The 61,813-nt window shown below is 51.0% G+C and overlaps 2 protein-coding genes across 2 annotated transcripts; both read right to left on the reverse strand.

Annotated features, from left to right (window-relative positions):
• Window positions 1–2,396: 2,396 nt before the first annotated feature.
• LOC101175535 (eukaryotic peptide chain release factor GTP-binding subunit ERF3A) lies at window positions 2,397–23,489 on the reverse strand. The gene is made up of 14 exons (XM_023957894.1): window positions 23,079–23,489; window positions 14,652–14,693; window positions 11,334–11,570; window positions 8,728–8,761; window positions 8,543–8,620; window positions 8,043–8,223; window positions 6,666–6,820; window positions 5,391–5,531; window positions 5,218–5,311; window positions 5,060–5,140; window positions 4,791–4,964; window positions 3,688–3,777; window positions 3,452–3,620; window positions 2,397–2,908 (listed from the first exon to the last, which is right to left on the reverse strand). Exons 1-14 carry the CDS (start codon window positions 23,257–23,259, stop codon window positions 2,856–2,858), a joined length of 1,710 nt encoding a protein of 569 aa, XP_023813662.1. The 5' UTR covers window positions 23,260–23,489; the 3' UTR covers window positions 2,397–2,855.
• Window positions 23,490–33,699: 10,210 nt separating this feature from the next.
• Window positions 33,700–60,687, reverse strand: pdxdc1 (pyridoxal dependent decarboxylase domain containing 1). The gene is made up of 24 exons (XM_023957895.1): window positions 60,322–60,687; window positions 59,171–59,274; window positions 53,778–53,868; window positions 53,319–53,387; window positions 51,846–51,938; window positions 51,327–51,476; window positions 51,066–51,255; window positions 49,913–49,981; window positions 49,764–49,842; window positions 46,662–46,746; window positions 45,788–45,836; window positions 45,394–45,495; window positions 45,189–45,314; window positions 42,202–42,252; window positions 42,057–42,123; window positions 41,544–41,605; window positions 41,307–41,412; window positions 41,062–41,236; window positions 40,567–40,685; window positions 40,054–40,175; window positions 39,636–39,728; window positions 39,475–39,571; window positions 34,216–34,314; window positions 33,700–34,111 (listed from the first exon to the last, which is right to left on the reverse strand). The coding sequence occupies exons 3-24, from the start codon at window positions 53,852–53,854 to the stop codon at window positions 33,888–33,890; spliced, it is 2,304 nt and encodes a 767-aa protein (XP_023813663.1). The 5' UTR covers window positions 53,855–53,868; window positions 59,171–59,274; window positions 60,322–60,687; the 3' UTR covers window positions 33,700–33,887.
• Between the last annotated feature and the right edge of the window lie 1,126 nt (window positions 60,688–61,813).

The raw sequence follows: 61,813 nt of genomic DNA on the forward strand, positions 1-61,813 counted from the left end.
TTCCTATTCTGTGAAACTGCTCTGTTCACTGAAAATGGCAATAAACACTGGGAGGAAACGTTTCAGGTCGTGAATCAGATAGATTGGACCTGGACACAGATGGAGGGTTAAAGCAGCGTAGAAAAGGGCTTTAGAGTGGATTCCTTCATCAGAGACAGGAAAGGGAAAGTTCCAACTCTGCCACAGCAGGTGATCCACTCCAGGCTGCAGAGGTGATGGCAGGGTTTTGATGTGACACCCGTAGATCACCACAAACACTGTTCTACCACGGAAATATGACACTAAAAAACAGAGACGTGAGAAGAACTTCAATCTATGTTACTTCAAATAAATTAGTTTTTATTTTAAAACTCCTTAAAGTACATTACTCAATAAGTTGGAGTTGTTATTTCCATGAGTGCTTTTCCTATTTGGTATTTCAATGAAACGCAGAAAACTAAAATAAGAGAAACACCACTTTCATTCATTGGACATTTATTACCCCAAACATTAGGACAATAATAAAACCCAACCATGGACCGTGTCAGCAGTTTGTCCTCCATTGGCTGCAGTGACAGCTGGACCTCGGCGTCTCCTGCTCCTCACTAACCTCATGATGTTCTGAGGCGGTCCACTCTTCCACAAGTTCTACATGCGGTTCCGTGAAATGATGGTCTACGCCGACCATCATGTGTGTGAGGTGACCCTCATCATCCGTGAACAGGTAGGTAGACCGTTGCTGCATGGTCCAGGTCACATGGTCTGTACTGCAGACGGCGGTGTCTTGGTGTGGGTGGAGTCACCTGCAGCGGTCGTCTCTCAGTCCAGTCAAAGCGGTGGAGTCGGTTCTGAATGGTTCCTCTGGAGCCCCCAGTACCCCTCCCATCTGGTAAACGGGCCTGCAGCTGTGTGGCGTTTGCTGAACCAGGTCAGAGGTCAGAGGTTCTGGTCATGGTGGTGGTCTGTCACGGGGGGGGGGGGGGGGGGGGGGGCTCCTCTCCTGGGTTTGTCCCAAACTCTGACGGTAGTTCAGAGTCTTAAACCAAGTCTGCTGATGACACTTGGAGACTCACCAAGTCCCCCTGCAGCACCTGCCTGCCCCCCCCCCCCCCCCCCACCCAACCTGAAGGCGCTGTGGTCGGGTGGAGCTGCTCGCCGTTCAGCGGCGTGTTCATGGCTGTTAGGAGGAGGAGCTTGGAAGGACTTGGTGACTAAATCAGCTGTTTAGACCCACACAATGCTGACTTGATGAAACACTGAGACGCTTTTTCTCCTGGAAGCTTTTGGCTCCAATCAACAACCTGAAGACAGTGAGACCATCATGTCTGTCTGTCACCACAAACAACTGTCCGGAAAACCACATCCACACACTTCTGGCTACATCCTCAGCTTGTTGGGAGTGGCGGGAATCCCCTTTGATGGGTTTCTGGAGAACAGCTGGGAGGTGAGAGAGACAGAGAGAGAGAGAGAGAGAGAGAGAAGAGCTGCACACGCAACAGGAGAGAGAGGCCCCAGGCGGGATTCATACCACCGCCTTCTCCGTGAGAGGCAAGAGTGCTGACCGCTACACCAGCACCACCACCGCTACAGCTTTTTCTCATCCATCCAGTCTTTAATGCTTTTATTGCATTAGAAGTCATTACTTGTTGCTCAAAGGAACTTTGTTTGGGGAAGAATTTCTGCTGAAATGTTCATTAGAAAAACCAAGAAGGGAGGAAATCTGGAAAAGCTGGAATGTTATTATCAGTCCCAGAGTTCCAGTCCGTGACCAAACTGTGACGTCATGTAAAGACGTCCGTTCCAAGGTCAAGTAACTTGACCTTCAGAGGATCAACACATGATTAACGTCACTAAAACTGACGGCAAACGTTCTGATCTAGATGATGCAGCCGTTCCTCATCCATCTCTACAGTTTGGATCGACTTCCAATCACATCTAGTTTGGTTTCTGCATTTGAGGCCTTCAGCTCTGAAAACGAACCACAAACCAGATTCTGACATTTATTCACATTTTTCATTTCAATACGGACTCTAAGTCTGATGAATTTTGCCTTTTCAAGACCAGAAACTTTGGAGAGAAGAGGACGGTAAAGGAATTTCTAAGCTGGGAGGGGCTTCCTCTCATGACATTCACAGGACGGCGGCTTTTATCCATCGCCATAGAAACCATCAAGGTAGAACAAAGGAGCCACCATTTCCTGTTTTTAGTCCGTGAAAGCCTGAACCTCATCTGTGAGGACCGAGACCCTGGTCTCAGGAGGACCAGGTGAGCTCGGGTCCGGACCCGAGTTCAGGTGAGCTCGGGTCACCTGTGAAGTCCCGGTTCAGGTCGTCTCTCAGCTGCTGTGAAGAAACCGAAGCAGAACTTCTCCAGAACAAAGTTCAGCTCCAGAACAGACGCTCTAATAAGGACGAGTCTCGTTTTTCCCCAATTTGTCTTTTTATTGTCAGCCGTTTGTTTGAAGAAGACGTGAACACGCTCAGCACGCCGTCAGAACGCCACACGGACTTCTGGGTAAAAAGCAAAGGAAACGTACACCCCAGAGAAGATTTTGGTTCCATGTTTTCATCTGAAAATCACCAACTCCAAGCAAAACCCTGGTCCACACGTCCACAAATATACTCTGTCATTCGTCATTTATGAAAAAATGAGAGAAATAATCTTCAAGAAAAAAGAAGAGTGGGATTGTGGGATGGGGGGAGGGTGGGTGACCCCCAATGGCATAACAGAGCTCTCAATATGAGAAAGCTGCCTCCTGAGGACGTCGTTTGTTAAAAACAGCTGAATCTTCAGCACGCTGCAGGGGGCGTGGCCGGCGCCACCTCCGCCTGGGGCAGTCAGGGTGGGAGGGACCGCTTCTGCTCGCCACGCCTCGTTCAGTCCCGCTCTGCAACCAGCTTGAGAACTTTGCCGATGGCGATGGTCTTACCTGTGAGACACGGACAGAGCAGCAGTTCATCACTCAGAACCGGGCCGTTTGGTCAGAAGAGACCACCGGGTTTTCCCTGTGGACCCGTTTGCCCCCCCCCCGCCTTAGGACTGCATGAGGGGGCAGCTTCAGTGATGACCTGGAGGGCGGCGGGCTGAGGTGGAGGGTTTGCAGCCATCGTCTCCATCAGTCACAGGAAGCCCCCAGCAGCTTTACAAAAACGTCACGGGGGGGTTGATGCTCTGGATGCAGCGGTTATCGCATCCACATCAGTCCAAACCCCCCAGCGGGTGTTTCTTCCCTTTGTGACAGTGATGGCTGCTTGTTGGGCGTGGCTCTGGGTGAGCACAGAGCGCCAGCTCAGGGGGGAAAAGGGGGGGTGGCCTTCAGTGGACTCTGACAGGGAGGCTGAGGAGATGAGGGTGGGGGTCCAGCTAAGCCAGATTTCCACTGTGGGGGGGTTTTAGTGAGGAATGAACATTACGATGACCTTTCAAACTCTTAGAGTGTTGCAGACTTAAAAACGTCTCCAGAGCGCCTCACCTTCGTCCCGTAAGGTGAAGCGACCCATCTGAGGAAACTCCTTAAAGGTCTCCAGGCAGATGGTCCCTGCTGTGCGCAGACGAGCGATGCAGACCTGGTCCTGCTTGACAAACCGCGGCCTGGTCTTGCTCTTCTCGCCCGTCTTCTTGTCCACCAGGCAGATTAAGGCCTGTGGGGAGCAGAAGGTCAGCCCCGCCCGCCGTGACCCGTGAGCAGCTGTGGTACAGGCGTCTTACCGTGATCTGCACTTCCTCAATGCAGGTGTGAATGTGGAGAACAGCGTTGTATCCCGGACAGATGATGGATTTATGTTCTATGATGACGATCTATGAACACAGAGCAACCTCCCTTTATTCTCAGGTCAGCCCACATCCTGTCTGCTGCTGACAGGGACACGGGGACAGAGCATGTACTGCGGCACACGTGTGTTTACAGGGACCCGTCCTGTTCTTTAGAACAGTTCTGAATGACTTCAGTACAATCCAGCATTTATTCCACCATAAACGTCATTTACAGCCCCGACAACGGCGTCTCAGCGGCTGGATCCTCGTCTTTAACATCCACTGATGTCACCAAATACAGACGGTTTTGGGCCGTGAAGCAAAGTCCAAGTCTTTATTCAGAAACCAACAGGGATTCTAGTTTACTGACCTGGAACGGGTCTCTGTGACCCACAACAATCTGACTATTACAGGTACTGATCTAGAGCTGCACGATGTTATGCGATATTAGGGATCCATATTGTGACGATGATATAACCTGTGATAAATGAACAAATAGCCAAACAACTAAATCACTTCCATTTCACTGCAAAGGTTTGAGTCAAAATACCTGAAGTTATTCTCCAAATGACCCTCGTCTACATGGAGGCCAACATCTAACATAAAAGCTCCATCTGATTGGTCAAATGCATGAATGGGTTTATTATTATTATTTAGCACATTTATGGTTAACCATTTATTGCGATTTTCGCCGACTTTTGCGATATGGATATTGCTCAGCTTGAAATGGCGAAAGCGATAAATTTGTGATAATTGTGCAGATCTAGACTGATACTACGACAGAGTGATGACACGCAGAAGGGATTGTGGAAACGATGCATAAACAGATCAAAACTATGAGACATGAAATCAGAAATATGAAGTTCTCAGGCATCACATGAAATCCTCTGAACGGAACGGAGGTCATAATGGAGACGGGTTTGGACCAAAAGATGGACTCGTGTGTCTGTTAGTGAACCACAAGGATGCTTTAGAACTGGACTCATGTTCAACCAAAGTGGTTGAACTCCAGCTGTTCCAGGTTCAGACCCCACCTGAGCGCCGCGCTCCGGACTCACCTGAGCATCAAAGGTGCGCCCCGAATGGCACAGGTTCTCTGCGTTGCATAGGATGAATCCCGGTAGGATCTCCTCCTCCTCGATGCCCTTCAGCCGGAGCTTGAGGTTCTCCCCAGGCCCGGCGTCGTCCGTCTCCACGTCATCAGACAGCAGACTCAGCACCTCCACAGTGTGCTGCAGGTTCAAACACAGCAGAGGAAAAGCTGCTGATCTACCGTCTCCATCCAAGGGGAACTTCTGATGAACCCCAAGGTTCTGGGCGGACTCACCCGGTTCGGCATCATCACCAGCTGCTGGGCTTTGCTGATGGAGCCCGACTCCAGCTTTCCTAGAATCACAGTGCCCATGTCCTGAGAAGACACGCAGACCAGCAGGTGAGGGGGGGAGGGGGGGGGGGTGTGCGTCAATAGGCGGACCACAGTCTCACCTTGTATTTATCTACGATGGGCAATCGGACCGGGCCGTCACTGGGGCGGTTGAAGTTTGGCAGACTGTCCAGGTGTGGAATGAATGGTAGACCTCTGCAGAAGCAAAGGCACACCTGTGTCAGGATGGAAACAGCCTGAAGGAGCGACTCCACGCCCACCAGAGGACACCTACGTGTACCAGGGGCACAGGTCCGTGGGCTCCTTCAGGTTGGCCCCCGTCAGCCCAGAACACGGCATGAAGTGGATGTCCTTCTTGGGGTTGAAGCCCACTTTCTTCAGGAATGGCACCAGCTTCTCTTTACACTCTTCATACCTGAGAATCAGACGTGAGTGAGCAGCGCCGGCGTCAGACTGTTGGGTTTTCGTGACACGGACTCATGAAGTCAGAACCAGAACACCTTTCAGACCCATTCAACACAATTTAAGACAACTTCATGCTTTATGAGGCCTGCTGTCCATTGAATAGGTTTTAGTCCTTTTAGGACATTTAAGGATCTGCAGCCATCATGATAATATTACTACCATGTACTACCGTGTACTACACCATGCTATGGTCACTGAAAACTTCATGATACTCTTGAATGGTTCTGTTTAAGTTGGACCTCAACGGGGTGGTCAGATTTTCCAGATCCATTTTTTTAGAAGTAAATCTAAAGCTGAACGTCAGACTTTCTATATGCAGTATTTGACAAACACAAACATCTATACATCAAAGATGCTATTTTCTAAATCTCTGTTCATCCGTCTTCTTCTGCTCATCTTTGAACGTCAGTTAGCGCCCTGCTGCTTGTCTGAAGGCATTTTAAACTATTGCAGCATAGAAAACCCATCAGCACAGACTTATGGACTCACAATAAACTAGTATTTGCTAGAATGAACCAGAGCTGTGGTCGCCGTCCAGCTGAACTGAACTGGTTGTTCACCTTTTGGTTTTTCCCGATAGGGGGCGCCACAGCGGTTTGGCAGAGTTTTTACGCCGGGCGGGCGCCCTTCCTGACACAACCCTGTACTTTCAAAGCACAGGGAGACCCAGATGAGCAGCAGCGTGAAGGGTCTCGTCCAAAGACCCACGCTGGATTTGTGGCTCATTTCACGCCATCAAAAGGTTTAAGTAAAAGTTCAAGTCAGAGCAAACCACAAATAATGGTAGCAACAGGATTTCTCTTTGATCTACTGACTCGCAACTTTGCTGATTTTCTGACTAGGAGCTCTAAAGTCCTCCTTTTTGAGAATACAATGACTCTGTTGTTCTCTCACTGGGGTGCGTGTCAGTGACATCACATACCTGACTGCAGTTTGTCAAATGCAGAGGCTACGGTTACAATTACAGACAACACCCAAACAGTGATTCTCTGGCTGCTTTACGGCTGCATCTGCATCTGCCCGATTACCACTTACTTATTAAACGGGACTGAAGAGACTTCAGTCTGGGAACCCCCCCCCTCACCTCTCCAAGCTCCAGTTGACGGTTGGATCGTCCATCTTGTTTACCAGAACGATCAGGTGCTTGACCCCGGCTGTTTTAGCCAGCATGGCGTGCTCTCGCGTCTGCCCGCCTTTCTCAAATCCAGTTTCAAACTCTCCTTTTCTGGCAGAGATGACCTGCAGGGACAAAAAGCTGGACGTGAACTCTGTGTTGGGGCTGTGAGCTGCAGACAGACTCCACACAGGCATTAGGACTGTAGTCTATATGGATACCTGACATTTGGAACTTCAGCCTCCCCTTTAGGATTTCAGATTTTTATCATTTAGATTTAGTTTTTCTTCACCGCTTTGGCTCTTTTATTGAAACAGGAAATCCATTTTTAACGCTTTAGCTAAAACTGTTTCTATGGTTCAGCAAAACACCGGATCATCCGTCTCCCAAAACACGCAACTCCTGTTTCAAAAGCAAATCTGTCTCCTTCAGATCCACAGAAGCCGCTGATGACTTTCACTACCAATGACACGGGCTCATGTCTGTGACCAGGAAGTAGCCGCCGCCGCCGCAGCAGCTCCTCTCTCTCCAAACCCAGGTTTATGGGTCATTCAGCGTTCTGTGGTCCTGCAGATCCAAATGTTCAGAACATCACCAGGAAAATGGCCACCGATTATCGGCAGCATGCCCCCCCTTGTGATGCAACCACGCAGGAAGCAACGTGCAGCCTGCAACCAGCCGCTGCACTGGGCTGTTCTGCAGCCGTCTCTTCAGCAGCAGCATCCACTGCTTGGCGGGTTCTGTGACCCTGAAGCGTGTAGCCCTTCCATCTCCAGGCTGAGAAAGACTCGTCTTCAGGGTTTAGGACAGGTGTGTGCGGCGGCAGGACACATTCAGCATTCTAGGACCCCTGAGACGTGGACCACCAGGTTCCCGTCATCCCACACAACGACAAACTGGGGCCAGTGAGGCCCAGCAAAGCCCTCATTGTCAGGAAGAAGATCTGAATAGAGTTTCTCAGCATCAGCCAGGAGTGGGGAGGTGGGGGCCACACCATTCTTATATTGCCCCCACGCTGGCCTGGGGCATCAATCGTGGCCTACGGGCCAATAGAATTGTAGCCACGACTTCGTCTTTTGGCCAGATTGGACGCCGCCTCGTCCACAAACACTCAGGTGGGGGTGGGGGGTCTGGGCTTCCTAGATTCTACTGGCAGGTTAATAGGCAACAATCTCCCCCAGTGTATTTTTTGATGAACTTTAGTGATTGAGCCTTAAATAGAATAATGTGTTTATCATTTTTGCTGCCGTGCTGATTTAGATTTGTACTCATATTGGTATTGACCCCCCATGTTCCAAAGTGCTGGACATGCACAGCAGCCTCTTTCAGTTCAGTGTCTTCACTCACCAGGACAGCCAGGTCTGCTTGGGACGCCCCTCCGATCATGTTGGGAACGAAGCTTTTGTGACCAGGAGCATCCAGGATAGTGAAGTGCTTTTTATCCGTCTCGAAGTACGCCCGACCCACCTCCACCGTTTTGCCTTTGTCCCTCTCCTCCTGGTTAGTGTCTAAGGCCCAGGACAGATACCTGAGGACAGACGTCACACATGTGGGGGGCGCATGTTCTGAGGGGTCAGGGTTAGTGGCTCAGGCGGTTGAGCAGGTCGACCGTCACCGGGACGGTCACACTGGAGGCAGGGAATCGAACCGCCGACCTGCTCAACCGCCTGAGCCACTGCTGCCCCTAGTAAAAAGTGAAGTGGCGGGTAGAGCAATAGGAGGACAGTGAGGTCAGAGGGACAGAGGTGCAGCCTTTCTGAACCAGTCCTTTCCACAGAACCCAGAAAGAAAAAAGCCCCCCCCCAGAGAGAAAGACGTGGGTCAAACAGAAACAAAGCAAAGCGTACCAGGTCTCTCGGTTCTTCTCCTTTGCTTCTCTTTCATACTTCTCCAGAGTCCTTTTGTCCACCATGCCTGTCAGGTACCTTTAGTAGATGAAGTGAGTGCATTGCAGAAATGATGGGTCTGAATCCGCATGAACGGCCAAAAACAGACATGCAACAGCAAAACCAAGTCACATGACATGACTCACATGATTTGTCCCCCAATGGTGGATTTTCCAGCATCTAGAAAGAAACAAACGGCTTTCAGAGATTTTCTCAACCCAGTAACTGTACTAATGAGACCTACATGAGTACCTAACTCACTGAACCCATCATCTCAGTGAACCATCCTTTGCTTTCTACTACGCTGGACTCATGACAGCTTCATACAGCAGTGAAGACAGAACCACACGCCTGATCACGTGGTCAGTAGCTGCGTTTACACGGACAAAAGTAATCGGAATGAACGCCTGATCGGAAAAAAATGCGTCATGTAAACACGCCGTTCAGAATAGTCTGCCCCCATCAGACTCGTTTGGATCGGGTTATGTCGATAGTTGATCCCATCGTTGTTCGTGGAAACGGTTCATTCTGGTCGTGTGTCACTTCTGCTCTGGTTTAACGTTTTGGCTCCAGAGAAGCTTTGGAGCTCAAACAGGACCAACCGGCTGCTCCGCGGGGACCTCTGCACCTCGCCCCGCGGGCTCCTCGCTTCTCCCCAGAGAGAGGGCGCTGAGGAGGACTGCTTTGTGCCCCCCGACGATGTAAGGATCCAGCGCGGTCTGGGCCCGGCTGCAGGTGGACCGGTGGACCGTGTCTCTGAGCAGAGCAGCCGGACTTATAGCTTTGTGTTTGAGGGGAGGGGAGGATGCTTTGTTACGTGTGGAAGACTTCGGACTGCCATCCGTCCCGCAGCTCTATGTGAACAAGCAGCCGGACTCAGGAGAACCGGGTCTCCCGGTAGAACCGGGCAGAGCTCGGTCCGTCGGCTCACACAGCGGCTAGTTTGGGGCGGTGTGTGAGCTTAAAGCAGAAATGTGGCTCAGTCCTTAGAAACCGTTCAAACAATCACCTGGATTTGTGTTTCCAGTCGTGTCCCGACTACATAAAGGCTGATGTTATTCCACATATTTACGTTCAGCCAGGATGCAGATTGCAGCGTTTCCCACATGGATTTATGTTCATCAAAGGCTAAATGTTGTTAGCACGTGTTAGCCTCTCTGAACCCTTCTTCCAGCTCCGTTCTTCCACAGAAAAAGCACGGATTAAAAATAAAATGATGAGCGAACAGCCGCTTCATAATATTCATCACATTAATAAAAGCACATTTAGAAGATCGTCTCGTACATTACAGAGCTGCTGCATGAATGTATATGGCAGCTGAGTTTGTTTACATCAGGACTCATTTCCTCTTCCAGTATTTTCATCACTACTGCTCATGAAAGTGTGACCATGTGAACGTTTGTTCTAATCGGAAAAAGGTTTTCTGGCTCCATGGACACGGTTGGATTTTAATCTGACCGTTGATCCCATCGAGATATTTTGCACATGGAACCACGACTAGTGACAAACATGAAATCAACAAAACAAAGTTTTCCGTCTGTGCAGCACGTTGATTCAAAGTGGATCTGCTCGGTCTTAGAGTCGTCTCTGGTTCTGACCTCCATGGACAGGCGTGTTCACATTTACTCACTTCGAGGTAAACCATCTTAGTAACGACTGACCACCATCATTAAACATTAACACACCCCTGGGAGAAGTTCACACCGCCTTTGGCAGCTGCTTCCAATGAAAAGTCCATGTGAATGTGTGGAAACGTGCGTTCACATCAGTTCATTGAAGGTTAAACCAATCAGGGACTCAGATTTGGTAGTGACACATGTGTAGCGTCCTTCATGATTACCAGAAGAGTAAACCGTTTGAAACTGATCATTTTGGTTCATGTCCAACTGGAATTCTGTGCCAACACGTCTGTCCTCCATCAGGATGACAGGAAAAGCCTGGAGTCAGCAGGTTTCCACCGCTGTGGCGTCACGCACCAGCCCTCCACCAACTACAGGTGGGGGCCGTGTGCCGGTACTGGGTAGCGACAGACCAGCGTGAACACCAGAGGCCAAATGAGAGTTCGGGAACATGCTTTAGGTGAGGGCAAACGTAGCGTTACAGTCGAGGCTCGTTGTGAGTGGACGGTAACGGGTCCCAATGATGTGGCTAGAGAAACGGGAACTTTGACCTCCATGGGGCGTGGTATGAGAAGAAACCACCACCGAGGCTTCATGACCTAATCGTGACTGTGTGGGTACTGGTTGTGGTTAGCATCTCTGTGTGAATGAAGCCCACATATGAAACGTTTTGACATAAACAGAAGACAAAGATGAGCTTTATGATTGGAGGATGAAACGCACTGCTGTTGTTTAGAGTCGTGTTTCTGTCATGTGTGTCCAACGGCCACAAAGGCCTTCACTCTGGGTGTGACGGAGAATCACTAAACGCTTTTATCAGACTATCAGAGCACTGAACTGATGTGTAAATAGCTACAGTTGACTGACACCCTATGAAAAATGTTCTTTATCACCTTAACCAAAGCTAAAGAACATGAAAATGTCCATCAAACTGTCTACAAACGGAAAATGACTGGAAGGTTTGGACACAAAGGGAAGCAACTAAAGTGAACGTGTTGCAGCAACATCCTGCTGTCCTGCATGGGACATGTTGACATTTGAACCTGTGGCAACAGCAGCAACAAGCATCGGAAAGACGTCATTCATGTTCATTCCTTTGCTGAACCAAAGGCGAGGACGTCGGATGCACTGACCTACGTGTCCGATAAACACAACGTTGACGTGCTCCTTCTTTGGAGCGTCGGGTTGAATGGGGGGGATTTTAGGCACTGAGATTTCCTCCTCCTCCTCGAGGGTCTCTGGCGGCGTGTCTGTTGGAACCTCCTCCGGCCCCTCGTCGCCACCTCCCGGCTCTTCTTCGCTCGTTTCTACCTCTTTCTCGTCCCAGGTCTCTTCTGTGGTCACATCCGCCTCGCCGTTCTCCACCGGCGCTGCAGGAGACAGAGGCGAGCTTCGGTACTCTACAGAAACATCAGCGCTGTGACGGATGAAACTACAGTCAAATGAAACTCAAAAAGGTGAAGATGGTTTGCTGTCCTGCCTGTGACGAGGACATGTTTGTCACCCTTTCTATCAACGGGATCTTCTTCATCCTGGTGATAACTTTAAAGCTAAACGGCTACATTCCTGTTTAAGTTGCCATGTCGGCTGAAACTGTTCACAGTAAAAAGAATCTCAAAGTCTCAGCAGATGAACAGCCTTCAGGGTTTCCATAGAAACGAGGCTTTAGGTTCAGAATAAGGCCAAAGTCTGCCCCATACGATGCAAAACCCAACAATATGGTGTCGTTCAGAGAGTTTTCTGTAGAAACTACCCAAACCTCTTTATGCTCTTCAACATTTCAAACAAAGTCAATGCAAATAGAAGGAAAGCGACATCCAAGTCTACTTTTTGTGTTGGATTTACATTCTAATCCATTTTCTGCTTCTTGAGGCTCCAGTGAAATACCAGGGTTTGAATTCATCGCATCGATCTCAAAATCAATTGGTTTTTTACAAACAGGTAAAAAAACAAAACCTTCTTTTAACACTAAACTATTGCTAGAAATTGAATTTTCCCATTTCTTCTCAGATTTTGACAGACGTTAAAAGACGCCCGTTTACCTGTTTTAGAAACCATACTTTGTTCTTTCAACTGTCCATATGTTTCATGAAGTGGGCCACAAATGCCTCTTTGGTCGTCTGGATCCTGTTGACATCATCACGCTCTGCTGCTTCATCAGCTAAAGCGACAGGATGGACGGACGTTTGGGGCGCCGCGGCGCTGGTGTCTGCTGGAGAACCAGCTCCTCTTTGCTAGCTGCTACTTTCACATGTGTGGTTTCCAGAGACGGGCGGGTTGAGCTCACTCTGAACAACGGAAGCCCAAAAAAAGCAAAGCTGGGAACATGAAACCCAGATTTCACCCCAAAAAGTTCTAAAACAACAAATTCAAAGTAGTTGATGGATTGGATTTATGGCCCAGTGGTTGGGTCGCTGATCCCATTCATTCTGAACGAGCCCATTCTTTGATCTACATGGATCCAGGACTTCTTAAGCCAAAACTTGAACCAGAGTGACTTTAAAAAAAAAAACACCAACATTTGACAGAAGGAAGATTTAATCAAATAAAGTTACAGACCTGCATTTCTGAACTGAGGGAACTTGTAAAAGGGACATTTAGGAATTTTCCAGTTTTGAAATGTGAGCCTGGTAGACTGAAAATCGTCAAGTATTTGTTCAAGTGTACATTTTTCCAGAGAGGTGTTTGATTTGTGTGAAGCTAATGAGGACTCGTGGATCCTCCTTCACCTAGTTTTCTTGGTGATGTCGGCAGTTGTCCTGGTAGTGTTTCTATCGTGTGTGTGTGTGTGTGCATGGCACACAGTTCCATGTGTTTTATGTCACGTGTTTACACACTGTCAAGAAGTTTGAACTGGACCTCTTTAGGTTTCAGTTGGAGACCCCTGGTTTAGGCCGTGTAAGTCTAGACGTAGCAGTGACCCCTGAATGTCCAGGACTAATTCCTGGACTCATTTGGACCTGAATTCACAAATCCTTCCTCACCCACGCTGACGTCTGCTCAGTATCTGGCCTGCACCCCTTCTGAGACCCGCACCCCCCCTGAGACCTGCACCCCTTCTGAGACCCGCACCCCCCCTGAGACCTGCACCCCCTCTGAGACCCGCACCTCCTCCGAGACCCGCACCCCCCTCCGAGACCCGCACCCCCCCTGAGACCCGCACCTCCTCCGAGACCCGCACCCCCCTCCGAGACCCGCACCCCCTCCGAGACCCGCACCCCCTCCGAGACCCGCACCCCCTCTGAGACCCGCACCCCCTCTGAGACCCGCACCCCCTCCGAGACCCGCACCCCCTCCGAGACCCGCACCCCCTCCGAGACCCGCACCCCCTCCGAGACCCGCACCCCCCTCCGAGACCCGCACCCCCTCTGAGACCTGCACCCCCCTCCGAGACCCGCACCCCCCTCCGAGACCCGCACCCCCCTCCGAGACCCGCACCCCCCTCCGAGACCCGCACCCCCCCTGAGACCCGCACCTCCTCCGAGACCCGCACCCCCCTCCGAGACCCGCACCCCCCCTGAGACCCGCACCCCCTCTGAGACCCGCACCTCCTCCGAGACCTGCACCCCCTCTGAGACCCGCACCTCCTCCGAGACCCGCACCCCCTCCGAGACCCGCACCCCCCTCCGAGACCCGCACCTCCCTCCGAGACCCGCACCCCCTCTGAGACCCGCACCTCCTCCGAGACCCGCACCTCCTCCGAGACCCGCACCCCCTCTGAGACCCGCACCTCCTCCGAGACCCGCACCCCCCTCCGAGACCCGCACCTCCTCCGAGACCCGCACCCCCCTCCGAGACCCGCACCCCCTCTGAGACCCGCACCTCCTCCGAGACCCGCACCTCCTCCGAGACCCGCACCCCCCCTGAGACCCGCACCCCCCTCCGAGACCCGCACCCCCCTCCGAGACCCGCACCCCCCTCCGAGACCCGCACCCCCCCTGAGACCCGCACCCCCCCTGAGACCTGCACCCCCCTCCGAGACCCGCACCCCCTCCGAGACCCGCACCTCCTCCGAGACCCGCACCCCCCCTGAGACCCGCACCCCCCCTGAGACCTGCACCCCCCTCCGAGACCCGCACCCCCCTCCGAGACCCGCACCCCCCTCCGAGACCCGCACCCCCCCTGAGACCCGCACCCCCCTCCGAGACCCGCACCCCCTCTGAGACCCGCACCTCCTCCGAGACCCGCACCCCCCCTGAGACCCGCACCCCCCCTGAGACCTGCACCCCCCTCCGAGACCCGCACCCCCCCTGAGACCCGCACCCCCCTCCGAGACCCGCACCTCCTCCGAGACCCGCACCCCCCTCCGAGACCCGCACCCCCTCTGAGACCCGCACCTCCTCCGAGACCCGCACCTCCTCCGAGACCCGCACCCCCTCTGAGACCCGCACCCCCCCTGAGACCCGCACCCCCTCTGAGACCCGCACCCCCCCTGAGACCCGCATACATACCAGCGCTTTGTGAAACCTTCAGGCTGGAAAGTTTTTCAGCAACTGAAAGAAAAAAATAAACTATATTTAGATAAATGTTAAGTAAAATGTCACACTCCATGATTTGTCCTTCTAATCTCAGCTCCAGCTGTTCTACATCTTCATTTTAGCAGGTCTGGTCTGCAGAATCAAATCAAACTTTATTTATAAAATAGAGCTTCTCATGCATTGCACAGCCAAAGCGCTTTAACATTAAAAACAAAAAACACACAATATTACAGTAACAACCCAACCCACCCTTGACCCTCCCCACTCCCCTCCGTTAGAACATATGACCCATGCTGAGGAAACAGTATTTGGGAATGTCTTCAAACCAGGAGCCAGCCTGGCCATAGGAGCGTCACCACAGTGCCCCCCCCCAGACTGGGAGCGGGGTCCACTTCACAGCCATGAGGCTGTAAAGCTAGACTCCAGCTGCCCCAGCAAGGGCAACAACTGCAGCAACAACCACCAACCAAGCCGGCAGCCCTGGAGGAAAAGATCCTCACAAGAAACACTGGAGCTAAAATCACGAGATGCTAAAATTAAAGACAAAAGATGAATATAAATACATAAAATAGTCTATACCAAAACTAATAGAATAAATGAGCAGTGAAAATGCTCTAAAATTGAAATGAAAAAGGTGGTTCTTCTTAAAAACCTCTACAGTCTCTGAGGCTCTCTGGCAGACTGTTCCACAGGTGAGGACCGTAATGGCAGTACTAAGCCTCACCTGAAGCTTTGGTCCTCACCTTAGGAACAACTACGAGGCCAGAGGACCTCAGACTTTGAAAGAAGATCAGTTAAATAAGAATAAAAACATTTAGAAACTGTTAAAAGAATCTTAGAATCAACCCTGAAACGCTCAGGGAGCCAATGCAGCCTTTTTTAAACCGGTGTAATAACCGTCCAGGGTCATCCTTCACCTCGGCCCCTCATAGCTGGGTGGGGTCCAGCCCAGGCAGTAGGAAGGTGCCTGTTAGCACCATCATGAAGGTATCAGTAGACGCTCAACTTTTAACCACAATGACAGGTGAACTTTCCCACGGCTGTCAAACATGCACTAAAAACCCAGACTGCTCCCATAAGGAACAGTCGGTGTGACGTTCATGCGCTACACGTGTTACTGAACGCCATCATCACTCTGTGATCATTAGAATATGATTGTGCAAAAAATGAATTTAAGCAGTTAAAATCTGCTCCAAACATCTTTTAAGGCATCATTTCCTTACGTCTCTGAAGTGATGCTGAAAACAACCCAAAGGAATATGATCCAAAGCAAAACCACATGACTACAGACGTCATTGGTCAGGAATTACGAGGGCGGGGCAGAGCAAGTCCTGCTCTTTACGGTCCTTGTCGAGATAGTTCACTGATGGCCTGGTGGAGACGTGCTGCACGGTGGTTACCGAGGAGACGGCGGCTAAGAAGGTACGCCCATGAGTGTTTATGACATAGATTGTGAGAAGCAATGTGCATCACATCAAGAGTTGTTCAAATGAGCCTACATTCCTCCAACCATGTCAATGAGTAGCGGTTGCATCGTTGCTCCGTGGCTCATCCGTTGCTTCCTTTCAACTCTGTTTACATCCCATAATGTCCGCCTATGGAGGCCATTTAGGTCCAGTTGATCTGAGGAACTTCAGAGCGACTCCACGCTCAGCCCAATTGGAAACTGAGTCCACCTCAAAAGATGGGCCCAAAAGTGGTTCCTGGTCCCGGACCAGGATCCACTTGGGTGCATTCAGACTGAAAATATGCTCCAGATAATCGGGAAAAACGGACTCTAGTACACTTTAACCAGTCTGAATACAGCCTTTTGTTCTGAGAGCATCATAGTCTGATAAAAATGGTCCAATTCCTACGGCACCAACACTGTCAGGCACGACCACGGAGCTCACAGGAAACTGCAACACAAGGAAGACGTGGATTTTTAGCTGCTCAGACACCAGTGAGCCGTCTGGAGAAACCACATCAGAAATCTAAACGTCTGTCCTGTGCACAGTTTCCTTCTAAACAGCATCACAGTAAGACCAACTTCCCCTCAACCATAGATGCAGCATGAATGACATCTTCTGCAAACACTGGTATCTTTGCACTGTTTATATGACCACAGCAATCAAACGACTTCCAGCAATCAAACGTTCACATGATCTTTAGAAATCAAAAATTACAGATCGGTGTGGATGAAGCTGTGTCAACATGAGTTCCTTTAAACCAAAGATCTGCCTTAATTAGACAAACTACACCAAAGATCTACCTTAATTCCAGATAGCAGATTCTGATTAAAAACTCTAGAAAAACATCCTTTTGTGGTGTGATTAACGTGACAGAATTGTGAGCTTTATTCAGCCGTTTCTTGGAGCTTGAACTCGTTTCCTCACAAATGGTTTCAGGGCTCCAGACTGCGAGCAATTGGTCGCATTTTGCGACCAAAATTTGAGATTGTGCGACTGAATTTTACATCCATTCGCACATGTGCGACCAGTAAATTTGCGTCCCCCACCCTACGTATTTTTTTATACATTAAACGTGGAAGGGGGCACGTCAATGATCAATGAAATAATCTATGAGACGCAAGCGCACACGGACGCAGGCAGACACACACACTCGCGCACATACTCATGAAACGCGAGCACACACTCGCGTGATGCCTGTGTGTGAGGCGGCCAATGCGTGTGAGAAGAATAGGGAAAGCCACTGTGAGTGGCTAAAATGCGTGTAGGGGGAGGGGCCTAGAGCTGACCAACCAATCACAGTGGGGTATATGACTCTTGGGGGCGTGGCAATGACAGGGCCTGAAAGCAGGACACCTGACAGTCCCCTCCCTCCCCGGACCACATTAAGGAGTTCCTTACTTTCCTTTAGAACGTATTTATTTGCTCGTAATTTTCTAAATACATGCAGTCCGTGCTGAACTTTTCTCTGGGCCGCACAGACCCGGAGGAAGGTTTAGGTTTTGGTTACGGCGGCGCATCAAACGGTTATGCACGGCCGTTACGGCAGCACACCGGGTCAGCTGAGGAGAATAAATGTCCCACACCTACATTGGTGACAGCTAACGGGGCTTGAACTTTTAACACGCTCGAGCAAAAACAACATCAGTTTTAGACACACTGAAAATACGTGGGGAAAATGCAACGATAGACGTGTTTGACATGAACCAGCACCTCGCTTGGGGAGACCAGGAGATGAAAGCGAATCTGCAGCAAGACTGAAGGAGGACAGGAAATTGGAGTTGTCCTTAACATTCAATTTAGTTTTAATATCTTTCTCCCCCTTAGTATGATCTGTGTTATTATATATTTTATGATTATTTAAGGTTTTGTGATGTATGTAGCCTTTTTAATGAATTGTTATTTTAAATTATTTTAATTGATCACTCCACTTCAAAAACTACCAGGACACATGTCCCATAATGCATTGTTTTGTAGTCAATAGGGCAGCTTTCAGTCAGTTCATTTTCCAGCTGTGTCCGGGTAGGTTTGCCCCTTGCTCCCACCCCTTTCTCGCGATATTTTTGTGATGATTGACAGGTGATGTTGGAGCAAAAACAAAAATATATTTCACACACCAGGTGATCTGCGCAGCGTTGAGTTCACCTGGGTGATCTCAAACACGCTTATTGTGCATCTTGGCTGCACCTATTTGGTGTCACAAAGATAAATTTCCATCCGTTTTCTTAACTATTTGTACTGTCATGACAGCGATGGTTCTGTCAGTTTACCTTCTTGTTGCATCTTCAAAAGTGCAGATTAAAATGTGACACTGAATTTGAAACAGCTCATTGTAATTTCTGCATCTATTATTAAAGTATTTATTAGTAATACAGTGGAAATTAGTAGATTTGGTTAGAATGTTGATTTACGGTATGCGCCCCTAAATTTTCTGGTTGTGCCCCTAAAATTTTCAGTTAGGGGCCACTGTGCTACTAGTGAAAAAAGTTAGTCTGGAGCCCTGGGTTTGAAGTCCGGTACCGTTCACACACGAACGCTTCACAGTCCGGTACCGTTCACACACGAACGCTTCAGTCCGGTCCCGTTCACACACGAACGCTTCAGTCCGGTCCTGTTCACACACGAACGCTTCAGTTTGGTACCGTTCACACACGAACGCTTCAGTTTGGTACCGTTCACACACGAACGCTTCAGTTTGGTACCGTTCACACACGAACGCTTCAGTCCGGTACCGTTCCAGGGCTCAACATAGCCATTTGTCCGCTGGGCCGGTCCTGTTTTTCGAGCAGTGCGGACCACAAGACTTTACTTTTCACTTGTCCGCTCGGGCCACTAAAATATCTAACGGTTTATATATTCTTCACCTTTTTCAATAAAGTAAATTTTGCGAAAACGTGTAGATTTACCTCGTCTTCATAATTTAGTTTTTCTGCTAGTCCTGTGTTCAGACTTCAAGGGTTTCTATGGGAAACCTTTGATCACTTCTCCTTCTCTCCCGCCTGCTCCCGCGCGGCTTTCACTGCCGAGCACCACGCGGCACGCGCTCACTACTTTTTTTTTTTTTCAAACTTTATTGAATGTAACAATTCAATACAAAACAATGTTAAACAGCAACAACGAAGGCACAAGCCAGTGGGTTATTACAACATTTGATTATAAATCTGACACCGTCACTGAAGAGAGACTGAAGCATGTCAGAGATGTGGAAGACATGGCAGGAATAGATAGGAATATGTTGGATGGAGTAATGGGTATAATTAGTAGTATGGACAGCAAGATATTTAATGAATGCATTGAAAATGAAACTGTATGCACTAAGCTTTAAACTGAATGTCAAAGAATCAAAGGCAACTCCAAATACCTGAATCTCAGACTCAAATGCAGTAGAATGTTAAACTACTTAATTTTGTTTTTCTTTACAACACTGTAAGCAGTAAGTATTTCTAGTTAGCTGAATGATCTCAGTTAGACCTGCACAATATGAGGAAAACTCGCGATATGCCATATCAGAGATTAAAATTGCGATAACGATATAATTTGCGGTATATAAACAAACAGCAAAATAACCAAATAACCATTCCCAGTTTAAAAATTATACTCCAAATGACCCACGTTGACATAGGTTACAAACATCTAACATAACATGGCTCCATCTGATTGGTCAACAATGTGAAGGCGTCCATCCGATTGGTCAAATGCATTAAGGGATTTATTTGATTCGTTAAATGGTTCAAGCTGCCATTAGATTGTTTTAACACATTTAATGTTTATGATTTATTGTGATATTTGCCGTTAGAAGCACCATGAAAACTTCTGAACTAGTGTTAACTACTACACTGCAGTGCTCTCTTCAAAACATCTGAAACAGACTAGAGCAGATTTAAGTTTGATATGCTCTATTTTCAGTCATTGAAAAGTGTAGAAATAAGTGATGTCACCAGAATGCACCAAATTGCACCATATTAAAAGTTTCCGGGGGGGCATGCCCCCGGACCCCCCTAAAGTTGCCAGCACCTGCGGAGCGGCGGGTCCCGCTATGCGCGGTGTCGGGCCAGTAACTTTCAGGCAGGGCCAGTAAGTTTCAAAAACTACTGGCCCTGGAGGCCAGTGCAAATTTCTGGGCTATGTCAACCCCTGCGTTCACACACGAACGCTTCACAGTCCGGTACCGTTCACACACGAACGCTTCACAGTCCGGTACCGTTCACACACGAGCGCTTCAGTTTGGTACCGTTCACACACGAACGCTTCAGTTTGGTACCATTCACACACGAACGCTTCAGTCCGGTCCCGTTCACACACGAACGCTTCAGTCCGGTCCCGTTCACACACGAACGCTTCAGTTTGGTACCGTTCACACACGAACGCTTCAGTCCGGTCCCGTTCACACACGAACTCTTCAGTTTGGTACCGTTCACACACGAACGCTTCAGTCCGGTCCCGTTCACACACGAACGCTTCAGTCCGGTCCCGTTCACACACGAACGCTTCACAGTCCGGTCCCGTTCACACACGAACGCTTCAGTCCGGTACCGTTCACACACGAACGCTCCACAGTCCGGTACCGTTCACACACGAACGCTCCACAGTCCGGTACCGTTCACACACGAACGCTTCAGTCCGGTCCCGTTCACACACGAACGCTTCAGTCCGGTACCGTTCACACACGAACGCTTCAGTCCGGTCCCATTCACACACGAACGCTTCAGTCCGGTACCGTTCACACACGAACGCTTCAGTCCGGTCCCATTCACACACGAACGCTTCAGTCCGGTACTGTTCACACACGAACGCTTCAGTCCGGTACCGTTCACACACGAACGCTTCAGTCCGGTCCCGTTCACACACGAACGCTCCACAGTCCGGTACCGTTCACACACGAACGCTTCAGTCCGGTACCGTTCACACACGAACGCTTCAGTCCGGTCCCGTTCACACACGAACGCTTCAGTCCGGTACCGTTCACACACGAACGCCTCAGTCCGGTCCCGTTCACACACGAACGCTTCAGTTTGGTACCGTTCACACACGAACGCTTCAGTTTGGTACCGTTCACACACGAACGCTTCAGTTTGGTACTGTTCACACACGAACGCTTCAGTCCGGTCCCGTTCACACACGAACGCTTCACAGTCCGGTCCCGTTCACACACGAACGCTTCAGTCCGGTCCCGTTCACACACGAACGCTTCAGTCCGGTCCCCGTTCACACACGAACGCTTCAGTCCGGTCCTGTTCACACACGAACACTCCACAGTCCGGTACCGTTCACACATGAACGCTCCACAGTCCGGTCCCGTTCACACACGAACGCTTCAGTCCGGTCCCGTTCACACACGAATGCTCCACAGTCCGGTCCCGTTCACACACGAACGCTCCACAGTCCGGTACCGTTCACACAGGAACGCTTCAGTCCGGTACCGTTCACACACGAACGCTTCAGTTTGGTACTGTTCACACACGAACGCTTCAGTCCGGTCCCGTTCACACACGAACGCTTCACAGTCCGGTCCCGTTCACACACGAACGCTTCAGTCCGGTCCCGTTCACACACGAACGCTTCAGTCCGGTCCCCGTTCACACACGAACGCTTCAGTCCGGTCCTGTTCACACACGAACACTCCACAGTCCGGTACCGTTCACACATGAACGCTCCACAGTCCGGTCCCGTTCACACACGAACGATTCAGTCCGGTCCCGTTCACACACGAATGCTCCACAGTCCGGTCCCGTTCACACACGAACGCTCCACAGTCCGGTACCGTTCACACACGAACGCTTCACAGTCCGGTCCCGTTCACACACGAACGCTTCAGTCCGGTCCCGTTCACACACGAACGCTTCAGTCCGGTCCCCGTTCACACACGAACGCTTCAGTCCGGTCCTGTTCACACACGAACACTCCACAGTCCGGTACCGTTCACACATGAACGCTCCACAGTCCGGTCCCGTTCACACACGAACGCTTCAGTCCGGTCCCGTTCACACACGAATGCTCCACAGTCCGGTCCCGTTCACACACGAACGCTCCACAGTCCGGTACCGTTCACACAGGAACGCTTCAGTCCGGTACCGTTCACACACGAACGCTTCAGTTTGGTACTGTTCACACACGAACGCTTCAGTCCGGTCCCGTTCACACACGAACGCTTCACAGTCCGGTCCCGTTCACACACGAACGCTTCAGTCCGGTCCCGTTCACACACGAACGCTTCAGTCCGGTCCCCGTTCACACACGAACGCTTCAGTCCGGTCCTGTTCACACACGAACACTCCACAGTCCGGTACCGTTCACACATGAACGCTCCACAGTCCGGTCCCGTTCACACACGAACGATTCAGTCCGGTCCCGTTCACACACGAATGCTCCACAGTCCGGTCCCGTTCACACACGAACGCTCCACAGTCCGGTACCGTTCACACACGAACGCTTCAGTCCGGTACCGTTCACACACGAACGCTTCAGTCCGGTCCCGTTCACACACGAACGCTTCAGTCCGGTACCGTTCACACACGAACGCCTCAGTCCGGTACCGTTCACACACGAACGCTGCTGTTTGACGGTCTAACCGTGTGAGTTCGTATTTTAATCCCCCCCCCCCCCCCCCAGGCTTTAAATGCTGACCCGCAGATCTGGTGAAGCCCGTCCGCCCCTGGAAGCGCGTAACCGGCGTAAGCAGGTTAGCTAGAGCCGGTTGACCCATGCGCGGTAAATCCACGCCGGCTAAGGAACATGTTAGCCGTCAACCGCGTTAGCCTTCGCCCCTGACGCCGGGGAGGGGAAGAGGGGTCCGGGGGCACGATGTGGCCACCGGACCGGTGCTGAACACGTCCCCACAAGCCCAGTTGAACCCCTTCCCCCCGCGCGGACACCGGAACTCTGAGGACTGTCCTGCGTGTGTCGCGTGTCCTCCGCTGCTATGCTAGCAGCAGCGCCACAATGATCCACTCACCGACGGACTCGAGTTCTCCCGAATCCGTTTTCACGGCCACCGGAACAAACTCGGCAGCATTAACATTGGGCACGAACGGTTTCGCGTTCACGTTCAGCGCGTTGGACCCGGGTCCTTCCATCACGGCCTCCACGTCGTCTTCTTGCTCCCACGAATCCGGGGCAGTGTCTCGCGCTTCCATCGTGGCTTCGGGGTTTTCACCGCGTGGAGGCTGAGCTGTGCACTCTTGGTCCGGTCACCGTGGGCTCTTCCCCGCTGTCAGAGCCGCCTCAGGCGGGAAGAAAGGTCCGGACTTAAGACGCGAACTTCGGTTTCCTGTTAGAAAAAAACGGTGCCGGTGTCTGTCGAGAAGTTCGACTCTACCCTGACACAGTCCGCGTGAGCTGATACGTCCTTTCCAGTAACGTGCTGCGCGCATGGCATGCTGGTACATGTAGTTGAATGCTCATTGCCACCGTGGAGTTTAACGCAGATTTTAGAGATTAAACTACATCTCCCACAGACCAAAGGTGAAGGTTTTTACAGCAGCACTTACTGACTTTTCTGACAGCCTGTTCGAGTTTATCCAGGTTAGTTTTCTTAAAAAAGTCAAATCCCACCAGCCTGATGTCTGAAATGTTAAGTTGGTTTTACACTCGCCTTATACAAACCCTTTTTTATTAGAAATCAGAAAATCAGAAAAAGCTTTATTGCCAGGTTCAGTAGAGCGCACTTTACGAGGAATTTGACTTGGTGTATAGTGCAATTAAGAATAAGTTAAAAGTTAAGTTAACAACGGCAACAGACTATATACAGTGGAGAGAGGTGGATGCAGACTATTTACAGTAGAGTCAGTGGCGCCTCCAGAAATTTTTCATGGGGGTGGCCGGTAGGGGGCCACATTAAATCTTGGGGTGGCACACAAAAACCATGAGCCAAATTTTTTTAATTCATTCTACTAAACGTAGTAAAACAACCTTTAGAAAACCAACAGAAAGTTAAATGCCTACTGATTTTTTTCTAGAACATTAACTTATAGTTGATACTACTGTAAATTCTAGTAGATATCATTAGGCCAGTGTTTTTCAACCATTTTTGAGCCACGGCACACTTTAACTTTGACAGAAATCCCGCGGCAAACCAGCAAAAAAAAATGTAAAAAATTTTAGAAAGAAAGGAAAAACTCATAGTCTGTATTGACCTACAGTCCCTCTGCAATCTCACATGCATTTTTGTGATAATTGTGGCAGAAAAAGCTGATGTAATAAAAGTTAAGTGAAAAGATTCAAAAACTGTTTGATGTGTGTTCGTTGTTGTTACAAGACGTTAAGAGGAGAGACTCATTGTGCACTGAGACGCTGTCACTTTAACCCAATGCATCATGGGAGATGTAAACAGCCGCCAAACGCAAAAAGACTCGCGTCTCTGAGCTTCATTGTTTTGTTCACTTTTCACGGTCTGATACCGGATTCTGTGGAAAGCTACACCGCTAAAGACGAGCTTTAGCTGGTACTTTTGTTGGAACTGAGCGGCTTTATGAGCAGAATCAGAACAAGGAAGTGAAGACTTTAACCACTTCTGATTGGTCAGACTGATGACATGTGATTAAGCCTCCTAGAATGATTGGTGGAGACAGTAAAAGGGGCGGGACCTTTCAGAAAACAGTTAAAACTGCAGCTAAATCGGGGTACCGCCATTCTTATCAAAATGTTTTTAATAGAATCAAATAAACACAAAGAAAAAAAGTATTTACGATCTTTCATATTCCTAATTTCAAAGTGTTTTATCAGGGGCTGTTTGGATGAACACAGAGCTGAAATCCTGGAGATGGGAAATGTTTTAGACCAGTTAATGACGGTAATTTCCCACGGCACACTGGTGCGCTGCGGCACACTGGTTGAAAAACACTGCATTAATTCTAACTTCACCAGTTGGTCCAGGAACTGGTGGAAGACTTTTTGCTGAGTTCTGCCTTGTTTCTCTGAGCAATGATGCTGACTGTCCCTCATCAGATGCCGTCTCATCTTTGTCTTCCTCATTCTCTTCTGTCATTCATGCTGCTCTGTCTCATCTTCCTCCTCCTCTTCCTCCTCCTCTGTTGCTGCCCTACCATCTCTTTCGCTCCTTCGGCTGTACTTTTCTTCTTAAAATAAGAATATATGTTGAATTTCTCTTCATTCTCTGAAAATTGACTTACACAAGCATCAACTATGACTATAGGTAACTATTAGGAAACAGGACAAAACCCATCAAAATGTTGTGGTAACACAACAACCAGTGCTTAAATAGTGCCATAAAAATGAGAGGCGTGTGTGACAGGGACATTCTCTTTTTTACATATCAATAAAAAGTAATGGCACGTCCACCACCGCTGATGATGTCGGCGTATTTGCACCAAGTATTTGCACAAAATACAGATCAGGTGACCTAAAGTACAGTAAAGAGATTGTTAAAAGACACCACTGAAAATATTTAACAGGCATGAAAAGAAATGTAGTGTTTTGGGAGGTGTGATTGTGTGCGCGTGTGAGTGCGTGCGCGCGCATGTGTGTGTGCGTGCGTGCAGAAACTGGTGCTCGCGCGATGCAGGAAGAGAGGGGGAGAGCGCGTGTCAGTGTGTGGAGCGCATACACACGCGGTCAGTCGCCGTTTTGGACTTAAGGAAACAGTAACAAAGAAAGTTCACCTTTAGTAACTGATACTGGTTCTTTTGTCTAACCGGCCCGGAGGCTCTGGGGGTTCGAACGCGGAAGGGAACCCCACGTCTTATACATATTCTGCGTCCAGCGGCTCGTCTTTAGATGTCTGCGCACTCAAAGGCAGCAGGGAGGGGAGGAGGTGTCGGCCTGTTTAGGTGATCAGAGCGACTTGCCCGCTTGCTGGCTGTGCATTTGGGATGAAACGCACAACTGATGATACCACAGTGTATAGTGGCTACTGGGGTGGCCAGGTGTCGGAGAGGGGTGGCCGTGGCCACCCCTGGCCACCCCCTGGTGGCGCCACTGAGTAGAGTAGGGTGAAGTAAAGTGGGAGCGCAGGTGGGCTGGGATGGTGGGGCCTGTAAGTGGCAGCGATAGACCTTTGGTGGGGGGGGTCAGCTGGGGGGAGTTGGGGTACTGTTCAGCAGGCTGACTGCAGTGGGGAAGAAGCTGTTCTTGTGGCACGAGGTCCTGGTCCTGATGGACCGGAGCCTCTTGCCAGAGGGGAGGGGCCGAAAGAGTTCATGTCCTGGATGAGATGGGTCCGCTACAATCCTGGCGGCCCGCCTCCGGGTCCTGGAGAGACGGGAGGTGGCAGCCGATCACCTTCTCCGCTGAGTGGATGACGCGTTGCAGCTTGGCCTTGTCTCTGGCCGCAGCGAACCAGACTGTGATGGAGGACGTGAGGGTGGATTCGATGATGGCGGTGTAAAAGTCTACCAGCATCTTTTCAGGGAGGTGAAACTTCTTCAGCTGCCTCAGGAAGTACATCCTCTGCTGGACCTTCTTAGTGATGGAGCTGATGTTCTGCTCCCACTTGAGGTCCTGGCTGATGATGGTTCCCAGGAAGCAGAAGGACTCCACAGAGGTCACCGGGGAGTCACAGAGGATGACAGGGGGGAGGGGGGCTGGGGCCTTCCTGAAGTCCACTGTCATCTCCACTGTCTTCAGAGCATTAAGCTCCAGGTTGTTAGCGTTGCACCATGACACCAGCCTGGCTATTTCACTCCTGTAGGCCGACTCATCTCCGTCAGAGATGAGGCCGATGAGTGTGGTGTCGTCAGCAAACTTCAGGAGTTTGACAGACAGGTGACCAGCTGTGCAGCTGTTTGTGTACAGGGAGAGTAACAGGGGTGAAAGGACACAGCCCTGGGGGGATCCGGTGCTTGTGGTCCGAGTATCTGAGACGAGCTTCCCCAGCCTCACATACTGCTGTCTGTCCGTCAGGAAGTCTGTGATCCACATGCAGGTGGAGTCAGGCACATTCATCTGGGAGAGTTTGTCATGGAGCAGGGATGGAACTATTGTGTTGAACGTGGAGCTGAAGTCAACAAACAGGATCCTGGCGTAGGATTCAGGAGAGTCCAGGTGCTGGAGGATGAAGTTGAGGGGCCGTGTTTACAGCATCGTCTACCGATCTGTTGGCTCTGTAGGCAAATTGCAGGGGGTCCAGGAGGGGGTATTACATTTATTGGTCATTAAAAATATTTATGAACAAAAACATAACTTCCCACCAGAGACTATTAAGTTAAATCTGAATTAAAAACCCTGTGAAAATGAAATTCCGATAGATATCTATATCTAAAGATACCTTTCATGGTGCAGAGGAAAATGGCAGGTTTGGTTCCTGCCTTGAGTGAAGGTGTGAAGGTGTCCATGAGCAAGACACTGACATAGCTTCTGATGGTTATGGGATGAGAGTTCCAAAGTTACTGTGAGGCTTAGGGGGCAAACCACTGAAGTAACCCTGGTGGGGCTGGGTCCAGGCACTGCGACTGTGATACATTCAAATCAGCAGCCACAAGGGGGCCGGCGGGACTTTCCACTCTCATGACGTATCAACCAAAGACCACTTCTGTGGGAAGCACAGAAGTGGTGCTTCCCACTAGTCCTAGCCAGGAGGACTAGACTCATCGAGTTGGGAAAGTAGTTTGTCTGCTGCCAGGTGTAGTAAAATATTGACCTCAGGGTCAGTGTGGAGATCCTGGATGACACAGTTTTTGCCACGAGGAAGCAAATGTTCAGGAGACGATGGTGGCGTTCTCAAACTTAAGAATAGCGTTAGCTGACCTAACCACGGGGGGCCGGCAATGTGGGGAGATCAACAGCCTGGACAGCGAGATGTGGGCCAGAGGAATTGGATTTAAAGTCAGGACCATAAATATTTGAACAGAAACACTTTCTAATTTAGTTTCTGTACATTACCACAGTGAATTTGAAATAAAACAACTCAGATGCCATTGAAGTGCAGACTTTCAGCTTTTATTCCATGGGTAGAACAAAAAGATTACATTCATTCATTCTTTCATTCATTCATTTCATGGGCTGGTCAGTCATTGGACAAATGAAATAACTGCAAACCAAATGGTCATTCCCAATACTTGGTTGTTGGCGATGACAGCCTGAAGTCTTGAACTCATGGACATCACCAGATGCTGGTTTTCTCCTTCTGAATGCTCTGCCAGGCCTTTACTGCAGCGGCAAACAGTTGCTGTTTGTTTGTGGGCCTTTCTGTCTGAAGTTTAGTCTCCAACAAGTGAAATGCTGCTCAATTGGGTTAAGATCAGGTGACTGACTTGGCCATTCAAGAATATCCACTTCTTTGCTTTAATAAACTCCTGAGTTGCTTTGGCTGGAGGTTTTAGGTTGTTGTCCAATGTTTTTCCAGAACTTTTTTAGATGCTTTTTAGCAAAGTCCAATCTAGCCTTCCTATTCTTGAGGCTTCTGAGTGGCTTGCATCTTGCAGTGAACCCTCTGGATCTACTTTCATGCAGTCTTCTTTTGATGGTAGACTTGGATATTGATCCGCCTACCTCCTGGAGAGTGTTGTTCCCTTGGTTGGCTGTTGTGAACGGGTTCCTCTTCACCATGGAAATGATTCTGCCATCATCCACCACTGTTGTCTTCCGTGGACGTCCAGGTCTTTTTGTGTTGCTGAGTTCACCAGAGCTTTCTTTCTTTCTCAGGATGTACCACACTGTTGATGTTGCCACTCCTCATACTGTAGTAGTTTCTGGTTTCATGTTTTTTGTCTGTTTTCTCAGCTTAATGATGGCTCCTTTCACCTGCATGGAGAGCTCCTTTGACCGCATGTTGTCTGTTCACAGCAAAATCTTCCAAATGCAGCACGAGTCCTCTAATCAACTCCAGGCCTTTTATCTGCTTCACTCATAATGACAGAACAAGGGAATTGCCCACACCTGCCCATTCAATAGCATGGAAGTCAATTGTCCAATTACTTACCAGACCATGAAATGAAGGGATTGTGTTTAAAAAGTGCTTTAGTTTTTCACATTTTTATGCAATCTTTTTGTTCAACCCATGGAATAAAAGCTGAAAGTCTGCACTTCAATGGCATCTGAGTTGTTTTATTTAAAATTCAATGTGGTAATGTACAGAAACTAAATTAGAAAGAATGAATGTGTCTCTGTCCAAATATTTATGGTCCTGAGTGTAGATTTGTTGTAAGTTCCTACAGGATCCAGGGTGGATGAATGATCGACCGAGTGGGGGAGCGATGTCTGGGTGGAGATTTAGCAATGCAGTGGAAGTCTGTCAGAACTGACCCCGAGTTTTTAGCTGTGTACAAAAACATTCATTCACTCATTCATCTTCAAATCCGTTTTGTCCCTTTCAGGGTCACTGGGCTGCTGGAGCCTTTCCCAGCCACTTGCGGGAGAAGGCAGTGGACATCCTGGACATGCAGGGCTGTACAAAAACATATTCAGGATATCATGTTTTAATCAATATGGACTTAAGGTGTAGAGACTCAGGTGTAATCAAGAGTATCTACATCCAAATTGGAGCAAGGGTTTTGGATTTACAGCTATTTCATTGTAGCTGCCTCTTTTCTAAGGGACCAAAAGTAATTGGATAAATGACTAAGAAGAAGAAAAGGTGGCACGGGCTCTTCTCTCATTAACCTGTCATCCATTAAGCAGTTAAAAGCTCTGGAGTTGATTTCGGGTATGGTTTTTACATTCTGAAGTTGTTGTTGACAACAGGCAAGATGCGGTCAAAGAAGCTCTCCATGGAGGTGAAACGGACCAAACAGAAGAAATCTATCAGAGACAGCAGAAATGTGGGGAACGGTTAAGTCAACAGTTTGGTTCATACTGAGAAAAAAGACTGCACTGGTGAGCTTGGCAACTCAAAAAGGTCTGGACGGCCACAGAAGACAACAGGGGTGGATGATGGCAGAATCCCTTCATCACAGATGAGAAGAACACTCTTGAGGAAGTCGGTGCATTCATTTCTAAGTCCACCATTAGGAGAAGACACCACAGGAGTAAATACCAAGGATTCACCACAAGCTGCAAACCACTGATCGGCTTTAAAACCAGAAAGGCCAGAACTGACTTGGCCAATAACCCCTGAAGAAGCCAGACCGGATCTGGAACAGCATTCTTTGGACAGATGAGATAAGATCCACCTGTACCAGAACGATGGGAAGAGAAGAACGGGAACGGCTCATGATCCAAAGCACACCACATCTTCTGTAAAACATGGTGGAGGCAGCGTGATGGCACGTGCACGCATGGCGGCACGGCGTCACACGTGTTCATTGATGGTGTCACAAAAGACAGAAGCAGCAGCATGAATTCTGAAGTGTATAGGGAGATACTGTCTGCTCCGATTAAGACCAATGCTGCAAAGCTGATTGGACGGCGCTTCACAGTACAGACGGACAATGATCCAAAACACACCGCTACAGCAACCCAGGAGTTTTTGGAAGCAAACAAGTGGAGCATTCTACAATGACTGAGTCAATGACCAGATCTGAACCCCACGTTTCACTTCTCAAGACAAAACTGAAGGCAGAAAGAGCCACAAACAACAACCGACGACAGCTGCTGTTAGGGCCTGGAGGAGGAGGAAACCCAGCGTTTGGAGATGCCCATGAGTTCCAGCCTGGAAAGGATTCTCAACAAAATATTGACAACATTTTACTCAGTTATCCGTTTGTCCAATTACTTTAGAGCCCCGGAGAGGAGGAGCAATTTACACATGAATGGCTATAATTTCCTCATCATATATTTGTGTTCCACCCCGTCTGCACTTGAATCCTATTGTCCCTGTTTTACATCAAATTCAATGTGGTGGCCTACAGAGGCCAAACCATTAAGATTGTGTGACCGTCCAAATATTTCTGGGCCTGGTTGTACAAATACGAAAGTGAAATAAATGAGAAGTAGTAAAAAACCAAAGAAACTTCAACATATTACTGAGGCTCCGGTTTGGTAAATGAAAACATGCCAGCGTGTCTTTTTTCCAGCAAACTTTAATCATCTCATCCACCAAACAAAAATCAACAACAAAATCAGCAGTTTGTCACTGGCAGAGAAGATTTAAGCATCATTACAATAAAGAGTCTACCCAGTGGCTGACCAAACCAATCCCAGTACTTCTGGCTTACATATTAGGTTTCACACGGTTATATAATGTTGGTATCTTTAACGTTTTGGTCAGTCAACCTGTTGATGGCACAAGCATCACACTTTAGTCATAAATATCTGTAATAGAATTTCTTTTAAAGTGAATCATCAGTGACTGTTCTAAAGAACAAAGCCAAGTGCACAGAAGACAACCAACGTCTGACGGATGAACGGACGGATGGACAGAGGGATGGACAGAAGGATGGACGGACAGACTGAAGGATGGACAGAAGGATGAACGGACGGACAGACAGACGGACAGAAGGATGGATGGACGGAGGGACAGAGGGATGGACAGAAGGATGGATGGACGGACAGAAGGATGGATGGACGGATTGACGGACGGATGGACGGACGGATGGACAGAAGGATGGACAGACGGATGGACAGAGGGATGGACGGACAGACGGATGGACAGAAGGATGGACGGACAGACTGAAGGATGGACAGAAGGATGAACGGACGGACAGACAGACGGACAGAAGGATGGATGGACGGAGGGACAGAGGGATGGACAGAAGGATGGATGGACGGACAGAAGGATGGATGGACGGATTGACGGACGGATGGACGGACGGATGGACAGAAGGATGGACAGACGGATGGACAGAGGGATGGACGGACAGACGGATGGACAGAAGGATGGACGGACAGACTGAAGGATGGACAGAAGGATGAACGGACGGACAGACAGACGGACAGAAGGATGGATGGACGGAGGGACAGAGGGATGGACAGAAGGATGGATGGACGGACAGAAGGATGGATGGACGGATTGACGGACGGATGGACGGACGGATGGACAGAAGGATGGACAGACGGATGGACAGAGGGATGGACGGACAGACGGATGGACAGAAGGATGGACGGACAGACGGATGAACAGAAGGATGGACAGAAGGGTGGACGGACGGACAGAAGGATGGATAGACAGATGGACAGAAGGACGGACAGACGGATGGACAGAAGGATGGACAGAAGGATGGACGGACGGACGGACGGATGGACAGAGGGATCGACAGAAGGATGGACGGATGGACAGACGGATGGACAGACGGCCATCTTCACACAGGAGTGTCTGCCTGGAACAAATTCTTTACTTCACATGAAACATCTTTTTGCTCCTGAATAAATGAGTGAGGATGGACGGTCTTCTGGAGTCGGATGACAGAAGCCTGAAGGAGACGATCAGCCAAGCAGTCATTATTCAGAGAACATCTTCATCAGTACGTCACATAACCGGCTTTATAACCTGGCACATTTATGGAAAAGCTACCACCATTTATCTCTTTCCTCTTTCCATGCTGCAACCTCTAAGCTGTTGTGAGTTCAGAGTTCTGTAGTTTTTTCTGTTTTCTGTCAAAGCATCAGTGTTGCAGGTGAATCTGAAGCGAGTAAACAAGGACAGAAGCTTCTAGACTGTCTCACTATGGACCGGTTGGGACCTGGGCTGGGACTTGGAGGACAACGACTTCTGCCAGGTGGGTTAGAGAAACGTTGGTTCCTTTTCCGTACAAAGGATGAACAGCAGACGTCAAACCTCCACGGCATTACAGAGACATTAGCGTGTTACTTCTTCAAACATTGATGTCCCATCCATTCAACCGTTTTCCTCTCCGGAAGCTTTCGGGCTCTTCAGGGGAACCCTGTGCACATCTGGACCAGTGCACGTCTGACATGAAAAGCTTTTTCTTCACTCTGGCACAGGAAGAAGCAGCGTCTTCCTCACAGCTGTGGACGTCAGTCTGTACACTTACTTTAGTTTGATGAATACGACCATTTTCAGGAAATGAGAACGGCCTAAAGCGGAACATGGAAAAACACAAACGGATCCAAAGCTCGGCCTTTCCAGGAGCAGAACCAGAACCACGCACACACCACCACATGACGTCTCCCTCATCTCTGGCTCTCTTGTTCTTGACCCATCAAGCCTTCTACCTGCACGATTCATGGATTCTACAGTCAGTCTACAGAGAAAGAGCTTTTTCTCGGGCAAAAACCCTGGACTTCCCTCCACCCGGGCTGCAGGTGGATGCAGTGATGCCTTCGTCTGCCAGGCCTCTGAGCTTAAATAACATCTGAATCGCACAGAAACAAACCAAAGAGCATTAGAAGGTGTTTCAACGTGAGCCACGCTGCTGCTGCTGGTAAACGGGCTGAACGACACGTGAAACGGACGCCTGCTGTCGTGGATCTGAGGGCCATGAAGGGCTGAGGAACCGTTTCTTATGAAATCATCAGTTATTTCATGAATCAACCTTGTTCTTAGAATCCATCAAGTAATGAAAGTTGAGAAGCAAATGAAAGGAGAAGACAGAACATCTGCAGTGTTTCAGAGACAGAGCCACGCTCTGATGAGAGAAGCTTCGTCTTTAGAAGGAAGAGTTTCTCAGATCCAAACCACAGAACACGAAGCTGAACCGCCAAAGAGCCCCCCCACATACAAACCCAGAGCCGGGAGAAGCTCCGCCCCCAAATCCCAGTAAGAAACAGAAGCATAGAAAGTGCTGACTTGGCATGTGAAGCCGTTTCCTGGTCTTCCTCTCAGAGGGCGGAGCTCTGCTGGTCTGCAGCCAGCAGAGAGGAAGACAGTTGGATAGAAAAGAGTAGAATTGACTCTACTGAGCCTCTAGAGTCGTCTGGACAGAAGCCCTTTCTGATGGCTGAAAGGGCGCACCTGCTGGGGGGCACAGTCCTATCGGTCGCCCTGCTCCACCTGGACCCCCCCCGACTGCCTTTCCTCCAGCTCCTCCCCAGCCCCCCCCTCCTCTGAACTGTCGGGGATGCTCATTGGATGGGTGTGGTCGGGCGTATGTGGCGCCTCCCCGCTGGCGCTGTGGCCGCTGCTCTCCTGGTCGTGCGTCCTCCCCCCGGTCTTCATCGGGGAGTCCGCCCCAGAGCGCCGGAACAGTCTCTGACCTGTGAAGAGTGCGACAGAGTCCCAGCATGCATCAGTATGCTCTCTTCAAAGATGTGTTCTGATTGGATCATTTGGTGTTCGGTGAGGGGGGGGTCCAGCCTACCTGGCAGCCTCTGTGGGAGCAGGCTGGGGGGGTCCTGCAGGGAAGCTCCGCCCCCCTGGGCTTTGGTGGAGTACATGGTCTCCGTGGAATCCAGGGAACCTGGAGACACGAGTAACATCGACTTTCTGTGTTCTGTTTGAGAAACCTTCATTTACGGAACCACCAGGAGTCCGATTGGACCAAAGCTTCGTTAGAGCTTCAGGAGAACATTCTGCCTGTCCTTCACCCGCTCACTGTTAGGCCTTTCCTCCTCCTCTTCCTCCTCCTCTTCTTCCTCCTCTTCCTGCTCCTCTTCCCCTTCCTCTTCCTCCTCTTCCCCTTCCTCCTATTGCCCCTCCTCCTCTTCCTCCTCCTCTTCCCGCTCCTCCTCTTCCTCTTCCCCCTACTCTTCCTCCTTCTCCTCTTCTTCCTGCTCCTCCTCTTCCCCCTCCTCTTCCTCTTCCTCCTCCTCCTCCTCTTCCCCCTACTCTTCTTCCTCCTCCTCCTCCTCTTCCTCTTCCTCCTCCTCCTCTTCCTCCTCCTCTTCCCCTTCCTCTTCCTACTCCTCTTCCTCTTCCTCCTCCTCTTCCCCCTCCTCTTCCTGCTCCTCCTCTTCCCTTTCCTCTTCCTCCTCCTCTTCCCCTTCCTCTTCCTCCTCTTCCCCTACTCTTCCTCCTCCTCTTCCTCCTCTTCCTGCTCCTCCTCTTCCCCTTCCTCTTCCTCCTCTTCCTGCTCCTCCTCTTCCCCTTCCTCTTCCCCTTCCTCTTCCCCCTCCTCTTCCTCCTCTTCCCCCTACTCTTCCTCTTCCTCCTCCTCCTCTTCCCCTTCCTCTTCCTCCTCTTCCCCCTCCTATTCCCCTTCCTCTTCCTCCTCTTCCCCTACTCTTCCTCCTCCTCCTCCTTTTCCTCCTCCTCCTCCTCTTCCTACTCCTCTTCCTGCTCCTCTTCCTCCTACTTTTCCTCCTCCTTCTCCTCCTCTTCCTGCTCCTCCTCTTCCTCCTGTTCCTCCTCCTCTTCCCCCTACTCTTCCTCCTCCTCTTCCTCCTACTTTTCCTCCTCCTCCTCTTCCTCCTACTCTCCCCCCTCCTCCTCCTCCTCCTCTTCCTCCTTCTCTTCCTCCTCCTCTTCCCCCTACTCTTCCTCCTACTCTTCCCCCTCCTCTTCCCCCTCCTCTTCCCCCTACTCTTCCTCCTCCTCTTCCCCCTACTCTTCCTCCTCCTCTTCCTCCTCTTCCCCCTTCTGTTCCTCCTCCTCTTCCTCCTCCTCTTCCCCGTACTCTTCCTCCCCCTCCTTCTCTTCCTTCTCCTCCTCCTCCTCTTCCCCCTCCTCTTCCCCATCCTCTTCCCCCTCCTCCTCTTCCTGCTCCTCCTCTTCCTCCTCCTCGTCCTCCTCCTCTTCTTCCCCATCCTCTTCCTCCTCCTCCTTTTCCTCCTCCTCCTCTTCCTACTCCTCTTCCTGCTCCTCTTCCTCCTACTTTTCCTCCTCCTTCTCCTCCTCTTCCTGCTCCTCCTCTTCCTCCTGTTCCTCCTCCTCTTCCCCCTACTCTTCTTCCACCTCCTCTTCCTCCTACTTTTCCTCCTCCTCCTCTTCCTCCTACTTTTCCTCCTCCTTCTCCTCCACCTCCTACTCTTCCCCCTCCTCCTCTTCCCCATTCTCTTCCTCCTCCTCCTCTTCCCCCTACTCTTCCTCCTCCTCTTCCCCTTCCTGTTCCTCCTCCTCCTTTTCCTCCTTCTCTTCCCCCTCCTCCTCTTCTTCCTCCTCCTTCTCCTCCTCTTCCTGCTCCTCCTCTTCCTCCTGTTTCTCCTCCTCTTCCCCCTACTCTTCTTCCTCCTCCTCTTCCTCCTACTTTTCCTCCTCCTTCTCCTCCTCTTCCTCCTACTCTTCCCCCTCCTCCTCTTCCTCCTCCTCTTCCCCCTTCTCTTCCTCCTCCTCCTCTTCCCCCTACTCTTCCTCCTCCTCTTCCCCTTCCTGTTCCTCCTCCTCCTTTTCCTCCTCCTCTTCCTCCTCCTCTTCCCCCTCCTCCTCTTCCTCCTCCTCCTCCTCTTCCCCCTACTCTTCCTCCTCCTCTTCCCCTTCCTGTTCCTCCTCCTCCTTTTCCTCCTTCTCTTCCCCCTCCTCCTCTTCCTGCTCCTCCTCTTCCTCCTCCTCGTCCTCCTCCTCTTCTTCCCCATCCTCTTCCTCCTCCTCCTTTTCCTCCTCCTCCTCTTCCTACTCCTCTTCCTGCTCCTCTTCCTCCTACTTTTCCTCCTCCTTCTCCTCCTCTTCCTGCTCCTCCTCTTCCTCCTGTTCCTCCTCCTCTTCCCCCTACTCTTCTTCCTCCTCCTCTTCCTCCTACTTTTCCTCCTCCTCCTCCACCTCCTACTCTTCCCCCTCCTCCTCTTCCCCATTCTCTTCCTCCTCCTCCTCTTCCCCCTACTCTTCCTCCTCCTCTTCCCCTTCCTGTTCCTCCTCCTCCTTTTCCTCCTTCTCTTCCCCCTACTCTTCCTCCTCCTCCTCTTCCTCCTCCTCTTCCCCCTCCTCCTCTTCTTCCTCCTCCTCCTCCTCTTCCTCCTCTTCCCCCTACTCTTCCTCCTCCTCTTCCTCCTCTTCCCCCTTCTCTTCCTCCTCCTCCTCTTCCCCCTACTCTTCCTCCTCCTCTTCCCCTTCCTGTTCCTCCTCCTTCTCTTCCCCCTACTCTTCCTCGTCCTCCTCTTCCTCCTCCTCCTCTTCTTCCTCCTCCTCTTCCCCCTACTCTTCCTCCTCCTCCTCCTCTTCCTCCTCCTCTTCCCCCTACTCTTCCTCCTCCTCTTCCTGTTCCTCCTCCTCCTCTTCCTCCTTCTTTTCCCCCTACTCTTCCTCCTACTCTTCCCCCTCCTCTCCCCCCTACTCTTCCTCCTCCTCTTCCCCGTACTCTTCCTCCTCCTCTTCCCTCTACTCTTCCCCCTCCTCTTCCTCCTCCTCTTCCCCGTACTCTTCCTCCCCCTCCTTCTCTTCCTTCTCCTCCTCCTCCTCTTCCTCCTCCTCTTCCCCCTCCTCCTCTTCCCCATCCTCTTCCTCCTCCTCCTCTTCCTCCTCTTCCCCCTCCTCCTCTTCCCCCTCCTCTTCCTCCTCCTCCTCCTCTTCCTCCTCCTCTTCCCCCTACTCTTCCTCCTCCTCTTCCCCTTCCTGTTCCTCCTCCTCCTCTTCCTCCTTCTTTTCCCCCTACTCTTCCTCCTACTCTTCCCCCTCCTCTCCCCCCTACTCTTCCTCCTCCTCTTCCCCGTACTCTTCCTCCTCCTCTTCCTCCTACTCTTCCCTCTACTCTTCCCCCTCCTCTTCCTCCTCCTCTTCCCCGTACTCTTCCTCCCCCTCCTTCTCTTCCTTCTCCTCCTCCTCCTCTTCCTCCTCCTCTTCTTCCTCCTCCTCTTCCCCCTCCTCCTCTTCCCCATCCTCTTCCTCCTCCTCCTCTTCCTCCTCTTCCCCCTCCTCCTCTTCCCCCTCCTCTTCCTGCTCCTCCTCTTCCTCCTCCTCGTCCTCCTCCTCTTCTTCTCCATCCTCTTCCTCCTCCTCTTCCTCCTCCTCCTTTTCCTCCTCCTCCTCTTCCTACTCCTCTTCCTGCTCCTCTTCCTCCTCCTTCTCCTCCTCTTCCTGCTCCTCCTCTTCCTCGTGTTCCTCCTCCTCTTCCTCCTACTTTTCCTCCTCCTTCTCCTACTCTTCCCCCTCCTCCTCTTCCTCCTCTTCCCCCTACTCTTCCTCCTCCTCTTCCCCTTCCTGTTCCTCCTCCTCCTTTTCCTCCTCCTCTTCCCCCTCCTCCTCTTCCCCCTCCTCCTCTTCTTCCTCCTCCTCCTCTTCCTCCTCCTCCTCTTCCCCTTCCTGTTCCTCCTCCTCCTTTTCCTCCTTCTCTTCCCCCTACTCTTCCTCCTCCTCCTCTTCCTCCTCCTCTTCCCCCTCCTCCTCTTCTTCTTCCTCCTCCTCTTCCTCCTCTTCCCCCTACTCTTCCTCCTCCTCCTCCTCTTCCTCCTCATCCTCTTCCTCCTCTTCCCCCTTCTCTTCCTCCTCCTCCTCTTCCCCCTACTCTTCCTCCTCCTCTTCCCCTTCCTGTTCCTCCTCCTCGTCTTCCTCCTTCTCTTCCCCCTACTCTTCCTCGTCCTCTTCTTCCTCCTCCTCTTCCCCCTCCTCCTCTTCTTCCTCCTCCTCTTCCTCCTCTTCCCCCTACTCTTCCTCCTCCTCCTCCTCTTCCTCCTCCTCTTCCCCCTACTCTTCCTCCTCCTCTTCCCCTTCCTGTTCCTCCTCCTCTTCCCCCTCCTCCTCTTCTTCCTCCTCCTCTTCCTCCTCTTCCCCCTACTCTTCCTCCTCCTCCTCCTCTTCCTCCTCCTCTTCCCCCTCCTCCTCTTCTTCCTCCTCCTCTTCCTCCTCTTCCCCCTTCTCTTCCTCCTCCTCCTCTTCCCCCTACTCTTCCTCCTCCTCTTCCCCTTCCTGTTCCTCCTCTTTCTCTTCCTCCTTCCTTTCCCCCTACTCTTCCTCCTCCTCCTCCTCCTCTTCCCCCTCCTCCTCTTCTTCCTCCTCCTCTTCCTCCTCCTCCTCTTCCCCCTACTCTTCTTCCCCATCCTCTTCCTCCTCCTCTTCCTCCTCCTCCTCTTCCTCCCCCCTTCCCCTCCTCCTCCTCTTCCCCCTACTCTTCCTCCTCCTCCTCTTCTTCCTCCTCCTCTTCTTCCTCCTCCTCTTCCTCCTCCTCCTCTTCCTCCTCCTCCTTTTCCTCCTCCTCTTCCCCCTCCTCCTCTTCTTCCTCCTCCTCTTCCTCCTCTTCCCCCTTCTCTTCCTCCTCCTCCTCTTCCCCATCCTCTTCCTCTTCCTCTTCCTCCTCCTCCAGATGGATGCCGAGGCTTTTTGTTCTTTAACACGTGACTCTGGGATGGATCGCTGAACTGTCCAGATCAACGACCACGAATGATGAAGACCAACGATTGTTTATTAAAATGTTCCAAATGAAGAATCTGGATTAAACCACCGGATGTTTTGATCAAGTTGAGCTAAACTTTAAGTTTTCTGTGTTTTCTCTCCTTGTTCCAAATCCTTTGCCAGAGAAAAGGACTTGGAATTGAACGGATCATGACAAACACCGGGACGCCAGCCCCTCCCTGCATGAAGGCTGGACTTGGGGGTTCCAGGGACCGCAGCTCAAGCTCATGAGGGGAGGAGTCAGACGCAGCACGAGTCCAGAAATGGGACGGACTTTAGCCAGTAACAGATTTTCTGCTTGTTTTTGTCTTTTTGTTGTTTCCATGACATCAAAAGACTGAATGCTTGAAATTCCTGAACGTACCTGCTGCCAGGTCAAAGGTCCTCCCCTTCACCGAGCTCTGAACAGGGGACAACCAGTTCAGGACCGAGCCCACCACAGGGATCTGCCTCAGCATCCCCTGAAACACACAGCATGAGTTCTGATCCAGCGGCGCCGCTCCGGCCAGCACCAGATGGACCCACCTCCTCCAGAAGCTTCTCCTCGCTGGCCCGCTGCAGCTCCAGCTCCGCCTCCAGGATGCCCTTCTTCACCACCTCCGTCATGTTCTCCAGCAGCTGCGGGACACCAGAACCAAAGTCACATCTTCAGAAACATCATTGGAGGTCCAAACACTCAGTCCTGGTTCAGACATGGACCCAGACGGTTTAATGAAGGAAAGCCTCAATGAGGCCGTGTTCTGCCGTCTCGTCTGCGGGCCTTAAAAACGATTTCATTCTGTTTTTTAAGCTGAATTCAGACAAACTGCATTTGATCATCTATGGCTTTGCGTCTGTAGTTTTTAAGTTGTTCCTCGGTTCTTCTGGAAAGACAGTTTTTGTCGTCCTAAAGCACTTTGTGCTGAGATGACTTTTGTCATTAAGCCGTAAAAACCACAGTTACCCGCCCACTCTCCTCCACCTCCCGTCCCAGGGCAGCTATGGTCTGCACCAGCTCTGCCACCGCCACATCCTCCGTCACCATGCCGACGAAGACGCCGTTCTTCTCCGCTACAAACTCTGGAGCTGAGAGCAGAAATAAAAGGGAGACGGTTTCTGGCTACGTGTCGTGTGGACACGAATCAAAGAAAAAGCCAACAGCAGAATCTGACTGCAGCACTTCCGGTCAGATTTGAGGAAGAGCAGAAACGCTGACAGCTCCCAAAATGAGATGCACCCACTGTTAGCACAGCTGCAGCAGCTGCTCTGCGGCAGGACAAGGCTGTGACTTCCAGAAACTTCTGTCCAATCAGAAGGTCTGAATACTGTGACCATTTTTGCAGCGTTGTATGGTTTGATTTGGTGGTTTTTGTCCTGTTAAAACGCCGTCTGTCATTACACCATTTTGTGGTTGGAGCCGCTCTGCGGCGGCGGCTCTCCGTCCGTTTGATGAAGGGTTTCAGACCGGAGGACTGACCTGAGGAGAAGACGATGTCACTGTCCAGCTCCTGGAGCTTCTTCAGCAGTTCCTTGTTGATCTTCTCCAGCTGCTGCTGCCGCCTGCTGCCGTCTGCCTCATCAGACTGTGGTTCATACCTGAAGAACAGCAGCAGCACCTTCAGAAAAGTCTGCTCACATGTTCAGAGCTGCACAGCTTTCAAAGAGGTTTCTTTCTAAATTAAAAAAACATATTTAAAAAAGAAAAGACTTGACGAGTCCAAATGTTGAATGTATGAGATTCTATCATTGTGTCATTAAAAAAGTGACGGCATATTCTGAATCTAGACCTGACCAAACATGTTCTTATTCTTTGTTCGATAGAGAGCAGCCAGCTTCTGCATGAAGAGGTTCCAGAAAACCATCTTCAAATATCTCAACCTGCTTCATCAATCATCCAGAGAGAAACTCAAAGGTCTCCATTAAAAAGGCTCCGACAGTCAGAATGTTCCGGCTGGCGTTCCCTGCAGCTCACCGCACAACTCCCAGCCCGGCCCAGTTCATCTCCTCCACGTATGTGAGCGAAGACGCCAGGCGCCGCGTCTCTTCCCAGAAGGCTGCTCTGTAGGTCACGGTGGAGGTCATGGCGGGTACCAGCTCCTGCAGTGTCGCCACCAAACGCTCCACATCCTCCCCCTGTGTGCCGAGTTCTGGAGGGGAAACCACCAGCGTCACATCCAGCAGCTCTTTCTGTGATGACAAACCATGTGAGGCCGGCACCTGCAGCAGTCAGGAGGGGGCTGAAGCGGATGCAGACCCCCTCGCCGTCCAGCTCCACCACATCCACGCCGCTGCCGGGAACCCGCCGAGCCGCCTGCTGTCCGAGCTGCAGGGATCAACAAACGCGTCGGTGCTGCTGGAGCTGCAGCGCTAGAACCGCCACACGGCAGGTTCTGGAGGATCACTGGAAAAGCGCTAAGAAGTGACACCCAGCCAGGACGAGTGTGCTGCTCTCACCCATCGGTTGAAGGAATCCAGCAGGTTCTTCTGGTGGAGATCCACTGAATCCTGTCTGCATTCTTGGACACACAACAGGGACGGAAGTCAAAGGAAAGAAGAGGCTGAGGCGGCCACAGTCATGCCACAGGCTGCTGAATCCACCACAGACTTTAGGGTTTAGGCATGTGAGACCGTCTGACCGGTCAGAAAACGGATCACAGAGTCGAGTCGCTAACAAGACTGCTTCTGTCAACACGTCAACACTTCCAGCTACCGGCATACCAGAACTCTACAGGACCGGCCTCTAAACATGCTGCTGGATGCAAACAAACACTTCAACACTTTGGGCTTTCAGACACGCTTCTTTAAAGCTTAGTGGAGCGTCGGCATGTTCTTCAGTGCTGGTTGTTTCTAATCTCCCCTAGAAGGATCCATGTCTGCCAGCTATGGTGAAATCGGTTTTCATGGTGGTTTTTACTGAAATGCGTCACCGTCGTGTTACTGGTGTGTCACCAGCACACTGCAGCTCACCTTCCCCAGAACTGGTTTCTAGGCAGAACTTGAAGAGAACCACTGGAGAATCCAGTTCATCTTCCACCTGTTGGGAGAACAAAGTTTGTCAGATGAAGATCTGATTTCTGCGTCTCTGCATATAGAAGCGGCTCATGAGACCTACCAGGGTCTTAATGGAGTCCAGAGACTTCAGCCTCTGCAGCAGCTGCTGACTCTGCACACAGAAGAGAAGGTAGTAGGTTTACTAGGCAGTGGCCCCCCTCCTGTGGTTGCCGTATGGAGTGGGCCCCCCCTCTTTCGGTTTTATTTGCACCTTAGACATGTAGGGCCCTTGGTAGGGGGGGTGCTTGGACATCACTGCCAGCAAGCAGCGGATGTCCTCCTGGCACCCTACCCGCCAATTTTAACCGCACCCCCCTTAGTACACACACCCCTCCCCCCTCAATATATACATCCCAACATAAACACACACACATGCACACACACACCCTTTCAAACACACATACACGCACACACATTTTGCAAGGAAGGTGGGACCTGGGTCCGTCTGTCCCCTGCCTCTTCCCTGGTGGGGGGTACGGGCCCCTTTGCAGCGGCGGCCGTGTCCCCGGGGTGCCGGCTTCCTGGGCCCGGCGGTGCTCTCTCCGCGCGGTGGGGGGGTTCACATTACATCTGAGCCGGGGGTGTCTGGTCCCTGGGGGGTGGGTTCTGGTCCTTGCTCCTGAGCGCTGGGCCCCGCCAAATTTCCAACTGTGGCCGAGCCTGGTCGGGCCATATTTACAACACCCCTTGTGGGCCCTCTTTATTCCCCGGGGTTCCCCCCTCCTGGGCGGGGGCGGCGGGCCCCCTGCCTCGCTCCTCCCTGGACCAACCGTGGGCCGGGCGGATGGCTGCCTGGTGTGCGGAGCGGGTCTCCCTTGGGGGGTCCTGGCTCGTACCTGGGGTTGGGGCGGGGGGGTGCCCGGAACTCCTGGGTGGTGGTGGGGTGCTCGTTTGGGGCTGTGGGCGTCCTTCTCCGGTGGGGCCCTGCGTTGGGTTCTCCCGGCGCGGCGGGGGGGCTGCTCTCCTGGTTGGGCTGGGGCGGCGCTCTCTTTCCCTCCGTGCGTCCCTGGCCTCTGGCTCTGGGGGCCTTGCGGCGGCCCTGCTGGCCCTGGCCTGGGTGGCGGGCTTGGTCGCCCGGGCGGCGGTTGTTCCCTGCCGGTTCCCGTGTGGCGTTGGGGGGATTCCGGCTGCCGCTGCTGCTGCGGTGGGGGTCTTGGGGTGGGGATGGCTGGGCACTCTCCCTCCTTCTTTTCACGTTCCACCATCCATTTTAGAAGAACATTAACACTCACCTGAGCACAGGTGTTAGCTCACCATTGCACTAACAGTTTGCGTGTTAGAAAGATTGAAATATTTCACACTAGTTGGTTTTAAGGCATAAGTATGCGTGTGAACACTATCGGTTTTGTGTACATGTCGACAGGTGGACATTTTTGCAGCTAGCAGGTGTGTTTATAACATTTGAGTGTGTGTGTGGACAGGCTCCGCCCTTTTTGTACTACATTTGAACCTTACCATAATGATTAACAACCAGTAAACTTGTTGCTTTATGCTGCTTCATGGTCTTACCCCCCTTCCCCTCCTATTTTCACCCCCTACCCCCCCTCTCTCTAGCGTCCCTCTCTCTTCTTCCCTTCTTTCCTTTTCCGTCCGGTCCAACACCAAAGATTTCCAAACATGATTGAAATTAATAAAGTTTGGCCTCAATTCCAAAAGGGGTTTATTCAGACATACCTTTGGTTTGTCTGAAGATTAATAACCCCTCTTGTTAAAGTAAAATATGTCCAACCCAAGAGGCCCTCAGCTCTCATCTGACTGCCCAGCTGTTGGACAGGACAAGTTAAAAAAAAAAAAAAAAAAAAAAGAAGAGAAGGTAGTCAAAGGGAAGAAGACACGTGTCCCGCCGCCATGGGCTCTTCTTTACATTAACTCACAAACAACAGATGACCAAGACTGAGTTCCACTTCCATGTTACAGATTTGTCATCATCACAGTTAGTTTGTCCATTCCATGTAAATGAGTGAAATACAATGACAAATTCCAATTCTGAAGCTTTTTTACTGGGTCTCACTTAATTCCTGTGTCCAGTGCTGGACTCTTCTTGGCCGCATGGACCAGGAGGAAGGCTCAGGTTAACACATGCGACCAGCATTTAGCCTTGGACACACTTAAATAAGTGCATCTTGGCCAACATGAATTTCCTTCAGTTGCATGTAAATACAGCCTTAAAAATTATCCCTTACATCAATCAACAAAAAGCTGAGCTAAAAACCCCTGAAACGTGATCTGCAGTTAGGATCCAGTTCAAGCGCTTCAGTGTGTCTTGGATCCGGATAACAGACGTGTCCTGCAGAGACACGGATGCTGCAGCATGGAGACACAGACATCTGGAAGGACGTCGTCCTGAAAACACGTCTGAGCTCATTTTTAACGGATAAGTTGTTCAAAAACCAAAACACAAGGAAATAGATGGCATCTAAAAAAGCAGCTAGTCAGACAGCCAGCAGAGGGAGAACGGCTGAACCGAGGATTTGTCATGAAATCATTGGTAAAAGCAGGACTGCTGGCTCCCTCAGATCTGGGACGTGTCCTTCAGGAGGCCCCCTGTCCTCCACCATCTACCTGTTTTCATGGCGCCTGTTAGAGCCCATCTTCAGCAGGAAAGACACTCGTCTTCTACATGTTGGGCTGCTGCTAATCCCAGTTTACCAAAGTGAACCAACAAGAAGCAAAATGCTTTCATTCACTTTAAAAGCCCTGAAGAAAGGTTGTTGGATTCTCCATCCACACACTCCTTCACACCTTTGACCAATGTGCATGCAAAGCGGAACCAAACCTACATCGAGAGGTCGACCGCTCCACCCCTCTGCCAGAGACGGTGGTTTGGAAAAAGTGTTGGCAGAGCTGCAGTGTCTGCTTTGCTACAGCGGGTTTGTGGTGCAGATCTCTAAGCAGAAGCAGCTTCTGGCTGCAGGAATGAGCAGGAACCAAAGGAAAGGCTCGGAATCGAACACGCGTCTCCCTCTGGAACAAGAGCTTCTGCCCTTTGGTTGTAGTTTAGGAGAAAAAGAAACCCTCCCCGTAAATGAGAGGCGGGCTGATGCTCACCAGAGCGGCGGCGTGGCGGATCTTCTGGGTGATCCCGTTGTGTCCCAGGTGCTGCAGTGACAGCCAGAGGGGCAGCGCTCGCAGCTTCTCCACCAGCCGGCTGGAGGTCAGCCCTGCCGCCAGAGCCTACGGGCAAAGCATGGTGATCAGACGAAACCCCCCCATGCAGCCGCCCAGACCGCCCGTCAGCGTGAGGACCGCCCACCATCGCCGGGTCTTCATGTCTGTAGAGGGTGACGGCTGGAACCGCCGGGAGGCCGAGCCACGGACCCGGGGTCAGAGTCAGGCTGTCGCTTCTGCTGGCGGCCTGCAGAGGGAGGGGGCACATTGAACCCTTGTTATGGAATCACACCTCTTCACGTCCGTGTCAAACGTTTTCATGCAGGAATAACATAACATGAACTTCACTGGTTTTTCTCCTCTACAGGAAGACGGAGCGGCTTTTCCACCAACGCCAGCTTTAGCCTCAGTGGCGCTCTGCGGGTCAGACGGGCCCGCAGAGCGCCACTGAGGACGTCTGCAGCCCCATCCACGGGTCACATGGTGCTTCTCAAAGCTTTGTCAACAGCATTTGACCTCTAACAGAAGAGAGACTTTACCGTGACGGTAGAGGCGACCTCCTCCAGAGCCAGAGTGGCCAGGTTGACCCTGAACAGGAATGGAGCAGATTCATGTCACTGCAGCACAACGGAGTCAGAGCCAGAAACGTTAGCAAAGCAGAAAGCCTCGTTTCTGAGCGCCACACCTGCTTTTAGAACATCTGTATTCTAGATTCATCGTGTTATTTCAAGTCCTTTCTGTTTGAACAGTCTGAAAACTGTCATAGTTTTGCTGTTCTGACTTTTTTATGCTCTCTGAAACATCTATTTTCTGTGACGGGGCTGGTTCTGGCCTGGGGGAGTGTCGTTTGTGTCACCCTGCAGATGCTAGACATGTTTTGTATCACAGCTTTCGAACAGAAACGTCTGCAAACAGGATGTACAGTCCTGCCCCCATTAGAGGGTACGTCCAACGTGCTTTTTGGTCACAATCATTTACTGTGAAAACAGTCAGTCCCTATAACAGCTTATAGAATGTGCATCAGTCAATACAAATAAATATATGCAATAAATAAGACTGTTAAAAGCAGAATAACTGATAGTAACCATAGCGAGGAAAACGACCATTTAAGCAGCGCCAGATTTACATTTGTCGTGTTTTTAACCATGTTTACTAACATATTTCTTGGTCCTTTTGGACAGAGACTAAACTTGAGGAGCAGCATCAGACCGTTTTAACCTGTTTGTGTGACCTGGTTTGTTTCCGTGTAGTTTTCATTCATTAAAGCAGAGGATGAAACCAACACTTTTCATGAGAGAGCTTTGTGGGCGTGGCTTTTCAGCCTCGGGTCCTCGACCAGTGCGTTTGTCAAACTGAAGGTCTGTAGGTATAAAGACGGTTTTTGTCTGCTTTAGAATCAAAGAGCCGACCCACCCCTCCACATGAAGCCACAGGCCGCTCTGATCGCACACGTCTTTCAGTCGGCTCAGTTTGTCCGTGTGTCCGGCTGAATACGTTCCTGAAGGAAAGAAGGAGGAAAGCATGACGTGATCCCTCCCACCGCCTTCAGACTTCATCCTGCAGGTGTGTTCATGCTACAGGTGTGTTCATGCTGCAGGTGTGTTCATGCTGCAGGTGTGTTCATGATGCAAGTGTGTTCATGATGCAAGTGTGTCCATGCTGCATGTGTGTTCATGCTGCATCTGTGTTCATGCTGCAGGTGTGTTCATGCTGCATGTGTGTTCATGCTGCATGTGTGTTCATGCTGCATGTGTGTTCATGCTGCAGGTGTGTGCATGCTGCAGGTGTGTGCATGCTGCAGGTGTGTGCATGCTGCAGGTGTGTGCATGCTGCAGGTGTGTTCATGCTGCAGGTGTGTTCATGCTGCAGGTGTGTGCATGCTGCATCTGTGTCCATGCTGCATCTGTGTCCATGCTGCAGGTGTGTTCATGATGCAGGTGTGTCCATGCTGCAGGTGTGTCCATGCTGCAGGTGTGTCCATCCTGCAGGTGTGTCCATGCTGCAGGTGTGTTCATGCTGCAGGTGTGTCCATGCTGCATCTGTGTCCATGCTGCATCTGTGTCCATGCTGCAGGTGTGTCCATGATGCAGGTGTGTCCATGCTGCAGGTGTGTCCATGCTGCAGGTGTGTCCATGCTGCAGGTGTGTTCATGCTGCATCTGTGTTCATGCTGCATCCGTGTTCATGCTGCATCCGTGTTCATGCTGCATCCGTGTTCATGCTGCATCCGTGTTCATGCTGCAGGTGTGTTCATGCTGCAGGTGTGTTCATGCTGCAGGTGTGTCCATGCTGCAGGTGTGTTCATGCTGCAGGTGTGTTCATGCTGCATCTGTGTTCATGCTGCAGGTGTGTTCATGCTGCAGGTGTGTTCATGCTGCAGGTGTGTTCATGCTGCATCTGTGTTCATGCTGCAGGTGTGTCCATGATGCAGGTGTGTTCATGCTGCAGGTGTGTTCATGCTGCATCTGTGTTCATGCTGCAGGTGTGTCCATGCTGCAGGTGTGTTCATGCTGCAGGTGTGTTCATGCTGCATCTGTGTTCATGCTACAGGTGTGTTCATGCTGCAGGTGTGTCCATGCTGCATCTGTGTCCATGCTACAGGTGTGTTCATGCTGCAGGTGTGTCCATGATGCAGGTGTGTCCATGCTGCAGGTGTGTTCATGCTGCAGGTGTGTCCATGATGCAGGTGTGTTCATGCTGCATGTGTGTTCATGATGCAGGTTTGTTGATGCTGCATCTGTGTTCATGCTACAGGTGTGTTCATGCTGCAGGTGTGTTCATGATGCAGGTGTGTTCATGCTGCATGTGTGTTCATGATGCATGTGTGTTCATGATGCAGGTGTGTTCATGATGCAGGTGTGTTAATGCTGCATCTGTGTTCATGCTACAGGTGTGTTCATGCTGCAGGTGTGTTCATGCTACAGGTGTGTTCATGCTACAGGTGTGTTCATGCTGCAGGTGTGTTCATGATGCATGTGTGTTCATGATGCAGGTGTGTTCATGATGCAGGTGTGTTAATGCTGCATCTGTGTTCATGCTACAGGTGTGTTCATGCTACAGGTGTGTTCATGCTGCAGGTGTGTTCATGCTGCATGTGTGTTCATGCTGCATGTGTGTTCATGATGCATGTGTGTTCATGATGCAGGTGTGTTCATGATGCAGGTGTGTTAATGCTGCATCTGTGTTCATGCTACAGGTGTGTTCATGCTGCAGGTGTGTTCATGATGCAGGTGTGTCCATGCTGCAGGTGTGTTCATGCTGCAGGTGTGTTCATGCTGCAGGCGTGTCCATGATGCAGGCGTGTCCATGCTGCAGGTGTGTTCATGATGCAGGTGTGTCCATGATGCAGGTGTGTCCATGCTGCAGGTGTGTTCATGCTGCAGGTGTGTCCATGATGCAGGTGTGTCCATGCTGCAGGTGTGTCCATGCTGCAGGTGTGTTCATGCTGCATCTGTGTTCATGCTGCATCTGTGTTCATGCTACAGGTGTGTTCATGCTGCAGGTGTGTTCATGATGCAGGTGTGTCCATGCTGCAGGTGTGTTCATGATGCAGGTGTGTTCATGATGCAGGTGTGTTCATGATGCAGGTGTGTTCATGCTGCAGGTGTGTCCATGCTGCATCTGTGTTCATGCTGCATCTGTGTTCATGCTGCATCTGTGTTCATGCTGCATCTGTGTTCATGCTACAGGTGTGTTCATGCTGCAGGTGTGTTCATGATGCAGGTGTGTCCATGCTGCAGGTGTGTTCATGATGCAGGTGTGTTCATGATGCAGGTGTGTCCTTGATGCAGGTGTGTTCATGCTGCATCTGTGTTCATGCTGCAGGTGTGTTCATCATGCAGGTGTGTTAATGCTGCAGGTGTGTTCATGATGCAGGTGTGCTCATGCTGCAGGTGTGTTCATGATGCAGGTGTGCTCATCATGCAGGTGTGTTAATGCTGCAGGTGTGTTCATGATGCAGGTGTGTTCATGATGCAGGTGTGTTCATGATGCAGGTGTGTTCATGATGCAGGTGTGTCCATGCTGCAGGTGTGTTCATGATGCAGGTGTGTTCATGATGCAGGTGTGTTCATGATGCAGGTGTGTTCATGCTGCAGGTGTGTCCATGATGCAGGTGTGTCCATGCTGCAGGTGTGTTCATGCTGCATCTGTGTTCATGCTGCATCTGTGTTCATGCTACAGGTGTGTTCATGCTGCAGGTGTGTTCATGATGCAGGTGTGTCCATGCTGCAGGTGTGTTCATGATGCAGGTGTGTTCATGATGCAGGTGTGTCCTTGATGCAGGTGTGTTCATGCTGCATCTGTGTTCATGCTGCAGGTGTGTTCATCATGCAGGTGTGTTAATGCTGCATGTGTGTTCATGATGCAGGTGTGCTCATGCTGCAGGTGTGTTCATGATGCAGGTGTGCTCATCATGCAGGTGTGTTAATGCTGCAGGTGTGTTCATTATGCAGGTGTGTTCATGATGCAGGTGTGTTCATCATGCAGGTGTGTTCATGCTGCAGGTGGGACTCACCTGCGTTGGCAATCAGCAGCAGAGGACGCTTTCCTGCATCTGTGTCTTCTTTCAGGAGTTTTTCCAGCAAGGCCACATCCTACAGGGACACACCAGCGTCTGAGGGTTTCCACCAGACTTCTGAACTTGTCATAGTAGCGTTTTCCTACCATTTGGTGCTGTGATCCAAAGACGGTGTTACAGGGAACCGTGCACAGACTGGAGAGCGGCAGGCCGAGCTGAAAACACATCCATGAAGTTGACTTTCTGAGTGGTCTGAGAGCAAAAACATGAAGTCTAGACGGAGGCGGGAAGAGCTAATGGCATCATTTCATGGGAAAAGCATATACATTTTTAACTCTAGAAAGTTTTTTCTTTCCAAACTAAACTGTAGTTTTAGCGTCACGTTGTTCACCTTTTGGCACAGCCAATCAGCTTTCACTGGTGTGGCACAGAGTTTTATGCCTGATGCCCTTCCTGACATGACCCCGGCACAGGGGGACAACATTCTAGTGGCTGCATAGTTAGGCAGCAGCGCGAAGGGTCTTCCCCGAGGACCCCGACCATCCAGCTGCTACATCTCTGATGTCACGTTTCTGAGTTTATTATAACGGAGCGATGGCTTCTGAAGAAGACGGATGAGGACTCCAGATGGTGACTCAGCTTCAAAAAACATGCCATCTTCATGACGGAGAATCTTCATCCACATACATTTCTGTGTTCCTCTAAAAATACCAGACTGTTTTTGTTAAAGCCCATGAGTGGCTGGGATAGGCTCCAGCAGCCCTGTGACCCTGACGGGACATAACGGACTAGAATAGGAATGAATGAATAGATTCTAGAATAGAATGAAACATTTCTGGTCACAATAAGGTTTTCCTGGGGTTTATACTTCAGAGTAAAAACAGTCAAATTTGACAGAATGAGAGCATAATGCACTCAGCTAGAAGTCCTGATGTTTAATGCAGCATGTACTCAAACGTGGAGAGCTCTAAACTCTGGGGGCCGATCACATCATCTACGTCTGCAATTCATCCTGAAGTTCTTCTCTGGTCAAAGCATTCCTGAACAGCTGAAGGTTAATGCTGCTTTTATTCTGAAAGTCTTGAAATGAGGTTTAGAGGAAGTAGCCTGTCAGCCGGAAGTTTCCTTGCTTAGCATTAGTGGCCGGTTTGGAGACGGCTTCAGGAGGACAGAGGTAGAGCGTCCGTCAGCCTGGTGGGAACTGGACTGAACTATTAGGACAGCTGGCTTCATACTCTGAGCTCCTTTGGAGGACTCATGGATGCTTCCTGTGGTGCTGTGGGGTCTGTGTGTCTGCACCTGACTGCACAAGTGTTGTCCCAGTTCCGGCCTGCCGGCGGCGCTCTGATAGATGACAGGCTGGTGGGCGCTCAGGGCGCCGTATCCTTCAGCGCCATATTCTTTGTACTGGGCATGAAGGACCAGGCGGCACACCTTCACTATTCCGTCCCTGTCGTCCTCGTGGAAGTAGGCGGAACCGTTTTCATACCTGTGTGGAGACAGAGGCCTGAGACGGATCGTTCTCGAAGCCGTCCGTAACCCCGAGGCGGCCGGCGGTACCTGAAGAGCCTGCACAGCCACAGCGTGCTGTCCGACAGGACGCGAGTGCTCAGCTTCCGGAGTCGCTCCCGCTGCAGCACCGAGAAGTACGCCGCCAGGCTGTGGCCCAGCAGCGTCACCTGGTCCTGGACCCCCACCCCCAGCCGCCTCCTGGAGGCAGACATGGCCGTTTAGCGGCGGAGAACCGCAGGTAGCAAGCAGACCACATGAAACCCGAGCAAAGCGGGCAAAAGACACAAAAGGTGAAGAAAAGCAGAGCGGCCTGCAGAGAGACGAAAGGTTTCAGAGAGTCTGGAAAAAGGAGGAGGAGTCATGTTGGCGCCCTGCTGGCGCCCTGCTGGCAGCTGTGCTTAGAAACAAACATTTGCAGCAAAAGACAGGAGAAAACTCGGTCCCAGCAGCTGCAGACTTCCTGTTTTCATGCCGTTTGGGAATTCAACACAACTTTTAAAAACATCTGGTGTTATGATTGACATGTTGGTTTAGAATGACATTCATGCAGCTGTCAGTCATACGTACGCTGGCCTGGGCTCCTCCTCCTCCTCCTCCTCCTCCTCTTCCTCGTGGAGGAGGTGTTGGACCACCTGAAGGAGGCTGCTGACATCCAGTCCACTGCACACAGACACACAAACAGACTCACTGCCATGTCTGAGCAGATTCCCTCCTGTTCTGTTCTACGACAGTCATGATCTCCTTCATTCACTTTGGTTTTAAATCACATGATTATTTATTTGCTTTTCAAGCCAATCAGAGGTTTTTGTTTCAATCCTCTTTATTTTAACCTTAGTGTTCCATTCTCAGAGTTTATTTTATTACTACATAGTTTCTGCTTTTAGTATTTTAGTAGTATTTTTAGTATTAGTATCTGAGCAGCAGCAATGGAGGGAGTTCCAGAGACGAGGAGCAACGGCGTGAAAGGAAGACCTTAAGCATCGGGCCGAAGAGGATGGGGTTAAAGGTCGATATGCTTGACCATGCCAGGCTCTGAAAACTAAAATAGAATTTTAGAATCAATTCCAAACTTGACTGGAAACCGATGTAAAGCAGACGGCAGAGCAGCGATGTGTTTACCGCTTCCTGCTAAAGCCTCGCTGCAGAGCTTTGCACGAGCTGAGGACGGGTTAGGGGGCGTTTCTTTTTAAGTGCCACAACGGGGACTCCACTGTCCTCCTGGGGGGCTCTAATGCCCACGGGGCGACGACAGCGGCGCCTGGAGGGGCGTGACCACTAGGAACGGCCTCCCTGATCTGAACCCATGTGGTGTTTTCTGAACAAAGGTTCAAACCCACGGCCGTCCACCAATGGTTTGGTTTGTGTCTCCCTGTCAAACTCCTGTTCAGAGGCGTAAAAACAGACGTGAAGTGTCCTGAACAAAAACCAGCAGATCTTTACAGACAACAGAAGCACCTTTTCTGGATCAGAGCCCCCATTTCAGTAGCAAAACTAAAAGACTGCAGGCAAGGATCATCACACAGACGTTACCAAAAAGCAGTCCTTGGTTCATCGTTGGCCGTCTAACATTATTTGGGGGGATTCTGCAGTAACAGCACAGCGTTCTGCGTCTGAACTGGTCAGTCCATCCCCTCCATGCCGTGTCTCCTGTCCAGAATGTTTCCAGAGTTACATGATCAGATCTGTGTTTTATTCAAACATCCTGGACTCCTTTCTCTATGAAGGTTAGAACTTTGAGAATTGAAACCAGAGAAAAATGTGAAAATGTTGGTGTCTGACTGAGAAAAGAGGACAAAGTGTGTAGTGAGGAGTTTTCCTGCCTGAGAACATGACGACTTTGCAGATTTCACCTTCACAGCTCTGCTCTAGAATGTAACTGTACGTCAGGACAGAAACCACGACAGGAATCTGATCGGGAAGCACGTATTCCTGGATTTTGAGACTTTTAGCCGTAATGATGTTCATGCCAGCGGGTCAGTACAGATTAACAATCCAGTTTTTCTGCGGCCGACAGGAAGTGTGTGCGTCTGAGCGTCTTACTCTCCCTGCAGAGGTCCTGGGATGCCGTTTCTCCAGAGAGGACACCGATCCGCTGCTCCCCCCGGCTCTCTGCTCACACAAACAAACAAATGGGTCAGTTGGTGAGGCCAGGTCTCAGGCCCGGGGGGGGGGTAATGAGTGCAATTAACAACACCCAGAGAGGGTCCTTGGGAATGAGAGCAAAGCAGAAACGATCATGTGGCATGCAGCAACTCCAGCCTCCTGACAGAGCAGATCCATGCAAAGACTGGGGAGTTCCTGGATCCCACCCTCCCTAACTAACCGCTCAGTGTTCCAACCTGAAACCACTGCCTTCCCAACTGGAACATGAACACAAATGCCCCCCCCAAAGCCAGGTCAGAGGGGCTGCTATGCCAGTCAAATAAATGTGTCCTGAAAAGATGCTGGAAGGAATTCCTCTGAATTAAGTCTGAGTGTCTGCATCAGTTTTCCTCTCACCTCTGTCCGTCTCTCAGCGTCTTCATGGCGTCACTCAGACTTTTTTCCACCTCTGCCAGAGCGCCGTCAGACGACATGGAGAAGTCGTTTGCTGCAGAGCAGACGGAGCAACAAATAAACACAACTAAAGTACACAAGTCTGAGGAATTTCACATTGGTCAACGTTTCCTGACTGTGGCATTGATTTTGGTTTTATTTCTAGGCTAAATCTAGAAAGTAAAAGATGAAGTGAACAGCAGTGAACAGCAGTGAACAGCGGAGAACAGCAGAGAACAGCGGTGAACAGCGGAGAACAGCGGAGAACAGCAGTGAACAGCGGACAACAGCGGAGAACAGCGGTGAACAGCGGAGAACAGCGGAAAACAGCGGTTAACAGCGGAGAACAGCGGTGAACAGCGGAGAACAGCGGTGAACAGCAGAGAACAGCGGTGAACAGCGGTGAACAGCGGTGAACAGCGGTGAACAGCGGAGAACAGCGGTGAACAGCGGTGAACAGCGGTGAACAGCAGAGAACAGCGGAGAACAGCAGAGAACAGCGGTGAACAGCGGTGAACAGCGGAGAACAGCGGTGAACAGCGGAGAACAGCAGTGAACAGCAGAGAACAGCAGTGAACAGCAGAGAACAGCGGTGAACATCGGTGAACAGCGGTGAACAGCAGAGAACAGCGGTGAACAGCGGTGAACAGCGGTGAACAGCGGTGAACAGCGGTGAACAGCAGAGAACAGCAGAGAACAGCGGAGAACAGCGGAGAACAGCAGAGAACAGCAGAGAACAGCGGAGAACAGCGGAGAACAGCGGAGAACAGCGGAGAACAGCAGAGAACAGCAGAGAACAGCGGTGAACAGCGGAGAACAGCGGAGAACAGCAGAGAACAGCGGAGAACAGCGGAGAACAGCAGAGAACAGCGGTGAACAGCGGAGAACAGCGGTGAACAGCGGTGAACAGCGGTGAACAGCGGTGAACAGCGGTGAACAGCGGAGAACAGCGGTGAACAGCGGTGAACAGCAGAGAACAGCGGAGAACAGCAGAGAACAGCGGTGAACAGCGGTGAACAGCGGAGAACAGCGGTGAACAGCGGAGAACAGCAGTGAACAGCAGAGAACAGCAGTGAACAGCAGAGAACAGCGGTGAACATCGGTGAACAGCGGTGAACAGCAGAGAACAGCGGTGAACAGCGGTGAACAGCAGAGAACAGCAGAGAACAGCGGAGAACAGCGGAGAACAGCAGAGAACAGCAGAGAACAGCGGAGAACAGCGGAGAACAGCAGAGAACAGCGGAGAACAGCAGAGAACAGCAGAGAACAGCGGTGAACAGCGGAGAACAGCGGAGAACAGCAGAGAACAGCGGAGAACAGCGGAGAACAGCAGAGAACAGCGGAGAACAGCAGTGAACAGCGGACAACAGCAGTGAACAGCAGAGAACAGCAGAGAACAGCAGTGAACAGCAGAGAACAGCAGAGAACAGCGGTGAACAGCGGAGAACAGCAGTGAACAGCGGACAACAGCAGTGAACAGCAGAGAACAGCAGAGAACAGCAGTGAACAGCAGAGAACAGCGGTGAACAGCGGAGAACAGCAGTGAACAGCGGAGAACAGCGGTGAACAGCGGTGAACAGCGGTGAACAGCGGTGAACAGCGGAGAACAGCGGAGAACAGCGGAGAACAGCGGTGAACAGCAGAGAACAGCGGAGAACAGCAGAGAACAGCAGAGAACAGCGGTGAACAGCGGAGAACAGCGGAGAACAGCGGTGAACAGCGGAGAACAGCGGTGAACAGCGGTGAACAGCGGTGAACAGCGGAGAACAGCGGAGAACAGCGGTGAACAGCGGAGAACAGCGGAAAACAGCGGTTAACAGCGGAGAACAGCGGTGAACAGCGGAGAACAGCGGTGAACAGCAGAGAACAGCGGTGAACAGCGGTGAACAGCGGTGAACAGCGGTGAACAGCGGAGAACAGCGGTGAACAGCGGAGAACAGCGGAGAACAGCGGAAAACAGCGGTTAACAGCGGAGAACAGCGGTGAACAGCGGAGAACAGCGGTGAACAGCAGAGAACAGCGGTGAACAGTGGTGAACAGCGGTGAACAGCGGTGAACAGCGGTGAACAGCGGAGAACAGCGGTGAACAGCGGTGAACAGCGGTGAACAGCAGAGAACAGCGGAGAACAGCGGAGAACAGCAGAGAACAGCGGTGAACAGCGGTGAACAGCGGAGAACAGCGGTGAACAGCGGAGAACAGCAGTGAACAGCAGAGAACAGCAGTGAACAGCAGAGAACAGCGGTGAACATCGGTGAACATCGGTGAACAGCAGAGAACAGCGGTGAACAGCGGTGAACAGCAGAGAACAGCAGAGAACAGCGGAGAACAGCGGAGAACAGCAGAGAACAGCAGAGAACAGCAGAGAACAGCGGAGAACAGCGGAGAACAGCAGAGAACAGCGGAGAACAGCAGAGAACAGCGGTGAACAGCGGTGAACAGCGGAGAACAGCGGAGAACAGCAGAGAACAGCGGAGAACAGCGGAGAACAGCAGAGAACAGCGGTGAACAGCGGAGAACAGCAGTGAACAGCGGACAACAGCAGTGAACAGCAGAGAACAGCAGAGAACAGCAGTGAACAGCAGAGAACAGCAGAGAACAGCGGTGAACAGCGGAGAACAGCAGTGAACAGCGGACAACAGCAGTGAACAGCAGAGAACAGCAGTGAACAGCAGAGAACAGCGGTGAACAGCGGAGAACAGCAGTGAACAGCGGTGAACAGCGGTGAACAGCGGTGAACAGCGGAGAACAGCGGAGAACAGCGGAGAACAGCGGTGAACAGCAGAGAACAGCGGAGAACAGCAGAGAACAGCAGAGAACAGCGGTGAACAGCGGAGAACAGCGGAGAACAGCGGTGAACAGCGGAGAACAGCGGTGAACAGCGGTGAACAGCGGTGAACAGCGGAGAACAGCGGTGAACAGCGGAGAACAGCGGAGAACAGCAGTGAACAGCGGACAACAGCAGTGAACAGCAGAGAACAGCAGAGAACAGCAGAGAACAGCAGAGAACAGCAGAGAACAGCAGTGAACAGCGGAGAACAGCGGTGAACAGCGGAGAACAGCAGTGAACAGCGGACAACAGCAGTGAACAGCAGAGAACAGCGGTGAACAGCAGAGAACAGCGGTAAACAGCGGAGAACAGCAGTGAACAGCAGTGAACAGCGGAGAACAGCGGTGAACAGCGGTGAACAGCGGAGAACAGCGGAGAAGAGCGGAGAACAGCGGTGAACAGCGGTGAACAGCGGTGAACAGCGGAGAAGAGCGGAGAACAGCGGAGAACAGCGGTGAACAGCGGTGAACAGCGGTGAACAGCGGTGAACAGCGGAGAACAGCGGTGAACAGCGGTGAACAGCGGAGAACAGCGGTGAACAGCAGAGAACAGCAGAGAACAGCGGTGAACAGCGGTGAACAGCGGAGAACAGCAGAGAACAGCAGAGAACAGCAGTGAACAGCGGAGAACAGCGGTGAACAGCGGAGAACAGCGGTGAACAGCGGACAACAGCAGTGAACAGCAGAGAACAGCAGTGAACAGCAGAGAACAGCGGTAAACAGCGGAGAACAGCAGTGAACAGCAGTGAACAGCGGAGAACAGCGGTGAACAGCGGTGAACAGCGGTGAACAGCGGAGAACAGCGGTGAACAGCGGTGAACAGCGGTGAACAGCGGTGAACAGCGGTGAACAGCGGAGAAGAGCGGAGAACAGCGGTGAACAGCGGTGAACAGCGGTGAACAGCGGTGAACAGCGGTGAACAGCAGAGAACAGCAGTGAACAGCGGAGAAGAGCGGAGAACAGCGGAGAACAGCGGTGAACAGCAGAGAACAGCAGAGAACAGCGGTGAACAGCGGTGAACAGCGGAGAACAGCAGAGAACAGCAGAGAACAGCAGTGAACAGCGGACAACAGCGGTGAACAGCGGAGAACAGCAGTGAACAGCGGACAACAGCAGTGAACAGCAGAGAACAGCAGTGAACAGCAGAGAACAGCGGTAAACAGCGGTAAACAGCGGAGAACAGCAGTGAACAGCGGAGAACAGCGGTGAACAGCGGTGAACAGCGGTGAACAGCGGTGAACAGCGGTGAACAGCGGTGAACAGCAGTGAACAGCGGAGAACAGCGGTGAACAGCGGTGAACAGCGGTGAACAGCGGTGAACAGCGGTGAACAGCGGAGAACAGCGGAGAACAGCGGTGAACAGCGGTGAACAGCGGTGAACAGCGGTGAACAGCGGAGAAGAGCGGAGAACAGCGGAGAACATCGGTGAACAGCAGAGAACAGCAGTGAACAGCAGTGAACAGCGGAGAACAGCGGTGAACAGCGGTGAACAGCGGTGAACAGCGGAGAACAGCGGTGAACAGCAGAGAACAGCAGAGAACAGCGGTGAACAGCGGTGAACAGCGGAGAACCGCGGAGAACAGCGGTGAACAGCAGAGAACAGCGGAGAACAGCAGAGAACAGCAGAGAACAGCAGAGAACAGCGGAGAACAGCGGAGAACAGCAGAGAACAGCGGAGAACAGCGGTGAACAGCGGAGAACCGCGGAGAACCGCGGTGAACAGCGGTGAGCAGCGGTGAACAGGGGAGAACAACGGAGAACAACGGAGAACAACGGAGAACAGCAGACAACAGCAGAGAACAGCAGAGAACAGCAGAGAACAGCAGAGAACAGTGGTGAACAGCGGTGAACAGGGGAGAACAACGGAGAACAGCGGTGAACAGCGGTGAACAGCGGAGAACCGCGGAGAACAGCGGTGAACAGCAGAGAACAGCGGAGAACAGCAGAGAACAGCAGAGAACAGCAGAGAACAGCGGAGAACAGCGGAGAACAGCAGAGAACAGCGGAGAACAGCGGTGAACAGCGGAGAACCGCGGAGAACCGCGGTGAACAGCGGTGAGCAGCGGTGAACAGGGGAGAACAACGGAGAACAACGGAGAACAACGGAGAACAGCAGACAACAGCAGAGAACAGCAGAGAACAGCAGAGAACAGCAGAGAACAGCAGAGAACAGTGGTGAACAGCGGTGAACAGGGGAGAACAACGGAGAACAACGGAGAACAGCAGACAACAGCAGAGAACAGCAGAGAACAGTGGTGAACAGCAGAGAACAGTGGTGAACAGCGGAGAACAGCGGAGAACAGCGGTGAACAGGGGAGAACAACGGAGAACAGCAGACAACAGCAGAGAACAGCGGAGAACAGCAGAGAACAGTGGTGAACAGCGGTGAACAGCGGAGAACAGCGGAGAACAGCAGAGAACAGTGGTGAACAGTGGTGAACAGCGGTGAACAGCGGTGAACAGCGGAGAACAGCGGAGAACAGCGGAGAACAGCGGTGAACAGCGGAGAACAGCGGAGAACCACAATTACCTCACGTCTGCACACGGATGTCTTTTCAGTTCCTTGTACCTCCCAGTCTTTAGTCGCTCCAATTGTGTTGCAGTTTTCTATTGTATTGACGATGAATGATTCATCTGTAGGTATACAGTCATGCAGAAAGATTATTATGGGATGCTGACACTACAGTGAATATACAAATGTCTTTGCTTTTGAAAGTCACTAAACAGCGACTGACCCAGCTTTAGCGAAATGAGCGCAGCGACCATAAGTGGCGGTTTGACAGAGGCATCATGGGTAAAGTGGACTTTCAGATACTGATAGGTCTGTTGGTTTTGGACAAAATCTCCCCAAACCCAAAGTGTATCAGTGACTGTTAAAGCTCTGAGAGTTGATGTGATAAGAACTGAATCCTCGTGTCTGAGACGTGGACTACACTAGAAGGGTTCTTCAACTAGGAACCGGTTTAGGAGTGATCTAAAGATTAGAACTGATCCATGTGTAGCAGTCAAAGGGATCCGGACCGGTCCAACACCTCCTCCCAGTGGCCCAACACTTAGAGCTCTCTGAAGCTTCAGGGCAGAAGTCTGGGTCCTCTGGTTGTGGATGGGATCAGCTGATCACCAACGTCATTTAGACCCAGGAACCCAGAGAGGTCCAGCAGCTGACCCCGTCCCAGAGGTCAAAGGTTCCCAGAGGTCAAAGTTTCCTCTGAAGTTCGGAGGTAGGGACACACACGTGGTCCCGGCCGTCTGCATCGGAACATCTTCGTTTTTCCGCCATGAAACTCAGAAGTTGGACTTTTCTGCATCAGTCTCTGCGTTCGCGCTGCGGGACCATTGCGGGTCTTTCTTCTTCTCCCTCTCGCGCCCCAAAACATCAAACATTGATTCCGATGAGGTTTGGAGCGCCAGTAAACACTGACGTCATCGTTCGACCACAGTGGGATCTGGACAGAGTGACGTTCAAAGACCACCAGCAGCTCTGGATCTAGAACTGATCGAAACTTCCGTTTCCATAGCAACGCCTCTCCGCTCATTCGGGACTTGTCGGACATCGTGCAGCAGATTGAAAACCTGTCTGAGAACTCGCAGAAACTACCGCGCGGACGGTCCTGAGAATCAGCAGCGTAACCGGAGCAGGTGCGTGCGCGCGCGGCCGCTGTCAGAACTCCTTTTCCTCACCTGCTTTCACCGCGGACATGCGCACAAGTGTCTTGCCCCTCGGGTTCGGACTCTCGGAGTGTTATCAGTCATCCAGGCAGGTTCCGAAACCACAAAACTCACCGAACGCTTCACTTCCTCAACCATAGTGACGTCAGGGCCACGCTGGCAACGCGGATGTCACGCGCTGCCACCTGATTGGCCAGCCAGGTGGCGGGTCATGACGACACCCACGGGTTTCCTTTTAAAACCCGGACACGGAAGTAAAAGTATTTTCTTATCTGTTGATGAGTTTTTTCAGTTCTGAATCGGTGGAACTTCAGTTTTTTTCATGCAGACATTTTCTGGTGGACTTTAGAAATCAGATTCATCCTAAACTTCACATTCCTGTTTTTTGTGCTTCAGACATAAAAAACATGAATATATAATATATATTTTTTCAGATACTTTATTTATCCCTCAATGGGGACATTCTTCTCTCCATTTGACCCATCCCCTGGGGGAGCGGTGAGCTGCAGCTGAACTGCGCTCGGGAGGCAGTAGCGTTAAGGGTCTTGCCTAAGGACCCTCACTGAGTGATGTTAACTGCTCGCCATATGGTAATTGCCCCCAGTACCTTTGTTTCTTCCCCTCCGGGAATCGAACCCTGGATTCCGGCATGGTAGCCTCTCACCTTACCAACCGAGATTCATTCTCAATTATTATTTTACATCACATTCATTGTTGATAATGGAGATGTAAAATGTATAATAGGTCATTAAAAACTGAACAACTCAGTTATTGTTTAGTTTCTTTCTATCTTTTAGTTTTGGTCATCAGGAAATGACTGGATCATCATGTCTATTGCAAAGCCCCATAATATAAAGTCAAGTCATTATCCTCTGTCAGAAATTGTATGTTAAATTGTGATAAGTTGAATTTAAAAGACAATGTATATTTTTAAAATTCCCAAATAAGGGATCATTCTCTGATTCACTTTTTTTTACCACCATTTGAGCTTCATGTTTGGGTTCGGTTTTGACCCACGGTTTGTTTAACATCATTTAAATGCAAATAAAATGAGATGTCAAAGAATCGTGGTTCCTTCAAGTGTCAGCCTGTAAAAATCTCTCAGGTGGAACTTTGTCAAAACTGAAGAGTGACAGTTGGACCCCGCGTGGACGCCGGGAAAGGTGCGTGCATTGGCTGGTTTCAACCAAACTCCTGCAGCTATGGTTTCAGGGGCACCAATGAGGTTCCAGGGGGGGTCCAGATGGTACCAGTCTGATCAACAATTTTCCAAGCTTTAATTCAAGTTATGTTGTTTGAAAATTAGTAAAGAAATGAGGGAGCAAGTTCGGTTTTTTTGTTGATGCCTGCCTGTCCTGAACTTGGTATCAAAACTGTATGGATGCAAAACGGATGCAACTTTAGTGGATTATTTGAGAAAAATGTTTCCGTGTTGGTCCAGCCCATACCGGGTCCTGCTGACTATTCCACCAGCTGTAAAAATAGCTGAAAGGACGTCTTGGAT

Source organism: Oryzias latipes, chromosome 8, assembly GCF_002234675.1.
Source record: "Oryzias latipes chromosome 8, ASM223467v1".
NCBI classification, from domain to species: Eukaryota; Metazoa; Chordata; class Actinopteri; order Beloniformes; family Adrianichthyidae; genus Oryzias; species Oryzias latipes.

Excerpts from the sequence above, each read along its gene's own strand:
- LOC101175535 (XM_023957894.1), bottom strand. The coding sequence starts at position 23,259 with ATGGAAGCGCGAGACACTGCCCCGGATTCGTGGGAGCAAGAAGACGAC. Across the intron at positions 8,762-11,333 it reads TGTGTTTATCGGACACGTAG|ATGCTGGAAAATCCACCATT; the intron begins GTCAGTGCATCC and ends GTTTCTTTCTAG. Across the intron at positions 5,312-5,390 it reads GACCTGTGCCCCTGGTACAC|AGGTCTACCATTCATTCCAC; the intron begins GTAGGTGTCCTC and ends TTGCTTCTGCAG.
- pdxdc1 (XM_023957895.1), bottom strand. The coding sequence starts at position 53,854 with ATGTCGTCTGACGGCGCTCTGGCAGAGGTGGAAAAAAGTCTGAGTGAC. Across the intron at positions 51,939-53,318 it reads CCAGGACCTCTGCAGGGAGA|TGGACTGGATGTCAGCAGCC; the intron begins GTAAGACGCTCA and ends GTCTGTGTGCAG. Across the intron at positions 41,606-42,056 it reads AGAAACCAGTTCTGGGGAAG|AATGCAGACAGGATTCAGTG; the intron begins GTGAGCTGCAGT and ends TGTGTGTCCAAG.